The following is a 72,089-nucleotide window of genomic DNA, read 5'->3' on the forward strand; positions in this document are numbered from 1 at the left end:
AGCCTCTTCTTCGTCATATTCTGGTTCTTGGTTCATTATTTCACAATTAGACGGCTCGTTTGGATCTGGGCGTGAAGTCCGCAAGCATGTCATATTATTTAAAGCCGCATTATTATAACTGAAAGGAAAAGATAAAAGAAAAATAGCAAAATCAGAAAGAATAAAGAAAAAATGATGAAATACTGATTTTATTCCTTGGAATTGGGAAGATAACAGGGTTTATATCTCAGGAAATTAAAACAGGAAACTAAAGAAAAACATCCGAGTTACACTCTGGGATAACTCGTGATGCAGGAAAGGTGGCAGGACAGGTCTACCCGGATTCCTGCCTAACTGGGAACGATGTGGCCTCCCAATTTTGAAGCTTAGCATTTGGCCCCATGTATAGCACCTCAGCGGTGCTTGTTCCTTCTCCCAGCTGAACCATGTGGGTTTTTTAAAGCATTTCTCTCATCACCCCATATATTTCCTCAATCTTTTAGGCCGTAAAGGCCTCATCATCTTCTTCTTCAGTGTACTTTGGTCTGACGAAAGTTTCGTACAAATGTGGCAATGGTTGAGGCAACTTCCATCCCTCATTTTTTCTCTTCTTTGCCAAATCTTCATCTTTTGGAGTGGGGTGGAAGCCTATCCCAAAGAGTTTCTTAGTGGAAGGCAAGGTGATAGGTTCAGTTATTCCTTGCAACGATTTTCCAAGTCCTTCTCCCGGTTTGAAACCCCGACGGATCATTTCTTTAGCAACCATGATGAAGTGTTGGACAAGAAAGGTTGGGGGCAAGGGCTCCCTTCTTCATACTGCTCCGCCAGCACAACTTCAAAAGCCTGATAAACTGCGTGCTCACTCCCTTCTCTTGCTTCAAGATATGGTATGGATGGGTCCCGATAAATAGACTGTTCGTCTTCTCCGTGGACAACAATTTCCCGATCTTCATATTCAAACTTCACCATTTGGTGGAGAGTGGAGGGTACAGCCCCTGCAACATGAATCCAAGGTCTTCTGAGGAGAAAGTTGTAAGATGTGTCCATATCCAGTACCTGGAAAGTTACTTCGAACTCCACCGGCCCGATAGTCAATATCAGGTATATTTCTCCGAGGGTGTCCCTCTTGATGCCATCAAAAGCTGTTACACAGACATTATTGGGGCGAATCCTTCCGGTCCCAATTTCGATTCTTTGCAACGTGGAGAGCGGACAAATGTCAACACCCGAACCCCCATCCAACATTACTCGCTTGACGTAGTAGTCTTCACACTTGACTGTCAGATGTAAAGCCTTGTTGTGAGCTGCTCCCTCCGGAGGCAAATCGTTCTTGCTAAAAGAAACTTGATTAACCGCAAAGAACCTTTCCGTCATTCTTTCAAGTTGTTCAACTGAAGTCTCAGCCAGTACATACGCTTCATTCAAGGTTTTGAGCAGGATCTTCTGATGTTTGGCGGACCTCATTAGCAAAGATAACATAGACACTTGTTCAGGGTATTTGCACAACTGATCCACCACTTCATAGTCAGGCATATTCATCTTCTGGAAGAAAGCCTCTGCCTCTTCAGTGGTTACGGGCTTCTTGGGTGGGAAGCGCTTCCGTGTGGCATTGTTCACTTCTTGAATGTCTGAATATTTTCCAGCAGAAATATTTTCTGGAAGTTCCCCCGTGATTTCTTTACCTTTGTATGTAACCAATGTTTGTTGTAATTCCATGGTACTGTAGACGGGTCTGTCATTGGCTTCTGTGGCACGCGTCCGATAACCACTAGCTCATTCAGCCGAGGCGGTTTAATCGTCCCCCGGACCACATAGGCCCCTTTCGACACGTACATCGGTATTCCCCTTTTCATTTTGAATCTCTGTGGCTTCTCTGATCGACCTCGTGGAATATAGAGAACCTCATTCTTCGAAGGCACCATCGTCTCTGTCTTTGTCTCAGCCTTCTTTTCGAGCTCAACCTTGACAGTATTAGTCTTCTTTTCCCCTTTCTATTGCTTCAAGGCTATTTTAGGCTTTCTCTCTGCATCGACAATGGCGATTATAGCTTTCAGGGCAGGATCAAACTCCTTGTCCTCACAGATCATCCCAATCAACGACCCATTATTGTGAGTGGGCAACGGATTGTTGGTCACATTTGGGACCTCCTCATCCCTTAATACTATCTTTCCCTGTTCTATTAAGTTCTCTACCGCCCTTTTTAAAGTCTAACAATCATTGGTATCATGCCCTTCTGCTCCCGAATGATAAGCACACCTGACACCGGCTTTGTAAGCAGGTGATGCTGGATTTTGCCTTGTCTAAGGGACTGGTTGCAGGAAACCCATCGGGACCAGTTTTGGGAATATGGTAGAATACAGTTCACCAATAGGTGTGAAAGTTTGTCTTCTGGGTGGTTCTTGAGGACGGAAGTTATTCTGGGGTAGTTGTGGATTATAGTGGTTTCGGTAAGGAGGCTGATTTCTGGGAGGTAGAGCTTGATTTCTGTTGGCTTATTGTTGTGGCCGGACATAAGGCTGAGTATTCATGACCGAGTATGGCTGAGGAGTATAGGCCAAATCTTGGTGAGGGTAATAATGCTGCGGGGTGCTCTATGAGAAAAGGGATCTGGGAGTATAGTTTCTCTTTGTACCCGACGCTGCCATGAATGTTTCTTCCCTTTTCTTTCCCTTTGCTATTCCTCCAGACCCACCCTGAATGGCTTGCGAGGTAGCTCTGATAGCAGATTGGCTTAGAATTCGGCCCATTTTTAGCCCATTTTCTACCATATCTCCGATCTTAATCGCTTCTGCGAAAGGTTTTCCCATGGCCGACATCATGTTTTGGAAGTAATCTGATTCTTGAGCCTGGAGGAAAGTAGTGACCATTTCTATTTCATCCATGGGAGGTTTTACCCTTGATGCTTGCTCGCGCCATTTAATAGCGTATTCTCTGAAGCTTTTTGAGGGTTTCTTCTTCAAGTTTGGCAAAGAATTCCTATCTGGTGCGATGTCAATATTATATTGAAACTGCCTTACAAAATCTTTGGCAAGATCGTCCCAAATGTGCCATCGAGATATGTCCTGATCCATATACCACTCTGAGGCTATGCCCACCAAGCTTTCTCCGAAGTATGCCATCAACAATTCTTCTTTGCCGCCAGCCCCACGCAATTGGTTGCAATACTTTTTGAGGTGAGCAATGGGATCGCCATGCCCATCATATTTCTCAAACTTCGGTGTTTTGAACCCTACGGGCAGGTGCACGTGAGGGAACATGCATAGATCAGTATAGGAGAGACACTCTTCTGTCCGCTTAAACCTTACATATTTTTTAAGCTCTGCTCGAGGCTCCTCATTCTTCTCGCCATTTCATCTTGTTCAGGAGCTTTGGGATTTCGGTCTTTCCTAGGTGTAAGCTCGTATTGAGGTTGCTGAGGGTGAGCGCTGGTGGTAAACCGAGTTGGTTCCAGCGAGAAGGATGGTGCTTGAAATGTGAAGGAAGATGAATCAAAGTTAGGCCGGGGTATAGCGGGTTGTGCCGCAATTGGACAAGGCAGTGCAGTGAATATGTTTGTAGCCACATCTATCATTGACACCCGGGGATAAGAATCGGAGGGTGATCTAGCGGAGTGGGCTGAAATGGTAGGATACCCGAATGGGGTAGTTGGATAACTTATGGGGGCGTTGGAAGTCCCACTTGTCCTAGAGAACAGCTCGGGGAATCCAGGGATTACACTCGGCGGCTCTTTTCCATTGTTCCAGTCATCCAACATTTCCAACATGCGAAGCCGCAAGATTCAGTTTTCTTCAGCAGTTGCTGATTCGGAAGTTGGGATGGCCGAGATTGAACTCTCTTCGGAAATAGGAATCGTCGGCAAAGGAATTTATGAAGACATCTCTACACTTCCCTTCGATCTCGTGAAGTAAGTGTGAATACTTCCTCTCGACTTAGTGACGGGCAGCTGAACACTTCTTTTCGACCTCGTAAAGTATGAATGTGAGGCCAGACCTCCACAAAACCAAACCACCTTTCTAAAAACCTGGACTTAGCAGCAAGCAAACGGTTAGTTTGAAACAAATAACAGACAGGTAATCTCACATTGGGGTGTGATGCACCTATACAGTTAAGTGAATTTCTACATGTTTGCGTCGATGGCATACGTCATTCCGGCTTCTCTTTATGCTCACCTTTATTTATATTTTTTTATTATTATTATTATTTTGGTTTTACAACCTTTCTTCTTATTTAAGGTTCCAGTCGAATCTTACGAAGATTGCCTACGTATCACGGCCCCGCGTGAATCAGAACAAGCGTAGTTCGGGACAAACAAATGCAAACATAAAGAAACACATTTTTTTTTTATTTTTTTATTACTAAACATTCTATTATAAACTAAACATTTTTTGAAAAAGGGAGAATAACAGACTTGAAATAAATACAAACTCAAAAACTACTGATACACCCTGATGCAAAAAGACAAACAAAAGATGCCAAGACGGAAAATACCGACTCGACCTATAAATACATTAAAGTTTTAAAAATTGGCGCCCGCGGGGCATCATTCGGCCTCGCCGTGGGCTTAGGTGCGAGGTCCCTTTCAAGTTGTTCCAGCTCATACATGGTTCGCTTGACATAAATCATCACTGCCGAGATGAAGGTAGTGTTGGTCATATCTTCGCACCGTAGACACCTCCTAATGATGGAATGGGCGATGGTCTTAATCTTATCCCTGGTTTGCCCCTTTTCTATGAGTAGGCGCTCTATTTGATCATTACGGGCTTTCAAAACCCGAGAATCCTGGAGATGTTGATTCTGCCACTGCTGAATTTCTACTTCCATCTGGGCCAGTAAATCATAGCAATGTCTATTTTCAGCTTCAAAGGTTCGGGCTTGCTTAGCCGCTTTGTACTCAAGAGTGACCACCTTTCTCTTCAAATTGGCAATGGTTTGCTCGTGATCCCTTTTCAACTGCTGCAGGTACCGATTGCGCTCCTCTGTTCTTTTTGCCAAGTGTGCCTTGAGTCCTGCTATGGTATTCTCAAAATTTTCCAACTCACTCCGGCACTCACTAATTTCCATTTTTAAAACTTTTATCAGTCGCTCATCCGACCGGCTCCTTTGTTGGTTATCGGCGGCTATCCTTATTTGCTGGATTTGGGCCCTAAGCGCCTCGTTTTCCTGGGCCAACCTGTTCTTTTCTCCCAGAACAGTTGCAACTTGCACATTGTTCTCAAATTTTAGACCTTCAATTTGTTGTTTCAACTTGGTGATTTCAGCCCGATAGCCTTTTTCTTTTACTACCCAATCCCATTTCTCCTGTGATGACTCGACAAAATTCAGGATATGGGGTCTTTTAGCCGACCTTTTATGCTCAAGTTCTCTTTTGTACCACACAAGGTACCCTGGTGCTACTTCACCTTTGGCCCGATCCTCTACGCAAGTATCTGCTTTTAAACATTGGCATTCATTCCAGATCTGGCGGACTTTGCTTCAGAAAATTGTCCGTCAGGGCTAATCTCAATTGCTTGAGCACTAAGATCTTCCTCGTGTGGCACTATCTGGCATCTCCCGAGTTGTCTCAAAACTCGATAGGGCGCGTAAGGCTGAATGCTCTTAAGTCCCATCAATAGAAAGTGGGTCCTAGCGGCCGGCATATATATGACATCATCAACAAACAACCATCCCAGTGTCCACTGTATTTGGCTAGTTGTGAGGGTTCGAAAGAATGACATCCATGCCATAACTCCCTCGGGTAGACTGACCTCCTTGATTCTCGGGTAAAACTCTTCTATGCAAGTCTTCTTCGAGGAACCATAACTCAAAAGCTCGGAACAGTGGCAGAGATGTTCAGTCATCCATATTTGTAGCAGCAAATTACACCCCTCGAAAAAATTCCCTCTGGCTTTGCAGGCTGTGAGAGCTCGAAAGATATCAGATACTACCATAGGCGCGAAAGTGCTTTCATTTTGAGTGAGCAAAGTACTGACGACCCCGGATATTTTCAGATCAATGTTTCCGTCTTTCCTTGGAAACACCAAAAGGCCCAAAAATGTAATCATGAAAGCCACTCATCTATGCTCATCCCACTTCTGACGGTTACCTTTGCTGCATAACTTGTTACCCGGATTGTTGAATCCTCCTACATGACCATATCTGTCGTATATGAAGCACGGATTATAGAAACCTGCAGCCAAATCTGGGTTATGGACCGTCTTGGGTATCTTTAATGAATCTAGAAACCGATGCACAGTGACAGCTCTTGGGGCAACCAGGTATTTTTGCCTTAATTGAACTTCAGCATTTCCGATGTACCCGGCTATTTCCTCCAAAGTCGGGGTGAATTCAAAATTGGAGAAGTGGAAGACATTGTGTGCCGGGTCCCAGTAGGTGACCAAAGCTCTTATGATATCTCCCCGAGGCTAGATTTCCAATAAACCCGTGAGACCTTTTAGATATTTCTTGACCTCATCTTGCCCTTCACCACCTAGATCATCCCACCATAGCCGCAACTTGACAGGGACTTTAGTCATTATCGAAAAGTGTTCATTTTGCATTGTGCTCATCCTGCACATTTATTAAGGTGATTTAAGCAAAAATTATTTGACTCAAAAATGATTTGACTATATTTTAGAAAGAAAGATCCGATTTCCCGAACACGGCCTTTCAGCACTTCGGGGATGAAGATTTTAAGACTATGAGGGTCAACCGATCAAAACTCTAAAGGATGATCGAAAGTGGCCGTTTATGCAAAGTCAATCTTCCGCCGTCCCTTTCGGGAATATTCGGCTACATTTGACAAAAGCGGCATCACCCGACTCATTTATGATGAAATTAAAATTCTGACATTTTGGCTATTTCTGAAAAAGGGGAGGTTGGACCCGATGAGGGTTGCCTACTCACACCTTGTGAGAATCAAACCGGCGTAGTTCGGGCCGATAAAACAAACTTTTTTTTTTGAAAACAAGACTCTGTTTTTTCAAATTCTCAAAAATTCGGCAGAGTTCCGACACTGCTAGTTTTTCAAAGCGGGTGATTTAACTTTTTTTTAACCCTCGTACTTCTGTCTCTCTTTTCATAAAATATTCAAAAGCCGGTCAGCATGCAAGTCCGAAGCAAATAAATGCACAAGTAGAAGCAAGTAAGATGCATCAGGATGGTCTTTTGTCATTTTGGTACACCTGTCCTAGACAGACCCAACCCCTATGTTGAGCCTCCAAAGTCAAATGCACGTGATGCAAACAAACGTTCCTATTAGGAATCCGACATGAATCTGAGTTATTCTAGGTTCATAACCTGGGTATTTGTTCTAGACTGTGCACCCGAGCGGACAACTCGAGTCGAGGAGGGGGCTACGTACCGGGGACCCGCGGGATCGTCCGACTTTGTAACTGGTCTGGCCTCTTTCTTATTTCAGGTATTGACACTGACAGAATAGGGAGTCTCGACCAGCGAGCTCCTCCCCGGAGGTAAGAAGAGAAGGGTTTCAGCACAGTTTATATACAGTTCAGATAGTATCAAAGCGGAAAAAGCAGCATTTAGCACCTTAGGCCCAAACATATAAAAATCAGATAATAAACAAAGCCAAATATAACAATTCATTTAAGCTCGAATTCTAAACCCTGAACCAGAGATTCTGGCTTCGTTTCCCCAGCAGAGTCGTCAAAGCTGTCACACCTCCTTTTTGCACGCCTACCCCGAAGGATAAATGCGTGAGGGAGTTTTTCCAATTTAAGTGACAATATTCAAAATGAGATTATTTATTTAATTCAGAGTCTCCACTTGGGAAAGGTTTGGCTTTTGGTGTCCCAAGTCACCGGTTTATCTTGAATCCCAATTCGAGGAAAATATTCGACTTTCCAAATAAAGTCTGCGAACCAGAAATTCTAAGTAAGGAATTCTGTTGACCCGAGGGAAGGTGTTAGGCACCCCCGAATCCCGTGATTCTAGCACGGTCGCTTAAATTGTTGTAATGGCTAAATATCTGATTTTTATACATGTTATGACCTGTGTGCTTTTATTAAGTTTAAACCGCTTTTATTATTATTTTTTAATAGAATTGCAGCGTCGTGAAAACGTATCTCGAACCTCGTCACAATCAATGTACCCGTGGTCATAGACACGTTTCGACTCTGTTGAGATTTGGATTTGGGTTGCACAAATGCACACCCATACTTAGGGAAGTGATTTTATTAAAGACGCGCCCTAAGCGATTGGCGTATCGTTATTTTGGGCAAGGCCGTGAAACTTTGCTAAATGGCCCGTCCCGGAGTCTAACCAACTTTACAAACACGTATAGAGGGCCCCGCAGCTTGTGCATTTTTTTGGCGAGGCTCGTCTCATTTGTTATTTTGTTTCAAAAGAATTGCAATGTCATGGAAACGCATTTCGAACCACGTCACAATCGATGTACCCGTGATTGGTCGACGTATTTCGACTTCGTTGGGATTTGGATTTGGGTTACATAAATGCACACCAATATTTAAGAAGGTAAGATTAATTAAGGGGCGTCCTAAAGAGACTAACATATTGTTATTTTAGGAAAAGGCCGTGAAAATTCGCTAAACGGCCAACTCCGAAGTCCAACCAATTATTGTATACGTTTATTGAGGGCCCCGCGATTTGTAATTTATTTGGCGAGGCTCATCTCATCTTTATTTAAGGCCAAATCCTAAAAGACTATGATTTTCTGTTTATTCTTGTCTCAAAATAAAGAAAAGGCCTGAACTAACTAGCATGCTCAGGTATCATCATTTCAATTAATATGTCAAGGGCAAATAAGCCCTCAAATCATTGGGCCTTAACTGGATTTCCATCCAAAAGGGACTGCGCCAGCTTATAGTCGACATATTTATTCACAAAAATAAGCTTGTATGTGCATAACCAGGCTAAACTTTGGTATTTACATGAGCATGTACACATGGAGATTTGGTGTTTCTGATTGTATAAAATTAGCCCATCCTTTTACGTTTCTTTGCAGCGAAGATTGGGACAAACAAAAGTAATCTACGTGTGATTTTTACCTTTTAAAAAAACCTACAATTTATGTAAATGGGTTCAGTATCAGACTATGAAGCCTGGAATCAATACAGTTTCTCGTTAATTCACAGAATTAAAGTTAAGGTCTCATTCAATGTTTATGCTTGATCAGACGTTAGTTCAACTAAAGTTTACACAATCAGAGCCAACCATACTGAATCTGTTATCATTACATATTACACTACATCAATAATGTCCCAAAGGTCCCAAAACAGTCTAACAAAAGTCCAAATTAGACAGTCAGGGTTTGTTTGCACATGAATTGGAATCGAATTATATTAGACTCTAGTATCTATTTAGCTATTACTACATAACAATCCAAACAAACACATTTCAGGAATCAAATATGCGAGCATCTCTCATTTCATCTTCACTTCAAAGTTACATCAAAAACCTTAATTTGAGTGTGTACCTGGATGTTGAAACACAAGAAGAAGAAGAAGAAGATCAGCAACAACAATATGGCAACAGTAACACAACAAATAACAACAACAACAACAACAGTATCAACCAAGCAGAATAAATCCCAGTGAACGAAACAGAAATAAATCAATGAAACAGTACCAATATCCAACCAAAACAGACTCGGGAGACTCAGTTGAGACCCGGAAATACCAATGTTAATCATAGGCAGAAATAGGAGAAGCCGAAACAATAGTGGAACAATAGTTTCTGATTTTCGAACAATCAAAGAAAGAAGCTTGAAGCTTCAATGGAACAATATCAGTTAGTGCTGATTTCAAATAGTGAAAGAAAACAGAATTTTCCCAGCTTCAATGGAACAACAGAAGTTTTTCTTTTGCCCTTTTTTTTGCTTATTGTCTATCTAGGATTGAAGTCAAGAAATGAGCTGCCTGGTTCCAAAAATAGACCTCTCTTTTGTTCTAACCCCCCTTTCTTGCCCGAAATCCAGTCTGTTTAAAGACTAGAGCTGGCCATTTTTTATTCAAACATTTCACTTTTAGCCTATTTTATTCCCTCCTCATGTGCATTTCTACCTTTTTATCATTGAACCCATGCTGTTCCTAATTTCCCACCAGTAAAATCACTAAGCCAACTCAAATAGTACCCTTTTTCACTAGTTAATTCAAAAAATCTGTCAGTCTTTTAACTGGCCATTTCTATTTTAAAATTAAACCCCATGCTCTTTCTGATTTCCAGCCACTAAAGGCACTTAACAACATTATCACTCCCACTATTGATCCCTATTTTATTCATTAGCTTAGTGGTATATTAGCATTAAACTGACAGACCATTAAAACTTGAACAATTTGCAGGTTTCTAACATCCCAACTAATTGACGACATTTATCCAATCGACTATATGAATTACAACATACAAGTCAATAGCTAATGATCAGAATCGAACAGTATACATAGGTGATTCAAGTTGTACTGACAAAACAAAGAATTACCCTGGAAACTAATTAATCGATCAAACTCATTCCAATCGATTATATAGTTTAAACAAATACACTTATCAATGAACAGACGAAAATTTCGACCAAATAAAAGGTCTGATTTGGAGAAGAAAAAGAACAAAGCAAAGAAATTGGAAATAAAATCATTCTAAACAACAAACGAACAACAGAACAAACAAACAAAAATAGATCAAACGGAAAGGGAGAAAGAATACCTCAAGTAACTAGGTGAACCAGGTCCGAACTCAGACTCGACCTTTTTGAGGTCGAATGGACCTTAATCAAGTGTTCTCAACGGAGAACACTTCGACTAAGGTTTATTAGACCCTCAAACCTTTGCTAATTTGGACAAATTCCTAGTTTTTGGATTTATAGGATTCTTGGGGCTCAGATTAGGGGTTCGAGCTTTTCTGGTTCGATTCGAACCAAACCAGGCTTGGTTTGGTCACGAGGGAGGTCAGGGGAGTAACTGGTGTGCATTTGGGATCGGTTAGTATAAGTTGAGGTTTGGCTCGAATCTTCAGATGAAGATTCGAGACGATGTAGGTTGATTCGAGCCAAACGGTTTGTAGATTCGTGTCCAGGGGGTCGAGGTGTACTAAGGGTGTTAATTTGGTGGTCACCGGCGTCGTTTCTGCCGGGTTTCAGGCTTATGGGGATGGAAGGGCGGCGCTAGGGTTTGTAAGGGGGAGTTCGTCTCTGAGTTCAGAGAGACGAGAATGAGAGAGGGGGGGGGGGGGCTTAGGGGGGCGTGGGGTAAGGGATTGGGGTTATATAGTTAGGGGGAAATTTGATCTGGGCCGTTAGATCATTCAAAATCAATGGCCTGGATTGATCAACTTAATGGAAACGACGTCGTATGGGTTAAGTGAGACCGGTGGGTCTTTGGGTGAGACGGGTCGAGTTAAGGCGTGGGTATGGAGACGTGATCTTGGCCATTGATCAATCTGAGATCAACGGCCCAGATCAAGTATGATCAAAACGACGCCGTTTGGACGTCTCTGAGATTGGCTGATCTGGACCGGGCAAAAAACAGTGCTTTGGGCCTGATTTTGGGTCCAATTTAAATGGCCCGATTCCGATTTGTCCAATTTTAACTCATTTCTTTTCTTCTTTTAATTCCTTTTCTAAATACTAATCTACCAAAAATCCTAAAATAAGTTGTAAAACTACAATTATATTAAAAAGACATTAATTGACTCACACAAGATCAAACATTAATTAAACAAAATCACACCATTAAACAATAAAATGACAAAATTACCAAAAATAATATTTTTGTGATTTTCATTCATTTAAAAACCAAATACGATTTAATTAATTCCTAATAGTAGAATAAGATCCTAAATTTACACGCAACATATTATTTTGTATTTTTAATTAATAAAAATAAACAATCACAGATAAAAACTACAAATAACTATCCAAAAATGCCACACAAATTCTCAAAATTATACACAAAGACAATTTGTTTTATTTTTCGATTTCTTTTGGAGTAATTGTCGTGGAAGCAAAATCACGTGCTCACAAGTAACAGATTAACAATCCCATATTTATCTCTTTTCTCCTATTTATGTGTGGAAATACCAGTATATGTTTACAACAAAAGGATATGTCACTGGTTGATACTATTAACGATTACTCAAAGTTTCTTGATGACTTTGTTGTTGGTGGAAAATGTTCTATAAATATACACTAATATTTGAACAACTTAGATTCGTATTTTCTTATATAAATTGAATAGCCCAAAAAACAATTTGAAAAAATCTAACCGAAAAGGAAAAAACCCAATCAAGCCAAATTTATTTTGGTTCGAGTTGGACGTCATATTTTCAAAACCGAAGAAAATAATGCAAAAACAAACTGAAAGTCAAATGCGCTTCCATCACACGTCTCTATAGTAGCCACCATTTATAGTAACAGTTCAATGTAACTGACAAGTTTTCTTTAGAATCGAATTTTTATGTTATATTTTATCTTTCTATACCAACATTTTGACCGATAACAACATTATTCATCATTATAATAGTATATTCCTTGTAAAATTACCTCTACAAAAAAGTCATATATTTATTATTACGTATATAATAACCGAAAAATAATCGATAACTTAAAAAACTCTTGTTAACTTGGAACCGGAGAAATAAAAAATGTCTTGTATTAGCTTTATAAAAACTTTAATTAGTTGAATACGAATATCATTTGATATTTTAAAATTAAATAATTTTATTATTTTTTATAACATAAAAATTTTGAAAAAATGAGTTTCTTGAGTATTTCTGTTCTTGTTTTTGACAACAATATAAAATGGCCGAAAAGCACAAAGATACACGCGGCCGAGTCAGACCTCATCCCAAATGGATAAAAGCGGGAACCCCAACCACCTAATAACCACTCCCCCAGGCGTTTCTCCACACACTCACACACACACACAAATGGCGCTTTCTTCAGTGAAGCCATTCTCCTCCATCTTCTCAAATTCAAATCCACCATTATTCACATCTGCTAAAACCCAGCAAAGTTTGAAGAAAAACAACATAGACCTATACCTATCAAGAAGAGATTTGATGAATGTTGGACTTTGTGTAATGCCACTGGTCTTATCCCCTCCTCCTCCGCCTTCCATTGCTCGAGAAGTTGCAGTTGGTTCTTACCTGCCTCCTTCTCCTACTGATACTTCTTTTGTTCTCTTCAAAGCCACTCCAAAAGACACTCCTGCTCTTCGTGCCGGTATTATGTAGACTCTTCAAATTTTATTTTATTTTTTTGGTAATTTCGTATTGTCTTAATTTGTCCTCAACTATGTGTTTGGACTAACGGTACCACTTTCTTTCTGAATTTTGGGCAAGAATTGTCACTCCTGGGTCAGGAAAAGGTTCATAGTTTTGATTAATCTTTTTACTACTCCCTCTGTCCCAGTTTATGTGATGTAAGTCTGTTCGAGAAGGAATGATACATTTCTATATTTACAAACAATTTAACCATTTTACTCATGATTTATAGCAACGCAAACATTTATGTGGTTTGAGATGCAAGCTCATAAATATATGTTAGTATCACTTTATCCTAAGAAACTTGTATTTGTAAAACTATTGGCTTTTTATATCCATATTTATCTAAGGCAAATTTGCTCAATACAGAAGCAAAGTATTTGGCTATTTCTATTGTGGATGAACTACCTCTATCCTCTAAAATGCTCAATTTCAGCATGTTCAAGTTCAGCACTTCAGCATATACAGGACTTGTATTTCAGCTGTTGTTTTTAATAGTTTTGCACCTGAAGATATAAGCAAAGCATTTTGAAGTAATTTGTGACATATCGCCTGCTATTTTGCTCGAAGCTTCTGCAAGCAATATCCTGATAACAAGCTCATTAATCTTTAAGAATATTGATTGTATTAGAACTAGAAGCTTAGGCAGAGTTAAGTGGATCCGGAAGACAAGTTTCTAATTCTTTGATAGACTTTAGGTGCCTAGTTACCCGTATTCTGGAACTTGCCTAAGTTAAAGCCCAAGCCTAAAATGATTTAATACTCGTATCTAAAATACAAGTCACAAGATCCATTGAGAAAATAGAGTGTAGTCAGAAAGAAAAATTAATCTCTACTTGGTTTAGGATTCAGATCTAAAACAGGCAAGCAACATATGTTTGCGAGAACTTGTGTAAAACCTAAACTATGACAATGGATTGACACTGTGGAGCTATGATATAATGCATTATCTAGTATAATGCATGATCTAGTATAATACATTATTTGGTCAAAAGGATCCCAGTCCATGTAACCTTGCATTTTGTTGCTGCTCAAATTATTGTCTTAAAGTATTCTGCCATATGATGTTTTTGTAGTTTTTTGGACAAATAAATGGTGTTGGCAGTAACGTTGTATCTCTTTTGTGGTGCGGACCGCGCCCTTGCTGAGAAATGAGCAATTTCAGATATGATAGTGCAATCAGAGTGTTTTCTATATTAGCATTTCATTTCGTATCTGCGTGTGGCCTATGCCAATTTCTTTATTATTACATCATTTCTAGTACTTTTTTCTTTCTTCTGTTTAGTTTATCTCATTTCTTCTTGATATGCTTATGAAGCTTATTATTTACCTAAAATTGTCCTTTTCTTTTTCTACATTTATTTCTTGTAGATGCTTATGATGCTTTATATTTAGTTGGTTGCAGGAAATGTGCAGCCTTACACGTTTATTCTTCCTCCAACCTGGAAACAAACTCGTGTAGCTAACATATTATCTGGAAATTATTGCCAACCCAAATGTGCAGAGCCGTGGGTGGAGGTGAAGTTTGAAGATGAAAAACAGGGTAAAGTTCAAGTGGTGGCTTCTCCTTTGATCCGTCTCACAAACAAACCTAATGCAACTATTGAAGACATTGGGACCCCTGAGAAAGTCATTGCTTCTCTTGGTCCTTTTGTCACAGGAAACACATTGGATCCAGATGAACTCCTTGAGACTTCTATAGAGAAACGTGGTGATCTAACGGTGACAGTCCTTTTCTTTTCTCAACCATTTATCATATTGAAAAAGTAATCTTTTCCCCCTTATCTTCCTCCCTTATTTCCAGCACATAAGAGGACTGACATGGCACGCGACCTTGTCTCTGATAGTTTAGTCAAAGCTATTACCGAAAAATGGAAGGAAATGAGTCCTTACTAAGGTGCTTAGAATTTAGATGGTACTTCAAAATCTCAGCGGTTAAAATGGCATGAAGAAAATTATCCACAGATTGTATCTGCTGCCCCGACAATAAGCAACAGCCTGATTTAGCAAATGTTTTCTTTATAGCTTGTATTGTTATTACTTGCTATCAATGCTTCTTTCATCTTTTCTTTGAGGGTATGTCGGAAACAACCTCTTTGCCCTCTGCCCTTCCAGGGTAGAGGTAAGGCTGCATACATCCTCCCCTCCCCAAACCCCACTTGTGGAAATCCACTGGGGGATTGTTGTTGGTTGTTTTTGTAGAGCATATATGTATTTCCTAAAAAGAAAATCAAAATCTAGGCCCAAGATAATGATTTCTCTGTGTGTTCTTAACCATGTGATTTTATGGGGAACATGATTGTTAGATCTGCCAAAAAAGTATGGTACTCGAGACTCCTATTTGTTTTGGGCAAAATATAAAATTGGCCGGTCAGCCAAAACTAATTGCATTCTCTAACCAAAAAGTATATAAATGTATATTATATGTATATAATACACATATATACAAAAAATATATATATTGCCGGCTATTATTTTTGGGAGTGGCTAAAAATATACATTTTTCATTCTATTTTCTAAGTATTCCATAGATTAATGTATTTCTATGCATTTGGTCTTCCTGTTATCTGCAACAGTTGCTGTCTCTAAACCTCCTGATGAATAGAATACTTCTGTCTTTTGTGCTCGCAGTATTACAAGTACGTTCTTGAAACTCCATATGCCCTTACTGGATCGCACAACCTAGCAAAGGCAACGGCTAAGGGAAATACTGTCGTCCTCTTTGTGGTCAGTGCCAATGACAAACAGTGGTCTTCATCACAGAAAACTCTAGAGGCTATTCTTGATTCCTTTGAAGTGTAGTTCATTCTCCTCTTGTCTTAATCTAGATGAACTGTCTTCAATTTCACTGTGTTTCCATACATACAGTGCCATGGGGTGAATGGCTTGAAAATGATTTTTGTAATGCAATAAACAAGAATTGTTTCTATTGAACCCAGATTATATCCTTCTTTTTACTGTATCCCCCCCCCCCCCCCCCAATTGTTCTACCAAAGTTGCTTTACAAAGTGTGGACAACTTCCGTGCCAAAATTCTTGAGTGAAAGTAAGTTTGAGATGTGAGTAGAGGCCCAGAAATTACAGAAGTTACCTCTAAAATACTCTATTTTGGTCAAAGTTTTCTTCTCAGGATGATATGTAAACAAGACATCTTCCCACCACTGAAACAAGATCTCTCCATCTTGGAAAACTTTCAAGACTTGTCATTTGGTAGCAAATCCAATTCCATTCTGGGGTTATGTTTATGACAATTTCTTTGCTCCAAGAACTTGTCACTCCATATTCCTTCATCACCCATACATCAAGATGACTTTCTGCGTTATTGTCACATATGCAAAGATGATTTCCCAATACTCCAAGATTTAGAAGATTAGGGCAGTTTTCTTTGCTAAATCCAGGAGCAGTGGAAAAGGTGTGAGATGACTCATCCTGCATATCAATGAAACATATTGACTCATTTCCATCAACATCTCCAACCAACCAATGAAGCTTTCCATTCAAATATACCCCAAAATAACGACATCCAAAACATAGCTTGACATTGCCTATACTTCTCCAAGATCCTGTCCCAAGAGTGTACACTTGAACTTCCGACGTGTAATATGATCTTTTTTCAGGATCACGAGTTTCTACTTGATAAATTCTTACCACTTTGTATTCCATTCTCACTGGATCTAACCCAAAGCCATAAGTGACTAAATTTGGGTACTTTCTGAGACCTTTAACCTCAGGAAGAGTGATATACTCTCGAGTAGTTGGATTGAAAATATAAACATCGTCAAGACCACTGTCACAGTGCATATGAAATAGGCAAACAAAACCATGGATTGAGCCAACTAAAGAGAAACCAGCATCTGGAAAGTTGGGTTTCATGTCGAGGTCAAGATTTGGTTCATAAATGAGATTATGATAATGAGGTGTATCATCAAAATTTATAAACTTGAAAACACTTGTTGAGGGAAGTTCACTCCAGGAACTCTGAGAAAAGTAGATAAAGAGATTATCAGGGGATTTTGAGAGATGAAGTTTGGAAAATTCAGGGAGTGAAATTAGGTTTAACCAAGACTTGCAAACACTCCTGCAAATGAAAACTGTTTTTGGTGATAGGTTTGAGAGAATATTTTCCAAGATTGAGAGTGGTAGATTCAGAATGGTTGTTGTTTGATCACTCATTTTCCTCTCTTCTCTTGTGCAGATATTGCTATTGTTGAATATGTTGTTTATTGGATTTGCATGGTTTTTTGGTGTATATACAGGGCATTGGTCATGCGTGTTGGACAAGTTCTACGCTTGAATAGTATTCTTTGACCCTATCATGTAGAATAATAGTCCAACCTGCAGTTTCCACGCAATCTACAAGTTCTTCTCACATGAAAAGTAAGTACTACTTATCCAAACCTAATTTAGGCACCAAATTAAATGGAGAAATATGTACTTTTAGTCGCTTCCAAAAATAATAGCGGATAAAATATATATTTTTGTATATTTGTGTATTGTATGTATATATATTTTATACACTTTGTGGCTAGCGAATGTCATTATTCGGTCGATCCACCGACCGGCCAGCCAATTTTATATTTTGTCCAATTAAATACATAACATCAGTTAACCATGGTAAGTGATAGTATATATTTTTACCTCGTTTATTAATCCATCATGCTAAATAACATAATTGGTGCATGGACGGATTCAGGTAATTTTTTTCCCAAACCCCGTTTATGGGATTGCACTGAGTTTGTTATTGTTGTTGTCTCACACGTAGTGAGGGAGCCGAAAATTTTTGCAAGAGGATTCAAAAAAATACAAGCTTACACTTAAACTATCAAAGAAGGTTCAACAATTTATAAAAAATTATTTTCTCTCTATTTATACAATGTAATTTTTCGACGAAGGAGATTCAATTAATTAACTCCTTAAACGCACTTAGCTCTGCCACAGCTCGCACATGCAGCATTCTAGCTGTCTAGAAAAGAACTTGTTGTCTGGTGCGTATATAATTTAATTAAGGTGTCCTAAGAAATCAAACTAGTCCATACTTATTACTTATTACTTTGGCATAAAATTATAATTGTTACATTAGCAGAACCAAATTGCACATATATTATTTCATGCTACAACTCAAAAGGGAACCAGAAAAAGGAGATCAGGAAAGCTTTTTGATCTACTGTTTAAGACATGCATGCGATAATAATATCTATCTTAACTCGTACTATAGTATATATGAAGAACCATTGGATCCGAAAAGAATTGTTAGAATCTCACAACAAAGGACTGAAACTATGTTGGCTAGGCCCACCCTAAAATTGCGGAAAATGGGTATAAGGACTAAGGAGTCATTAACACATGGTACACAAACATAATTTTAGTTTGAGTTAGAATTAGAAGATTAATTCTTTAGCTTAAGGGTTAACAAACACAACTGATTTTGTAAAACTTGAAGTTCTTTTATGGGATAATGCATAAAATCACACCTTACCTTTGCGTGAGTCCTATTACCCCCCTCCAAAAAAAAAAAATTTCCGTAATTCTTTGCACCTTTATTACTGACGTGGAGCACTGCGTAAGGACTACTCCTTCAAGAAAACTTTAAAAAAGCACTTGAATTTCAACTTTAAAACTTCAACGACGTTCGAATATACTCAACACCTCTAATAATTTTTCAAATTCATACAAAAATAATTGTCCTTTTCATTTTCTAAATACAAAATAATATTTCCATTACATTTTGAATTAAAAAGAGAAGAAAAAAGAAGAAAATGAAATTAATTTTAAAAAATAAAATAAAATAAACAAATTATATGTGGCAGCACATGTATTTCACCGCTTGCCAAATGTTTGTGTCGTAGCAACTTCGGATATAGTTTAGGGAGGATTTTATGCATTATCCTATTCTTTTATCGCTTCAAAATGCAAGTCTTTCAAGCAGATTTAATTCGAATTTCTTTATCTTTGAGCGGAACTCATCTTATGGCACAAACAACAACTGGTAAAGTATAAAAGGAAGCAGTCGGATGACGAAAAATTAGTGGGCATTTGGAAAAAGTAAAAAAAAAAAATTCAAGTGAAAATGATATTTGAAAGTTAGAATAGTGTTTGGACGTAAATATAATTTGGGTTGTTTTTGAATTTTTGTGAGTGATTTAAAGTGAAAAATAGCCTTTTGAAGTTTTTCAAATTTTCGAAATTGTGAAAGTTAAAGATTTAATGGCCAAACGGTGATTTCGAAAAAAAAGTGTTGTCTTTTTTTTTCGAAAAAAATGAAAAATTTTGTATGGCCAAATGACCCGTTAATAGACCATGTTGGAACAAATATAGCATAACCCATCTATCTTCTATCTATATAGAATAGGAGAAGCAAAAGCACTACATTAAGACAAGTGTCTTAACCACAAAAAGCCAAATGGTATTATTAAGACAAAATAAACTAGTATTCTAACAATTTTTTTTGAATTTTAAATTTTAAATTAATTGGTTACACTACTTGAATTAATAAATAAAGATAGCTTATACTTATCAATAAAAAACGAAAACACAAAAAAACATTCTACTCAATCAAATTGGAGTTTTAAAATTATTTTACAATCTTGTATCTATTTAGAATAGGAGAAGCAAAAGCACTATATTAAGACAAGTGTCTTAACCACAAAAAGCCAAGTGGTATTGTTAAGACAAAATAAACTAGTATTCTAACTATTATTTTTTGAATTTTAAATTTTAAATTAATTGGTTACACTACTTGAATTAATAAATAAAGATAGCTTATATTTATCAATAAAAAACGAAAACACAAAAAAATATTCTACTCAATCAAATTGGAGTTTTAAAATTATTTTACAATTTTCTATCTATATAGAATAGGAGAAGCAAAAGCACTACATTAAGACAAGTGTCTTAACCACAAAAAGCCAAGTGGTATTGTTAATACAAAATAAACTAGTATTCTAACTAATATTTTTTTGAATTTTAAATTTTGAATTAATTGGTTACCCTACTTGAATTAATAAATAAAGATAGCTTATACTTATCAATAAAAAACAAAAATACAAAAAAATATTCTACTCAATCAAATTGGAGTTTTAAAATTATTTTACAATCTTCTTCTATATAGAACATGAGAAGCAAAAGCACTACATTAAGACAAGTGTCTTAACCACAAAAAACCAAGTGGTATTGTTAAGACAAAATAAACTAGTATTCTAACTAATTTTTTTTTTGAATTTTAAATTTTGAATTAATTGGTTACACTGCTTTAATTAATAAATAAAGATAGCTTATACTTATCAATAAAAAACGAAAACACAAAAAAATGTTCTACTTAATCAAATTGGAGTTCTAAAATTATTTTACAATCTTCTATCTATACAGAATAGGAGAAGAAAAAGCACTACATTAAGACAAATGTCTTAACCACAAAAAGCCAAATGGCATTGTTAAGACAAAATAAACTACTTCTCTAAATTTGAATTTTAAATTTTGAATAATTGGTTACGCTACTTGAATTAATAAATATAGATATCTTATAATTCTCAATAAAGAACTAAAATACAAAAAAAATATTTTACTTATTCAAATTGGAGTTTTAAAATTATTTTGCAATAAAAAAACAAAAATAACAAAAAATCAAAAACTACCAATTCAAATTGGAAAGTAATTTTTTTCTACTATAGTAGTAGTAGTAGTGTGTGTATATATATATATATACATTTATTTATTTTACTATATATATATATATATTATTATACTAAACTGGTAATTTATTAATAATTCATACGTCAATTTAACAATAAATGGATAATACAATTAGATAACCAAAAAACAAATATATATAAATAGTTAGAATTATTATGAGAAAAGTCATACATATACACATAATTAAAATCATAATAATAAAATATTCATAAATGAAGAATACTAAAAAATATTTATTGATAATTCATACGTCAATTTAACAATATTAAGTAATGGATAATACAATTAGATAACCAAAAAACAAATATATATAAATAGTTAGAATTATTATGAGAAAAGTCATACATATACACATAATTAAAATCATAATAAAAAAATATTCATAAATGAAGAATACTAAAAAAAATCAAATGATATTGTAAAAATACTTATACTAATTAAATTGCTCATATAGGAAAATTTAATTAGTAAATAGAACACATAACTTCATAATGAAAAGTATAAAAATATAAAGAAACTATTAGGATATTATACATAAGATAATATTATATATAAAGCACATTTTATTAATTACTAAAAATATTAGTACGCTTTTATAAAAATAATAAAAGGCTTATCTCTTTATACTTTTGATGAATTCAAAATTATAATTTAGTAAACAAATTATATTATTTAAATTTTCAGTAAATATAAAATGAGAAAACTAATCAAATATTATAGTAGAAATGAGTGTACGAAAAGAGGTGAATAAAGATAATTAATAATATTTATATTTTGAATTAATTAATAAACAAAAAAAAATATAAATAACACTCAAAAAAATTATTGATAAATTTAGAATTTAAACAGTACAACATAAGTATAAAAATATATATTTTCAGAATAAGAAAATATATACGTATGTTCTACTAGAAGAGAAGTAGTATCAAAATATTAAGCCAATTAACAAGTTAATAAAGCAATCATATTAGTAAATGTATATTACTAAGTACTTGCTAATTTAATAAAGAATAAACAAGGAATAAACAAATTATTTGATCACTATAATACTTTATATCCTTTGATTTTGAATAGATTTTATTATATTTATGTATGCTATATTAAATAATAAAATAGTAATTAATATTTATTAAAATAATATGATATATTAGATCATAATTTTATAAGATTAATATTCCGTCAAATAGCCCGTAAATCATACCTTTGTAATAACCTACAAACCACACAGCCTTTGTCCTTCGGGCGAGCATTCTGTGCGCACTGGGTAATCAACTGTGCCACACAACCTTTGTAATAACCTACAAACCACACAACCTCTGTTCTTCGAGTAAGCATTCTGTGCGCAATGAGTAAACCTCACACTGTCTAATAGCCCGTAAATCATACCCTACATCCCACTAGGCAAGCCTGTGTTAAATATAAAGTTTAATTTTAATGTTGGATATCCAAAATTTAACTAACATGGGAACGCAAATAGTAATTCAAAATATTAACCAAAAATCTGAAAATGGGATTTCAATTTGAGACTTTTGAGTACATATTTGATTCTGTCGAAAGCAGAACTCTGCTCAACTCCCAAATAGAAGAAGACAAAGCAAAATAAATAAATAAAAGGCGAATCCGGAGCCAAAGGTAGCGTACTTTTCATTCAGAATCGAAGCCGGAGATCGGTGATGGATACCGCCGGTAAACCCCTGTCGCCGTCGGCCTCTAAGCCTTTTGATTTCTGCGACGATTCGGTTCCGAAGAGAGTGGTTCTATCGCCTGATCAGCAGCGTTATTGCTTGGAAGCACTCAAAGTCTTTAAGGACAAGCGGTTTTCTGCTCCCGAAAAAATCCGCCAAGAGTTCATGATTTTGCAGGTCCTTTTTTTTTTCTCTGTTTCTAAATTATGCTACATTTTTCTCAATTTTATTGTTATTTTATAGTAGGTGATATTATCATGAATGCTCTAGACATAAAGTCGTTGTGACATGTGAACCGAGCTCAAATCAATTGATACTGAGCCGACCACAGCTAGTCTGTGATCGAGAACTAGACGAAAAGTAGTTTACTGATCGATTGATTGAAGTTTTGGGAGATTATTTGAGGTTTAGTTGGATATTTCCGGTCATATTTTTGGAAAAGGGATGTATTTTTCTTATGGTGAGAATAAACATTCCTTTTATTGGAAGCAATTACTGGAATTTAATGACAAGAATCGTATTTTTTTTACTTTGGCTTGGTTCCTAAGTGATGGCTTCTGGGTTCTACTTGATTATTTAGCTCTAGAAGATGTTGTCTGTGGACTGCAACATATTACATATACACCTCATTGATAGGACTTTACCTTCCTTACTGTTCTTATTGCATTAACAATGGCCTTTATAGTGATAGGTGCATACCGTGCTCTATCCCCCTCCTCCTTTGCATCTTCAGTCTAGAAATGAGTTGGAGCTACTCTATCTAACATGGTAAAGAATTCTAGAGGGATTGAAAGAATAGTAAATTGTGGAAGAAGAAAAACAACTCCTACGAGAAGAGATGGAATTATATGGGAGTTAGGTGGTCTTAAATGTCTATTTGAAGAAAACAAAAAGACCTTCCAATAGTTTTAGGTAAATATTGAGAATCTCCTTTGGTGATTGGGTTCATTTATGTAGTGTTTCCAGCTCTCATTTATATCTAATTATCCACAAAAAAATCCAAGAATCCATTTTATGATGTTTCTAGTAGTGGCTCCAGTTAAAAGGATGTAGACAGATAAATGAACTAATATCATTATTAATGAAATAAGTGAGGATTCATATCATCGACGTCAACTTATTTGGGACTGAGGCGTAGGTATTGTTGTTGTTTTAAAATTATTAAAAGTTAAGATTTGTTGAGCTAATTTATGTCAAAGGACATCTCTCTTATATCTTGAGAAAATTATTGTTTTTGCTTCTTTGTTACTATTAGCTTGTGATCATGTCACTCTGCAAGTAGCATTAATTTCATGAACATCTCTGATGACTCAGGCAACTAGGATGAGAGCTTCAGAAATGAAGACTAGATGCTCAGTGGCTTTGGATAGCGTAAACATTAGTAAAAATCGATACACTGATGTTTTGCCATGTATGCAGTTCAGTTTGTTAATCTTTCTCATGACTTTGGAGTTGTGCATTTTAACTTGTGAATAATTATATCAAGCTTCATTCTTCTCAGTTGACAATAACAGGGTTGTTTTGGACCCATGTAAAGACTATAGGCCATCAGCTAGTGGATATATAAATGCAAGCTTCATTAAGGTAGACTTCTACATCCTTCATTTGGAATTAGTTAACTATGCCTTCTTTTTCTCCACGCTCTCTTGGAAAATGTCAAGCTCTCTTCCACCAGTCTGCTTCATGATTATTATAATGCTCCTTTTTGTTGTAGATATCTGAAAACTTGTCTCAGTTTATTGCAACACAAGGGCCGCTACCGCTCACTTTTGAAGACTTCTGGGAAATGATAATCCAGCATCGCTGTCCTGTGATTGTGATGCTTACCCAATTGGTTGATAATTACAAGGTACTAAACTGTACAAGTTACCGGTAATCATTGTAATATTAACAAGACAAGATGTCCTTGTTGTGTGACAGAAGGAAAATTTGAGATTATGTGACAATGGTTCTGATCTAAAATTTGCTTCATAGTAGGTAAAATACCAACTTCTCTGCCGTTTTCATCTTTTGATCTGCATCATCCGTTGTAATTAGATCTAGCATTTTTTATACTGTCAGAAAGGTGGAAGTATCTTTGATACAGTTTTTGCATATTTGCTTGAGATATTTTGTCGTCTTTCTGTGTACTCTTCTATCTTTTGAGTGGTGAGATAGGGTGAGGGGAAAGAAACAGTAGAGAAAAACTCTTAGCCTTTCTTCTTGTTTGGCTACCTATGTTTCACTCCGCTTTGTGTATAATAACGTATACAGAAAGGAACAAACTGGTTGATAATACAGATTAGTTTCTCTACCTGCATTCTTTCACATCATCCTTTTGGGCCCCAACTTAAGCCAGAGGTGGTGGGTTTAAGGTCTATTGGACTTTGAAAATAGTCATCACTGTCAATCTTTCTCAGGAGCATATTTTCTCGTCTTAACTATTTGAGAGTTTGGGCATCTTTCGATGGAGTTGGTTTTAAGTAGGCTTTGAGTATGATATTAAGGATATTATGTGGTCACTAGCTTGTGACTTAGTGAGGAATATCGAGCTTGGAGATGAATAACTTTTGCTATAGAATCAGGTTCTGTTGTGAAAGGTTCCAAATGCAGTTCCTATTCGTTCACTGGAAAAAGCTCGAGATATCCCTCCTAATAAGCTTGGGAGATTGTTTGTTTGTTTGTTTATTTATTTATTCTTCTTCTTTCTCCAGTTTCAAAATTGTTATACTTGGATTTTGTTGGTTGTGCTCATTTTTGTTTAGGAAGAGCCAATCTCAATTTAAGAGGCTTGTCGCCTGAATCCAAGAAGTTTTTTGGACTTTCAGAGGAATGTCAGTGGAATTATGGTTTTCCTGGGGTTTGTGCAGGTGGCATAGAATTCCATGAGTGTGTTCTCAGGTTATTTGAACTGCAGAAGGATTAGCAAAGTCTAACATGCAAAGGCTTGGCTGCCTTTCTAGAATTGGAATTTAGACTTAATAAGTTCTTCTTTCCCTTCCCTCTTCCTAACCTGAGTAGCTGAGAAACAATTTCCTGTGCCAAATGAAAAGGAAAGATAGAAACCTTCTTGTTTCATGATCTGTATTCTGGATTATATTTATCACACAAATAGAGACACTACTTGTCCTTTTGATTCAATCGCTTTATAAAACCTGTTAACCTCTGAATAAATTTAAGCCTTTTATTCTAGTAGGTTTTTACTTTATTTATAAGGTGATTAAGCTGGTCTTTATTGGATTGCATCTTTTTCCTGATCTCATCCTTTCCTCTGTATGAAAAATGCAATGCAGACGGTGAAGTGTGGGGATTATTTTCAGGCAGATGGTGGTCCTAGAAGATTTGGCAATATATGTATTGTCACGAAGTGGATAAAGACGAGTCAGACTTCATTGATTTTGCGATGTCTGGAGGTGAATCATATTGAGGTTAGTAAATTATTCTCTGTCCGTGTTGTACTCAAGGAAAACAAATTCTTGCACATATTATGAGAGAGATGACAAGAAATGCGTGATCTTTTCTCCTTGCTATGTGCCAGTCAAAAGAACCACCTTTGTGTGTTTTACACATTCAATATCCCGACTGGCCCGACCATGGAGTTCCAAAGGACACTCTTGCTGTTCGTGAAATACTGAAACAAACATCTAGTGTCCCACCCAGTCTTGGACCAATTGTAGTCCACTGCAGGTATCTGTCATCACCCTCCCTGTAATGTGCCTATAAAGATTCTGTAATTGATCCTTTCTAAAGCCTGACATCTCATTCTCTTGCTCAGTGCAGGTATTGGTAGGACTGGTACGTACTGTGCTATCCATAACACCATCCAAAGAATAATGGTTGGAGATATGTCTGCTCTAGATCTTGTTAATACGATAACTGTTTTTAGGTCTCAGCGAATTGGGATGGTGCAGACCATGGTACAACATCTTATCCTAATAATTGAAATTCTTTAATGGCTGTATGTACCTTATTTTTATTGATAATACAGCCAATATTACATAAGCGGATGACTGCAGATGCAATAATTTCTATGTAGTTAGTTAAAGTAGCAGGTGCTATGTTTGTTTCCCTGAGAAATTTAGCCAATTTTTTGTTTTATCACTTAGTGCAACCACATTAATTAAACAGTATTGATGAAACATTTTGTAAAAGATAAGCTATTTTTGTTACCAGTGCAGTTTACCCCCATAGAGCAGGTCCCCAAAATATTTTTATCTTTGGTGTATTTTTCTCTGTTAGCGCCTGAAAATACAACAAAAAAAACTAGATGTGTAATGTCTGACAATCAATTTTAGAAAGTATTTAGAACGCACACAACTTGAGTAGTTTCCAGTGTCCTTTTGTTCTTGTTTGTTCATCTTCTATCCATGATATATGCATCTGTATGTTTAAAGTCTTTCATTGGCCTTTTCAACCGCTCAGATTATTGGAAAGGAAATGTCTTACAATTTGCTCTACTCAAGCTGGACATCTTGCATTTTTTCAGCTATTATTCTCTTTTACGCTTTTGGTATTCCTTACCCTCAGTATATATGCTACTGTGTTTCAGTATTCTTAATTAATCTTTGCTCTTTGGATTTTAAGTACTTATACGCTGAATGTCTTACTACTGTATATTTCAGGAGCAATACCTCTTTTGCTATGATGCCATTATTGATGAACTTGAAGACCTCATTTCAGATACTAATGCAGAAGAGAGTTCATAACTGTAACTTTCAGTTAGCAGGAAGTTCAATTGGTTATTGAAGCAAATACTCGCACCTATTTGATTTTCTTCAGCTGGATTTAACCCGTTAACTTCTCCTAAAGTAGTTTCCTGGCCATTCAAGGTGTTGTATTCGAACAAAGTCCATGTAGCTGTTTCTTCCTTTCTGCTACAAATGAGAAATGCAACAATAATTTGTGCTTAAGAAGCAAATCAGTTGGATCCGTTGTTTCCACTAGCTGACGAAGAAGAGAATTGATTTGGCATCATCCATTTTTTGAAAAGATTTTTAGTAATTTTACTACTAAAGTAATTATATTCTAGATTATTTTTAAAAGAAAGGTTATTAAAAAGTAATGTTAGTGATTGTACGCCTGGCTTTCTTTGGAAAAGGTTGACTTTGCATGCCTACCGAATATATGAAATGGCCAATCCTTGTATGGTATTCTTCCTTGGATAATTAGTTTGTAAACCAAAACAGCCCATTAATGTCTTAAATAAAAAGAAATATAATTTTTTGCAGTAATATTATCATTTCGCATTCATACACTGTTACAAAGTAATGTTACCTGGGTAGTGAAATTGTCAAGAGGACACATGTACTTAACAATACACATTATACAAAGCTTAAAAGCCAATTCGTTATCTTCTCTAATTTAATGTAGTTCAATTAACTAGTAAGTTAAGGATTTAATTTCCCAGTAATGTAAGCACAAGCGTAAAAATCTAACAAGAAGAGAGAAAAGCCAGAGCTTCTCTCTAATTTTATTTACATTTCTTCTCCAAATCTCAAAGCCAAGAACCTCTAAGCTTTTCTCGAACAACACTCGAATTATAGGCCATGCGGTTGTAATTAGTTTCATGTAATAATTAATATCATCATAATAAGTTTACAATCACTAGAACTGCAGGCTTGAGTATTAGGACATTTCGCTTAATTAAGCATAATTGACGAGTTCGGAAAAATCATTGAACTACGTAACTACCACTGGCTCAACATTAGGAAAAAAAAAAATTCAGTTATGTTTCAGGTGAACCCTTTCATTTGGACTCAAAAAAGAGCCTCTAAAATTTAAAAATTCCATAAAATAAGCATTTCTCTAGTTCTTAAATCTTTTAATTTTTTTCTTTTAAAATCAAAAACTTGGGTCTTGATAGGAATTTTGAATTGAGATCAAATTTAATTTTATAATTTCTTTTTTATGAAAACATAATAATTTGTGCTATTCTATGATTGTTAAATACTCTCTTTACTATTTTAAACTATGATGAATATGTCGCAAGCATTGCCTAGAAAAATATGAGATTTGTGATTTTAATTTTTGGGATCTTATAGTTTATCTAATTCTGCATATACTCATGTGGTATCACTACAAGAGAACAAACCATTAGCTAGAAACCAAAATCCTAGCTAACTTACCGAGACTCCTAGCTAACATCGCTTTAGCTAGGAAAATGACCTTAGCTAAATTTTGTAGCTAATATGCTCTTAGCAAAATTTTATTAGCTAGAAAAATATGTTATCCGTTGCTAATATAGCTAGGGATATTTGCTTGGCACTAATCCCTCGCAATCATTAGCTAGAACATGTGATAGCTAAATTCCAAGCAAACTTTGTTCGGTCAATGTTGACTTTGTTGACACGTAGCTAGGGACTTATTCCATGCTAATATTTGCTACGATATTGATTTCATTAAAACATAGCTAGGGATATCCTTAGTTAAACTTAAAAAGGTTCTAGCCTTTTTCAATGTTTGCCTAGAATGTTTCCCTAGCTAATTACTAGTAGAATTTTTGTCAAGGACATTCTATAGCTAATTTGGTAGCTAATTTGATAAATATCCTAATGTCATGGCCTGCCCCATCATCATGCCATGTAGGTGGCATTTGACATATATTTTTGCCATATGGAAAGCTTACATATGAAATTGACTAGCACATGAGGGAAAGTTCTAGAGAATATGGAGATTTCTCATGGAAGAACTTAGAACCTATGGATTTGCTAGGAGTCCTTTGAAGATTCTAGTTATGTAGAGAATTCTAGAGAGGGGTCTTACTTGTAAATATCAAAGACTTGTATAACAATTAATATTTACATACTAGCCCTAGGAGACTAGTATATAAAAAAGGATATTCATTTGTAACTCACCAAGCAAAATAATCAAGTTCCCTATGATAAAAAGCTTCCTTTGGCAAGTTTCTCTTACCTTTCTTATCTAACATTCCCTTAGCGATCTTGAGTGTAGTAATTTAGGCTGAATTAGCATAGCAAGATCGTGAGCAAGTTGTGCAAGATCGGGAGTAAGTTGTCAAGTGCCGCACGTGTGCTTAGTAAAAGACTAAGGACAAGACAACGTGGTATCAGAGCAAATATTATGACTAAAGGAATGTTAGAAAGAATACAAGAAATTGCTGGAAGGAAGCTTTGTAGGGAACCATGGTCGGGATTATCAAGGGCGCGGTACTTGAAAAAGGGACAAATATGAAGGGTCATAAACAAAAAGAGTATGGTGGTGCACGAGACGCACACGGGGTGGACGACTTACTTCGGAGGATGGACAAGTACTTTGAGGTAGTCAAGGAGGATGGTGAAGTTGTTAAGGTATGCAACGCCTCAATGTACTTAACCGAGGTTGTCGTGCTGGGGTAGCGTCGGAAGTGTGTCAACATGGAAAAAAGGGCTATGCAAGATTGAGATGTGGGAGCAGCTCAAAAAGGAGTTGAAGAAGAAATTTCCGAAAGGGAACGAGTTGTCCTCCCAATTATTACAAACCCGATTTTCGCGAGAAAAAAGGGGCGCAATAGAGTTCACTACCTTAATGCTGCAAATCTCGTCGTTGTCTGAGGAAGATTCGCTCTTCTACTTCATGGATGGGTTGCAAAATTAAGAAAATTAGGAGTTAAGAAGACATCAAGTAGCTAACATGAACGAGGCCATAGTGGTAGCCGAGTCGCTCGTTGACTTCAAGATGGAGCCTGCCAAGTCTAAAGAAGGCAACACCGAGAGGTGTGGGGGAGATCATCACAAGAACAATGGGAAACGCATAGCCGAGGTATACAAGAGCAATGGCAAAGGGCCATCCCATAATAGATAGGGGTCCAAGAGCAACGATAATGGGCCGAAAAGTGGTAGCGAGTACGTGCCTAAGGGAGGGTGCTACTTCTGTAAAGGATCACATTAGACAAGTAAATGCCTAGAGTTGGGAAAGCTTGCAACAATGATCGAGAACTTTACTTAGGCACACGAGGGTGATACAGGAGGGACCGCCTACATTGGGGGGATGCGCTTGGAATCTAAGTCATAAGTAGGGGATTCCAAAGCATATCTTAGCAACATGCAAATAGAGCATGGTGGCATCGAGAAAAGTTGGGCGGACATAGTTGAAGATGATGGCGAGTTATAAAGTGATGGCACACTATCGAACTTAGACGATACACCAATCAGAGGGGTCAAGTTTGCTATCAAGGCTGGTGTGAGCATTTGATTTTTGCCCTATATGAATTACTCCTATAAAATCCAAGAAAATAGATTTTTTTAATTATTTGCCATTTTGTAGGATTTTCGTAGGATTTTATTAATTGTTTGCATTTTTGTGCACGTTTAATTCTTATTAAAATTATGAAAATACCAAAATACCATGCATTGCATTTAGATTTTGTTTTTATACTTTTTAGGATTAATTAGCTAATTAATTATTGTATTAAAAATAAAAATCACAAAATAGCTCATTTTACATTTTTTACCTTTTAATGTTTAGATTAGTGATCTTTCTCCTTTGATGTAGGATTAGTTAATTTTTATAATTATTGTAATTAGGTAATTAGTTTAATTTTGCAATTTAGATTAATTTAGGGTTTTAAATTTAGTATTTTTTGTTAAAAAAAAGAGAAGAAGAAAAAAGAAAAGAAAAAGCAAATAAGGATTTAATTGAAAATGGGGTTTTTAAATTCAGAATTTGGGCCATTTAAAGCCAAAAACCTGTCCCTAACCCAGGCCCAACTCAACCTTACCTGGTCCACCCCTTTTACACCCAAAACGACGTCGCATCATCATTGTTTGATCCAAGCCGTTGATCACTTTGAATCTAACGGCTGAGAACTAACCAGCCTTTTACAATATTAGTGTCCGAAAACCCTTTCCCCCATTTCGGAACCCCTTCAGTTCATCTCCTTCAACCAAGCCTAAAGAAACCCTAGCCGCCTTCACTCTCTCACCGTCTCCGCCGCCAACCGCCACCAGAAATCGCCTCACAGTGGTTTCGGTGTTCCAAATGGCCCCAAATCAACACCCCAGAACCCCCATCATCTCATCCTTCCAAATATCTAACCCATTTCTTTCAAATCATCACCAAACATCTTGAATTTCAAATCCGAGTTTCAATCCCAAAAACCCTAAACTCTCCAAATCAACCCAAAACTTCACCATGCAAGCCCCTCCTCCTCCTCTTCCTAAATATCCCCTTGGTTCCCCTCGAATCACCCCCAATCCTGTCGAATCTTGAATCTAAGATTCAGCAAAAAAACCCTAGTTTTTCTTCTTCTTTTCTTGGTCAGTTTTTGGAATTGTGAACCCAAACGTCCATTAATTGATTGTTTTTGTTAAGAACAACCAATTAATGGCTGTATAAATTCACGAATGTTTCATTCAGAGTAGTTCATCAACTGGTCTGGTCCAAAGCAGCTTTAGGTAATTCTTTTTCCATTTTTTGTTTTCTTTCTTTCTTTTCTTCTTTCTATACTACCTCTTTTCTTCCACTTGTTTCTTCCTTTTTACTATATATGATTTAGATAGTGACAATGTTCCATTTAATTGGTATTGTCAACTTGTTTATAAAGCATGCTGAATCTTACAATTCATCTGAAAGTTAATTTTGCATAGGTTTAGGCCTAATTAGGGTTTTGATGAATCGATTATTCTGCCTTTGCTTTGTTTAGATGTTCCTCTCCCGTGTTCTGTAATTAGATTTCACGTTATTTGAGTTAACTAATCTGTTTTGATTCATATACATGATTAGCTAAGCTTCTAGGATTTCTTTGTGGTTTTCTGATAAATGTTAGTTTGATTACTATAGTTAATTAGATAAAGCAACCTTTTATTAGTAATTAGGTTAATTTTAGTTCAAATTGCATCATCTCTTTTATTTTATTTCTATTGACATGTTTTGCATTTTTTGATTTGTTGATAGACTTCTGATTGTGTTTGCTATGATTTGTAAATAAATAGAAACTTATAGGGACCTAATTGAACTAAAAGAATTTAGGACAAAACTGAAATAGTCAGTAATTAGAAGGGTAAAAATTGGACTTTTACATAGGCTAATATCATAATGTTCTAGATTTTGCACAACTGTCCCTATCCTTAACATAAAACTGTTCGTATTGGATAAGGAAAAGGACAGATAACTGTAAAAGATGCTGTACTATTCTGATTTTCAGAAAAATTAGGTCAGAATATTCCTTTTTTGATGCTTTTTGTGTACTCTATAAAAGGGAAACATTCCCTCACTCACACACACATTCAACATTATTTTACTGCACAAAAATTCTCTCTTCTTTTATGAAAAAAGATCAGATTTCAGAAACTCTAGAAAACATTCAAAACTTCTTATTTCTGGTTTTTACAAGCTGAAAAACATGGTTTGAAATAGAGGATTTTCTTGGGTTCTTTAGTTGCAATTTCTGGTTTCAGAGTTGATTTTTGTTTAAAATTCTGGTTTATTTGGGGCTGCTGCTGCTGTGTGGTTTCTGTCTTTGCAAGCTTCAGCCATCTTCTTTTCTTTCTCCTGTTGTTTGCTGGCTTTATTGTTGCTGTCTATGTATTTAACCTCAACTACTTTATGTAATGCTATGAATGGTTTGTCAAAATGATATAAAGTTAGATGTATAAATTGTATTTGTAGAAGTGAATATTTTTTAAGCTAGTAAGTTAGCTTATAATGATATGAATGTGATTAAGTTTTGACTATGTGAGTTTTAAAGTTTGAGCATGAATAAACTAACTGATACTCGAATGCCTTGTTTCTTTTATGAAATTTTAGTCATTAAGGCTGATTATGAAATTTTAAAATCATTTTTCTTTCCTTTATCTGAGTAGACAACTTTCACCTTATTTAAAGCCATTTATTTTCTCTTTTGTCTGTTTGGCTGTAAGCTACTGCCTGCAGAATTGGCTACTAGTTGGCCAAATCAGCAGGTTCAAAAGCTAGAAAATGGAATTATGCTGTTTTGACAAAAAGAGGCCGAGCTCTAATGGACAAATCATGTCCAAAAGAGGCAGGAATTCTTCATGATGTCAGTCAGGCAGATTTGTAATAGTTATCTCTTAATATGGTTAGTTTATGTAATAAGACTTAATGTAAGGCATTTGATTTTGAAAAGCTGTTTGGTTTACTTAAAGATTGTAATGTAGTAGGATCTAATGTCATGTACTAAGACACGTTAGGAACTTAATTGTATGTTTTGATGTATTTTACAAAAAGTAGTAATGATGTAAAGGAGCTAGGTTTGAGCCCACTCTACAGAACCAAAAGGCTTCCCATTCGATGGAAAAAGGGGTTGGATTTCTAGCCCAAGTGAAAGACTGACCTCAGATGATTTAGGCCTAGTCTATCAGCCCAAACTTTAAGTCAGTCTAGAAGCCTTTTTATCATGGACCATTTTATGTTCAATTGACTAATTTCAGTATAGAAGTATGTTTAATCTTTACATTCTGTTCCTGTTTAAATATATAATCTGAAAATTATTTTATCATAAGTGTGTATGTATGGTTAATTGTAGAGGTAAATAGGCCCAAGCATTAGACAATTACAACTAGGCCAGCCTATGGCCCAATGTGGGCAAAGACTCGTTCGAATTCCAACGGGGAAAGAGCCCTGGAATTCTTTTCAGCTGGGCCAAACATTGAGTCCAAATACAGTTTTTCAAAGCTGAATGTTCCTGACTTAATCAAGTGATGCACGCCCAGCACTTGCCCCTTCAAAATTTTGGGGACCTTTTGCCTTTGTCCTCATTGTTGGGCCTAACGTAGAGCCCAACTTCCGTTGTTCTCCTTTACAAGATCTCTAAATAATATGAGGCCTAGTGATGACACATAATTCCTTTAAATAAATAAGTGCCTAATATATTAACCGAAGCATGCTTAAAACTAGTAGGGTTAGATTGAGCTTTAATTGTTCTAAGCCCCAACGTCTTTAGGCCTAATTAAGTATTAATTCTTAAAAAAATGGATCGAGGTGTGCTATACACAAACAAAAATTTATAAGCTATGGCCCTCACATTAGTATTAACTTAGATGTTAAATAATCATAATACTTGTAGTTTGCCTTAGGCTCGACTTAGACTATTATTGTAATTATGCATACGTTCGCATAACATAATTGCAAATTTAATTCTAAAAAGAGACTCGAAGGATGCGTTCGTGCAACTTCAACTAAACTTTCTTAATAAAGAAACAAAGCATTATTAATTGTGGACATGTTCGCGTGACATGATTTTTGACGCGCCAAAGGAAAAGAGTATACGTACGCGTAACTCAATTCTTTAATTACGAATAATCAAGCAATTAAAATCGGTAAAAGATAAATGCACATAGGTCCTAAAAATAAGTAGTTAAATAATTTAAGCCAAGTATAAATCGCTAAGAGACCGTGCTAGAACCACGGAACCCAAGAATTCCTAACACTTTCTCCCGGGTTAACAGAATTCCTTACTTAGAATTTTTGGTTCGCAGACTTTTAAATAAAATCGAAAACTTCCTCGATTTGGGATTTAAAAATAAACCGGTGACTTGGGACACCAAATAAACTATTCCAAGTGGCGACTATGGTAAATTAAATTAAATAATCTCATTTCGAATAATGTCACTTTAATTGGAAAAACTCCCATATACCCCTCGGGTGTAAAAAAAGGAGGTATGACAGCTCTGGCGACTCTGTTGGGGACAAGAACCCCAAACTTCTGGTTCAAGGTTCAAGAATTCGAGCTTATTAATGTGATTTCTTATTTGACTTTATTATCGATATTACTGTATTTTGTGGACTTAATGTGCTAATTGCCATTTATTTATCGCTTTGATATTATTTGAACTGTATTTAAATGTCTTCTTACGCCTCCCTTCTGAGTCTTCTAAAAAACGGTGCACACGTTCGCATGAACCACTTTTTCTGTTAGAAGTTATACCAAATAGAACGGGGTTGGGCACGCAACAAGGCCGTGCAGACTTTCGTGCACCTGGTACGTTGCCCCCTCCTCCACTCGAGTTTGTCCACTCGGGTAAGCCAGGTCTAGAACACAATTCCAAGGTTTAAACTTAAAATAACATAACCTCATGCCGGATCCCTAGTAGAAACGTTTGTTTGCATCACGTGCATTTGACCTTGGAGACTCAACACAGGGGTTGGGTCCGTCTAGGACAGGTGAACCCAAAATAACAGACCATCGTGATGCATCCTACGTGCTATATGAATATTTATTTATTTCGGCTTGCATGTTGACCGGCTAGGAAAAGAAAATCAAGAGAACAATAAAGAGTGAGGTAGGATAGAGAATTTACCCGATTCTAAAAAATCCCGGTATTTGAAAATGTCTCAAAACTCTGCCAAAATTTTTGAAAAAAAGGAAAAAAAGGAAAATGTATTTCAAAAAAGAGTGAGTCAAATATCATGTTTTTCCAATTATGTCAAAACTGACCGAACTACGCAGTTCTGATTTTCACCGGATGTGGGATACGTAGGCAGTCCACATAAGGTTTAACCTCATTTTTTACAAAAAATAATCAAGTAAAGTTTAGGGCTTTGGTAAAAAAAATAAACCGACCCAGCTTCCACTACTAAAAAAGTCAGGGTTTAGCGACGGACAAATTCTGTAGTTAAAACAGAAAAATTCGTCGCTAATCTAATTTAGCGACATATTATCAAAATATTCTGCTAGCTACGAGCGTTTTAGCGACAGATTAGCGACGACGTTCGTAGCTAATTCCAGTTTTTTTGTAGTGTTCGGTTGTGATTTAAGTCGTTCTTGCCGGAATAGCCTTAGATTATCTTTCAATTGTCGTAATGCTATTTTCGTGAAGAACGGGCAAGTCTGTCAGTAAGGTGTCTTTTTCCATAAAATACCTTTCCCCCGACCTCAAAATTTGTTTAGAATCATGAAGGGGCCACATTTACAAAAACGACCATTTTTGCTAAAGTAGCATAAATGGGGTCATTGTCCGTTGATTTTCTTTTAGAAATTGAAAACTTGTTTTGCAAAAAAGTCCACAAGAGTAAACCCTAACCTTAACCCAGCACAGGTACAAATGAATACTGTCCAGAACCCGTCACAAATGAATGCTGCCCAGAATCCATCACAATTGGTCATAGAACAGGCTCAGTTGCAGCTTCGCATGTAGTGGAATGATTTAGATAAAGATGGCCAGTATTGGGTAAAAAAGCAGTTGGGTTCCCTTATATACATCATGAACATCGAACCCCGGGAGGATTTAATCAATGCTTTGGTAACCTTTTGGGATCCTGTCCACAACATGTTCCGTTTCTCGGACTTCGAGCTCACCCCTACTCTGGAGGAAATGGGCGGATACATTGAATTTGGCCAGGACTTGAAGAAACAATAACTTATATTCCCGAGGGCTACCTTTGTGCACAAGTTCTTTGATCTTCTGAATATAAGTAAGCAAATGAAGAAGGCCCATGTAAACAACGGATGTTGTTCTTTCTACTTCCTTTACTTTAGGTTCGGGCACTCAGCTGGGTTTGAAACGCATGAAAAGGGATTAAACAACAAACAAGATAAAAGTACACGGCAGATTCATCGTCAGTTCGCTTTCATTGAGGCATTTTTGGGAATCATGGTCTTTCCGAATGCAAAAGGGACAATAGATACTAGCATGGCCAGAATTGCACAAATCCTCACTACCAAGAAAGATCACACACTTGTTCCGTTAGTGCTGGCAGACATTTATCGGGCATTGACCTTGTGTAAATCCGGGGTTCAATTCTTTGAGGGTTGCAACATTCTTCTCCAAATGTGGTTGATCGAAGATCTCTGCCGTCACCCCAAGTTCATGAGTTATGGTTCAGACGGGAACAACTTCATCAAGAATTATGAGGAAAGGGTGGAAGAATACAAATCTCCTGAAAGGTTTGAGGCCTGGGTATCCCATTTAATAACTCTAAAAGCAATTCAAATTGAATGGACCATAGGATGCTTCCGCTAATGGAAGTCATATACATGACAGCTTTAAAAGGCTACTTGATGATGATGGGCCTGAGGAGTATCCAACCATATGCACCAGAAAGAGGTACCCAAGTCATTGAGCTGCACCTAGAAGCAACACTACCTGAGGCTTTAGTCCAACGAGATTGGAATGGTTGCCAATATCTGAAAAGTGACACCCAGGTACCAGATCTTGCGAGAGGAGAAGTGGATCCAAATTATGCTGCGTAGTTTGAGAGAAGGTTTTGTGCGAATGATGAGCCAGAGCCCGAGCCTGAGCCTGAAAAGCCCGCCAAAAGACCTCATGTTCAAGCTTTTGATGATAAAATCCGGGAAAGGTTGGCCTGGGGGAGAAGGAGAAAAAATATCAAGCCACCATTCACGCTTTGCAAGAAGAATTGAGGAACGTCGTATTCAATATGATCTATAGGCACAAGAAGCTGAAGGTGAAAGAAGAAGGTTGGCCTAAGAAAATGAAGCTCTACGGGCCCAAGTTCCAAAGATGAGAATAGCAGCTGAGAACCCGGGCAGAAGTAGAAAAGACGAAATGCTCATCTATAGCCTTACGCAAAAAGTATGTGACTATGAGGATGATTTGCAAAAGACTTAGGTTGAGCTAGAAAATGCTCGAACAAAGTTGGCTAGAAATGCGGAAGAACAGACAACCTTCGTTCGACAGCTGAAGGAAAGATATGACAGAGGGGTCATGGGTTGGAAAAAAGAGCTTAACACCCTTGAGGGTGAAATGACTAAACAAGCCAATAGCTTCAAAGATGAGAGAGAACATTGTTACGCTTTGATGGCACAGCTAGAGGGGGACCTACATCATTTATAAGAGCAGAATCATACGGCCACCCAGGTTTAGAGGCCAGATCTCAGCAGATTGGGCGGTTGTTGCAAGAAAAGGGTGTCATCAGGGAAAGGGTTAGAAGAATCGACGACTACATTGTGATGAAGTGCAACGAGTGCGATGACATGACCAAGTCCATGTTCTTCGTCACAGTAATGATCGTTGTTTGCCAGATAATGGATAATCTTTATCGCCTTTAGGACGACATGGCACGTAGGCCTGTGACAAGACCGGCTGGTGTCCCTAGGGCAGGATTGGAGGCACTTATGTACTCCTAATTGTTTTCCTTTCTCTTTTCAAGTCTGTATTTTCATTCCTAGAGTCTGTTTCGAGTCTGTTTTAGTTTTTCAATTCTCAAGTATGTAGGATCGAGTCTTTGTAATAAAGAAAAAATAGAAGTTGTGTTTTAATGAAAATTTGAAAAACCTAAAAGGTATTTATTTATTTCACATTTATCTTTGAACTACGTGATGATCTAATTCACGTGGTGTCGTGATATGTAGGAAATCCCCATCAGATCCGATCATGGTTTTTAAATAACTCAAATAAAAGAGAAAGTGACAAAAAGAGAAAACCAAAAGGAAAAGTAAAAGAGAAAAAAGAGGAAATAAGAAAAGAGAGAAAACAAGAAAAGAAAACAAAAACGAGAGAGAAAACAGTGAGAGAGTGCAAAAGAAAGCAAGAGAAAGATCGGGGAAAGGCCGGGAGGAGACACACAATCGTTACAAAACATGTAGAAACACATTTAACTGTATAGGTGCATCACACCCCCAATGTGCGATTCCCTATGTGTTAATTGCTTCGAACTAACCTGTTTGTTGTGTCAACTGTTGAGTATAGGTTCTGTTCTAAGGTGGTTGGTTTTGTGGTAACCTGGCTTCGCACCCATACTTTACAAGTTCCAAGGAAAGTGTCGAAGTGTCATCAGAAAGTTATCTACCAACAATTCCCATCCTAGAGGATAGCCCGCTATCGGTTATACCAACCTCAGAGTCAGCGACTGCTAAAGAAAATAGGGCACTGTGCCTCCGCATGTTGGAAATGTAGGATGCTTGGTCCAACGGTAGAGAGCCGCCGAGTGCCATACCTGGTTTCCCCGAGCTACTTTCCAGAGCAAGTGGAACTTCCAACATCCCAATAAGTTACCCGAACACCCCACTTGGATACCCCACCATGTCGGCCCACTTCGCCGGAATGCCTTCTGAGGTTTGCCCCCAGGCATTGATTTTGGGAGTGGCTTCTAATATATTCACTGCACCACCAGCTTCGGCTACGGCACAACCAGTGTTGCCCAGGCCAAATTTTGATCCATCTTCCTTTACTTTCCAAGTACCATCTTTTTCACCAGACACTACCCATTTCACCACCAATTTTTACCCGCAACAACCCCGGCATGAGTTTACCGCGGGGCAAGAAAGAGCTACAAAGAATTCCGAGCAAGAGGAAATCACTCGGAAAATGAGAAGCATGGAACAAAGCCTTAAGAATATACAAAGTTTAAGTGGCCAAAAGAGCGTATCCTACGCTGATTTATTTATGTTCCCGCATGTTCATTTGCCCATCGGTTTAAAGACCCCTAAGTTTGAAAAGTATGATGGGCACGGGGACCCCATAACCTACCTCAAGAGGTATTGCAATCAGTTGAGAGGGGCAGGCGGAAAAGAAGAGCTCCTCATGGCTTATTTCAGAGAGAGTCTGGTTGGCATTGCATCCGAATGGTACATGGATCAAGACAAATCTTGCTGGAACATATAGGATGATTTGGCTTGAGATTTCGTCAGGCAATTCCAGTACAACATAGACATATACCTAGACAGAAATTCCCTATCTAATCTCAAAAAGAAGTCTTCAGAAAGTTTCCGAGAATATGCTGTTAAGTGGCGCGAACAAGTGGCCAGGGTGAAGCCCCCGATGGATGAGACTAAGATGGTCAGTATTTTTCTACAAGCCAAAGGGGCTGACTATTTCCAGAATATGATGTCTGCAATGGGAAAGCCGTTTGCTGAGGTTATCAAAATTGGAGAGATGGTTGAAAATCGTCTGAAGACAGGCTGCATATTGAGCCAGTCTGCTATAAGAGCTACGTCCCAAGCAATCAAGAGAGGGTTAGGAGGTGTAGAAAACAGAAAGAATAAAGAAGAAGTAGTGATGGTGGCTTCAAGTCTGAGGAACCCCCGTCAACCCCGAGGTTACTTCCTGCCAAACACCCCGCAACATTATTATCCTCACCAGGATGTGGCTTATGCCATGGCTCCTCAGCCTTATGCGGTGATGAATGCCCAGCCATACGCTCGGCCACAACAATATTTTAACCAAAACCGAGCTCCACTTCCTTGAAATAACCCTCCTCACGAATCTCCATATAATCCTCGTCTCCCACAAAATAATTTTCCATACAATGCCCGTGCCCGGGAGCCACCCAGAAGAACCAACTTCACGCCTATTGGTGAATCATACTCTAGCCTTTTCCCTAAACTGGTCCAAATGGGTTTGTTGCAACCCGTACCCCAAACTAGGAAAACCCTAGAGTCGCCTTCCTACCGACACGGTGCTCGATGTGCTTATCATTCAGGAGTGGAAGGGTATGACACTGAAAACTGTTGGACTCTCAAAAAGGAAATCGAAAACCTAATAGAGCAAAAGAGGGTAGTGCTGAAAGATGAAGAGATCCCCAATGTGACCAATAACCCATTGCCGGCTCACAACAACAGGCTAGTTATTGGGATGATTTGTGAAGATAAAGAGTTTGACCCGGCTCTGAAAGCCATCATTGCCATCGCCGATGTGGAAAAGAAGCCAAGGGCAGCTGCAAAGCAAGACAAGGGGGAGAAGAAAAGTAACTCCACCCCTCAAAGTGTAGAAAAAATGGTGGAAACCAAAACAGGGGCAATACCCCCTAAAGACGCCATTCTTTATATTCCCCGGGCTCACAGGAAAGAACAATTGGTGTTGAGTCCTCCTAAAAGGTTCGAGCTGAACAAGGGACCCAAAATGTATGTACCCAAAGGGACTTACATAGTGCGGGGACTAGTAATTCCACCCAGGCTGAACGAGCCCATGATCATAGCTGCGCACCACAAAGGCCCATGAAAGACCCTACTACAGTCTCCTGAAGCTACAACAGAGCAATTATGACATACAGGGGGAAATAAATCATAGGGGAAGTAAATGAAACCAACCCATCTGGGAAGTACCTCAATCTGGAAGAAGTGAAAAAAGCCAAGCAGAAGCGTTTTCCGCTTAAAAAGCCAGTCAGTGCCGAAGAAGTAGAGGAGTTCTTCTAAAAAATGAAAACTACGGACTACGAGGTAATTGGCCAACTCCGGAAGTTTCCCTCTCAGGTCTTGCTCTTGTCTCTACTGATAAGCTCGATTGAGCATCAGAAAGTGTTGATAAAGACCCTCAATGAAGCATACGTTCCGATTGAAACCATTATTGAGCAATTGGAAAGGATGGCGGAACGATTCTTCGAAGTCAACCAGATTTCATTTAGCAGAAATGACTTGCCCGCGGAAGGGGCTGCCCACAACAAAGCTCTTCATCGAAGAGTTAAGTGTGAAGGGTACTATGTGAAAAGAGTCATGGTGGATAGCGGATCTTGGGTCGACATATGCCATCTCTCAACCTTGCAAATAATGGAAATTGGGACTGAGAGAATCGGGCCTAACAATGTTTGTGTGCGTGCTTTTGATGGCATCAAGAGAGACACAATAGGGAGATTGATTTGATCTTGACCATCGGTCCTGTGGATTTCGAAGTGACATTTCAGGTCTTGGACATAGATACCTCCTATAATTTTCTCTTAGGAAGGCCTTGGATCCATGCTGCAGGGGCTGTACCTTATACTCTCTACCAAATGGTGAAATTTAAACACGAAGATAAGGAAATCGTGGTCCATGGAGAGGATGAGCAATCAATTTACAGGGACCTGCTAGTCCCATGTCTTGAGGCTAGGGAAGGTAGCGACACATAGTCTATCAAACTTTTGAGGTTGTGGTCGTAGATGAATGTGAGGAAGGGAGCACGTGTCCTCAATCGTTTCTATCAAATGTGCCAATCATGGTCGCTACTGAAATGATCAAGCAGGGGTATAAGCCCGGGAAGGGGATTGGGGTATCTTTGCAAGGTATCACAGAACCTATCCCTTTGGCTGCCAACAAGAAGTTCTTTGGTGTGGGTTTTCACGCTACAGAAGCTGATGTGACATAGGCAAATGAATGAAAGAGTAATGGTTGGTTGTTGCCTCAGCCGGTCCCGCATCTCTCCAAAACATTCGTCAAGCCAAAGTACATAGAAGAAGAAGAAGATGAGGCCTTCACGGCCAAGGAAATTGAGGACATATGTGGAGCCATGAGGCAAATGTTATATGAAGCTAATATGGTCCACACAGGTGAAGGCTCGAGCACTACTGAGGTGAAATTTATGGGGCCCGATGCCAAGCTGTAAAATTGGAAGGCTACTCCGTTCCCAGTCAGACGGGAATCCCGGTAGTCCAGTCTTGCCAACCTTTCTGCATTCCGAGTTATTCTAGGGTGTAACTCGAATGTTTCTTTTAGTTTATTCTCTTTAAAATTCCAATGTAAAATCTTCTATCTTCAAATTCTATGAAATGAAATTAATATTTCATCGTCTCTGAATCTCTTTCTTTATTCTTTCTGATTTTGTTATTTTTCTTATTTCTTCTTTTGGTTCTAATAATGTGGACTTAAATAGCATGACATGCTTGCAGACTTCATGCCCAGATCATAGCACGCTATCTAACCGTAAAATAATGAATCAAGAACCGGAATATGATGAAGATGAGGTTTTTAGGGAAATAACTCGAGAACTGGAACAATTCGAGAATAAACCTAAGCCAAACTTAAATGAAACCGAGCCAGTTAATTTGGGTAGTTCAGAAGAGTTCTAAGAAACGATGATAAGCATTCACACGGATAAAAGAACTAGGGATGCATTGATCCAACTTTTGTTCGAATTCAAAGATGTGTTTTCTTGGTCCTATGATGATAATCCAAGACTAAATGTTGACTTAGTGGTACACAAATTGCCAACTTACCCCGATCATCCCCCTGTCCAACAAAAACAAAGGAAGTTCAAAACTGACATCAATGACAAGATCAAAGAAGAGGTCACCAAACAGTTAAAAGCGGGGGTGATCCGAGTGGTCCGATACACCACATGGTTGGCTAATGTGGTTCTAGTTCCAAAGAAAGATGGAAAAACTCGAGTGTGTGTTGACTATCGGGATCTGAACAAAGCAAGTCCCAAAGACAACTTCCCTTTGCCAAATATCCATATCCTTGTTGACAACTGTGCCAAACATGAGATACAGTCTTTCGTGGATTGTTACGCTGGATATCATCAAGTCTTGATGGATGAAGAAGACGTAGAAAAGACAGTCTTCACCACACCCTGGGACACTTATTGTTACTGGTTCATGCCTTTTGGTTTGAAGAACGCCGGGGCAACTTACATGAGAGCTATGACTGCCATCTTTCATGACATGATGCACCAAGAAATTGAGGTGTATGTGGATGATGTAATCATTAAATCAAGAATGTAGGATGACCATATTCGGGATTTGAGAAAGTTCTTTGAGCATCTGCGTAAGTATGACTTGAAGTTAAATCTAGCCAAATGTGCATTTGGAGTTCCGTCTGGGAAACTCTTGGGATTCATAGTCAGTCGGAGGGGCATCGAGCTAGATCGAACAAAGATAAAGTGTATTCGGGATTTGCCTCCTCCGAGAACCAAGAAATAGGTTATGAGTCTGTTGGGAAGGTTGAATTACATCAGCCAATTCATTGCTTAGTTGACTTACACATGTGAGCCCATATTTAAGCTATTGAAGAAAGATGCAGCAATTAAATAGACAGATGAGTGTCAAGAAGCCTTAGACAAAATCAAAGAATATCTGTCGAATCCTCTAGTCTTGGTCCCACCCGAATCTGAGAGGCCTTTGTTTTTGTATTTGACAGTGCTGGGGAATTCCTTTGGGTGCGTTCTCGAGCAACATGATGTGACCGGGAAGAAAGAACATGCAATATACTATTTGAGCAAGAAGTTCACTAGTTACGAAGCCAAATACACTTTGTTGGAAAGGACTTGCTGTGCCCTAATTTGGGTCGCTCAGAAGCTTAGGCATTACCTGTTGGCCTACACCACCTATCTCATCACCAGGTTGGATCCTTTGAAGTACATATTCCAAAAGCCGATGCCCACAGAGAGGTTAGAAAAATGGCAAATCCTTCTCACCGAGTTTGACATAGTCTATGTCACCCGCACGACAATAAAAGCTCAAACTTTAGCGGATCACTTAGCAGAAAATCCTGTTGATGATGAATATCAGCCTTTGAGCACTTATTTTACGGACGAGGAAGTAAATTCAGCTGAGGTAATTTTAGAAGACACCAACGCTTGGAAAATGTTCTTCGATGGAGCTGTGAACGGAAAAGGTGTCGAGATTGGGGCAATCCTGATCTCACCCACTAGTCAGCACTATCCAGCCACAATCCGACTTCGGTTTTTCTGGACCAACAACACTGCCGAGTATGAAGCATGCATTATAGGTATAATCATGACAATCGACCAAGATGTGGAAGAATTGTTAATCATGGGAGATTCAGACTTGATTATCCGACAAGCTCAAGGTGAATGGGAAACTCGGGATGTCAAGCTTATTCCATACAGGCAACATGTGGAAGATCTTAGCAAGCGGTTAAAGTCAGTCGAGTTCAGGTACATTCCTCATTTTTACAATGAGTTAGCTGATGCACTCGCTTTACTTTGGCCTCGATGTTGCCATATCCATGCAATGTCCACATTGACCCGTTGGAAATCCAAATCCGAGAAAGGCATGGTTATTGCAATACGGTTAAGGTGGAACCAAATGTTCAGCCATGGTATCATGATATCAAGAGATTTTTGAAAACACAGGAATATCCCGAGAAAGCCAATAGAAACCAAAAGAGAACCATAAGAAGGCTCGCCAGTGGTTTCTTCTTGAGCGGAGAGGTCTTGTACAAAAGGACTCTAGATCTGAACCTTCTAAGATGTGTGGATTCCCAAGAGGCTAGAAGAATCATGAATGAAGTGCACGCAAGAGGGTGTGGTCCCCATATGAATGGATATGTACTTGCAAAGAAAATCCTTCGAGCATGCTATTACTGGATGACTATGGAAAATGATTGCTTCAGTTTGTCCGGAAATGTCATCAGTGTCAGGTGCACGGTGACCTGATTCATGCACCACCTTCAAAACTGCATCCTATGTCAGCACCGTGGCTGTTCGCTGCTTGGGGGTATGGATATCATTGGGCCAATCGAGCCAAAAGCTTCAAATGGTCATAGATTCATATTGGTTGCCATTGACTACTTCACAAAATGGGTTGAAGCAGTCACTCTCAAAGCCGTCACCAAGAAAGCAGTGGTAGACTTCATGCACTCCAACATCATCTACCGTTTTGGTATTCCTATAACTATTATTACGGACAATGCTGCAAACTTGAATAGTCACTTGATGAGGGAGATATGTGAACAATTTAAGATCATGCATCTGAATTCTACCCCTTATCGGCCCAAAGCTAATGGTGCCGTCGAAGTAGTAAGAACATCAAGAAGATTCTTAGGAAGATGATCCAAAGTTCTAGACAATGGCATGAAAAGTTGCCATTTGCATTGTTGGGATATCGCACAACTGTGCGCACATCAGTTGGAGCAATAACCTATCTATTGTTTTATGGCACTGAAGCCGTAATACCCACAGAAGTTGAAATTCCTTCTTTTCGAATCATCGTTGAAGACGAGATTGATGATAGTGAGTGGGTCAAGACCCGTCTAGAATAGCTAACCCTGATTGATGAAAAGTGGATGGCCGCAGTTTGCCACGGGCAGTGGTATCAACAAAGAATGGCCCGTGCCTACAACAAGAAAGTGCGGTCTAGGAATTTTGAAGTGGCGCAACTCGTTTTGAGACGTATTCTCCCAAATCACAAGGAAGCAAAAGGAAAGTTCGCTCCAAACTGGAAGGTCCCATACATTATAAGAAAATTGTTGCAAAAGGGGCATTGTACCTGGGAGACATTGAAGGAAATGACCCTAAAACAGGTGTCAATGCAGATGCGGTCAAAAGGTATTATGTTTAACCCTTCTATAGCACCGATATTATCCGATTGGGATGACGAAGGCTTTCATTCTCACTACCACAAACACTTTAACCCTTTGCTAACCCTTTGAGCTGGTTATCTTTCTTTGATTACTCTCTTTGGAACCCGAAAATATTTGTAAAAAAAATCAAAAAATAATGTTTCCCTGAACTACGTTCGGCTTGATTCTGAAAGGATACGTAGGCAGCCTCTCTCTGGGGTTCAGTCTCACCAAAACAAAAATTCACATTTTCCCAAAAGTTGAAACAGGGGCAGAATTTATAATGGTTCGGCGATCGTCGCCTAAAAGGTTCCTAAGTAGCAGTTCAATCCAAACTCTTATTACCTAAAATCCTGTTCAAAGCCCTTCGGATCGATCAGTGAAGATGTTCACAATGGGAATTTGTTGGATTCGATACAATCAAATGAGAGAAATAAAATGAGAGAGTCTTATTGGTGAAAACCCACACGGACACCATAAGGCGATGTTGAGTAGAGAAGTTGAAAATGAGAGAGTCTTGTTAGTGAAAACTCTCAAAGAGCACTATAAGGCGACGATAAGAAGAGAAATGAGAGTGGACAATTGGCGAAAACCCGCAAAGGGCGCCAATGATCGAAAAGAAGGAATCCCCTACAATTATCGGCATTGATAGAGTCCTGACAAGGTTTCTCGATTTTAAGATACGAGTTATGATGGGTTTATGAGAGATTGGATGGTTGCACAGTTCGGGTATCCCGTCCAAGAAACATGCCATGTCTATTGAAGTCTGTATGCACTCCAGATAAGTCCTTCTTTCTTCCCCCAAAAGAGACACTTCTCGTTAAATTCATTATCCTGTCCTTTGTTTACTTCTCTTTGAATCCCTTTCGGTTTAATCCTTCTCCTAAACTAATACAAAAAAATATGGCAAGATTGATTTACGGGGCTTTCATTTGACACGAGCTAATGTGCAAAAAATCACCTAGCCTTAGCAGGTGCATCAAGTCGATCTCGACTGGCCATGATGGCCGATGCTTCAGAGTGAAAAATATTGAAAAGGAAAGAAATCCAATGTCAAGTGACCATAAAGGCAAAACAAGATGAAAAGGCCAAAGCCCCACACGGGTGAACCATTATGTGAAATTTTGGAAAGTTAAGATCCCTCGGTTAGAAGAAAGATCAATCTACAAAAGGCCAACGAGCATTAGAGGTTTTCATCAAAAGAGTTGGGCCGAGATCGAAAAAATCAAGGCCACGAAACCAACCTCCATTTTAAACTAACAATTGTTCTTTGTTTGAAAACATGAAACAGGTGCAATCCAAAGCAACCTTGCAAGAAGCAGGTGTCACCAAAAGAAACTGCGCAAGGGCTAGAAACAGTTTTGCAGCAATAATCAATCCAAAAAGGGAAGACTCTTCCAAATTATTTCCTGCATTCTTACTCATATTTTTTAATAAAATAAAAAAAGAAGAGAGAAGAAAATTCAAAAAAAAAAAAATGGTAGCCTAGGGTCCCCAATCTCTAGTTACGTTTTTTCTAATATAGGGTCTCCACTCCCTAGTTGAATTTACTTTAGACATAAGGTCTCTACTCCCTAGTCTGTTTTTCCATCATAGGTTCTCCACTCCCTAGTTGATTTTATTTTGGACAATGGTATCCACTCCCTAGTCGCTTTTCCAACATAGGGTCTCTACTCCCTAGTTGATTTTGGTGATTTTATTTTAGGCATAGGGTCTCCACTCCATAGTCTGCTTTTCCAACATAGGGTCTTCACTCCTTAGTTGATTTTATTTTAGGCATAGGGTCTCCACTCCTTAGTCTACTTTTCCAACATAGAGTCTCCACTCCCTAGTTGATTTAATTTTGGACATAGGTTCTCCACTCCCTAGTCGCTTTTCCAACATAGGGTCTCCACTCCCTAGTTGATTTTACTTTAGGCATAGGGTCTCCACTCCCTAGTCTGGTTTTCCAACATAGGGTCTCCACTCCCTAGTTGATTTTATTTTAGACATAAGGGTCACCACTCACTAGTCGCTTTTCCAACATAGGGTCTCCACTCCCTAGTTGAAGTTATTTTAGACATAGGGTCTCCACTCCCTAGTCACTTTTCCAACATAGGGTCTCCACTCCCTAGTTGAATTTATTTTAGACAAAGGGTCTTCACTCCCAAGTTGATTTTATTTTAGGCATAGGGTCTCCACTCCCTAGTATACTTTTCCAACATAGGGTCTTCACTCCCTAGTTTATTTTATTTTAGGCATAGGGTCTCCACTCCCTAGTCTACTTTTTTAAACATAGGGTCTCCACTCCCTAGTGTCTTTTCCAACATAGGGTCTCCACTCCCTGATTAATTTCATTGTAGATACAGGGCTCCACTCCCTAATCTCTTTTTCCCAAGGATACACAATCCTTATTTTATTGCTTTCAATAAAGAAATAGTTTAGATTTTCGTTACAAATAACTCACAAAATTTTCCTATTGAATACTGGGGCAGAAAATTTTGTTCGTTTGTTTGCTTTGGTGCCTGAATAGGTTTTCACCATGAGGCACAAGGTTCGAGATGACAAGAAGAAGTCTCAACCCAAATAAAAGAAAAGAAGAAACAAGAAAAAAAGTTGAACTCTAAGTGTAGAAGCGGAGGAAAGATGCAGACTGCACAAGATAAGGTTGAAGTCAAAAGTTTTGCATTGTCCCGCCTTGATCTAAAAAGCTGAAGAAGAATGAACCAGCGGTTGGAACTAACAAGCCATCAAGATTCAGATCAGAGTCTGCAGGAAGAACCATCCAAGACTCAAGATCAAGCTTTAGAAGGTTTATAGATAGGAATCTTGTAACTCATAGTTGATAGGCTTAGCTATTTTAGCTTTTCATCTTTCATTTTGGTGTAATCAGGAGCTCAACAAGCAGAAACAACCGCAACAACAGTAAAATCACAATTTTTCGGTAGTCCCAGCTACCAAAACTTCTAGAACTATACTGACCTAATTCCTTTATAGCCATGGATATGTAGGAAGCCTCTGAAGTAAGGTTCGGTCAGACTTTTTCAAAAGATGCTTCTCATGGAGTTTCAAACGGGAAAAAATCCCTCGTAATTGCTCATTTTATCTTTGCCCGCAAACCCTTCGTGTTTCCGAGCAAAGAGGGGCAGGTATGAGCATGTGATTTTTGCTCTATATGAATTACTCCTATAAAATCCAAGAAAATAGTTTTTTTAATTATTTGCCATTTTGTTGGATTTTCGTAGGATTTTATTAATTGTTTGCATTTTTGTGTACGTTTAATTCTTATTAAAATCATGAAAAATATAAAAATACCATGCATTGCATTTAGATTTTGTTTTTATACTTTTTAGGATTAATTAGCTAATTAATTATTGTATTAAAAATGAAAATCACAAAAATAGCTCATTTTACATTTTTTACTTTTTAATGTTTAGATTAGTGATCTTTCTCCTTTAATGTATGATTAGTTAATTTTTATAATTATTGTAATTAGTTTAATTTTGCCATTTAGATTAATTTAGGATTTTAAATTTAGTATTTTTAATTAAAAAAAGAGAAGAAGAAAAAAGAAAAGAAAAAGGAAATAAGGATTTAATTGAAAATGTGGTTTTTAAATTCAGAAATTGGGCCATTTAAAGCCAAAAACTTGTCCAAAACCTGTCCCTAACCCAGGCCCAACTCAGCCTTACCCGGTCCGCCCCTTTTACACCCAAAACGATGCCGCATCGTCCTTATTTTGATCCCAGCCGTTGATCACTTTGAATTTAACAGTTGGGAACTAACCAGCCTTTTACTATATTAGTGTCCGAAAACCCTCTCCCCCATTTCGGAACCCCTTCAGTTCATCTCCTTCAACCAAGCCTAAAGAAACCCTAGCCGCCTTCACTCCCTCACTGTCTCCGCCGCCAACCGCCACCGAAAATCACTCACGGCGGTTCCGGTATTCCAAATGGCCCCATATCATCACCCTAGAACCCCCATCATCTCTTCCTTCCAAATATCTAACCCATTTCTTTCAAATCATCACCAAATATCTCGAATTTCAAATTCGAGTTTCAATCCCAAAAACCCTAACCTCTCCAAATCAACCCAAAAATTCACCATGCAAGCCCCTCCTCCTCCTCTTCCTAAATATCCCCTTGGTTCCCCTCGAATCACTTCCAATCCTGTCAAATCTTGAATCTAAGATTCAGCAAAAAAACCCTAGTTTTTCCTTTCTTCTTTTTCTCGGTCAGCTTTTGGAATGTGGAACCCAAACGTCCATTAATTGATTGTTCTTGTTTAGAACAACTAATTAGTGGCTGTATAAGTTCACGAATGTTTCATTCAGAGTAGTTCATCAACTGGTCCGGTCCAAAGCAGCTTTAGGTAAAAAAAATTCCATTTTTTTTGTTTTTTTCTTTCTTTTCTTCTTTCTATACTACCTCTTTTATTCCACTTGTTTCTTCCTTTTAGTATATATGATTTAGATAGTGACAATGTTCCTTTTAATTAGTATTGTCAACTTGTTTATAAAGCATGCTAAATCTTGCAATTCATCTAAAAGTTAATTTTGCATAGGTTTATGCCTAATTAGGGTGTTGATGAATCGATTATTATGCCTTTTCTTTGTTTAAATGTTCCTCTCCCATGTTGTGTAATTAGATTTCACGTGTTATTTGAGTTAACTAATTTGTTTTGATTCATATACATGATTAGTTCAGCTTCTAGGATTTCTTTGTGGGTTTTTGTTAAATGTTAGTTTGATTAATGTAGTTAATTAGATAAAGAAACCTTTTATTAGTAATTAGGTTAATTTTAGTTCAAATTGCATCATCTCTTTTGTTTTATATCTGTTGACATCTTTTGCATTTTTTGATTTGTTGATAGACTTCTGATTGTGTTTGCCATGGATTATAAATTAATAGAAAGTTATAGGGACCTAATTGAACTAAAAGAACTTAGGACAAAGCTGAAATAGTCAGGAATTAGAAGGGTAAAAATGGACTTTTACATAGGCTAATATCAGAATGTTCTAGATTTTGCACAGTTGTCCCTATCCTTAGCATACAAATGCTGGTATTGGATAAAGAAGGGACAAACAGCTGTAAAAGATGATGTACTATTCTGATTTTCAGAAAAATTAGGTCAGAATATTCCTTTGTTGATGCCTTTTGTGCATTCTACAAAAGGGAAACATTCACTCACTCACACACACACACATTCAGCATCATTTTACTGCACAAAAATTTTCTCTTCTTTTTTGAAAAAATATCAGATTTAGGAAACTCTAGAAAACATTCAAAACTTCTTATTTCTGTTTTTTACAAGCTGAAAAACATGGTTTGAAGTAGAGGATTTTTCTTGGGTTCTTTAGTTGGAATTTCTGGTTTCAAAGTTGGTTTTGGTTTAAAATTCTGGTTTATTTAGGGTTGTTGTTGCTGTGTGGTTTCTGTGTTTGCTAGCTTCAGCCATCTTCTTTTCTTTCTCCTATTGTTTGCTGGCTTTATTGCTACTGTCTAGGTATTTAACCTGAACTCCTCTATGTAATGCCGTGAATGGTTTGTCAAAATGATATAAAGTCAGATGTATAAATGGTATCTGTAGAAGTGAATGTTTTTTATGCTAGTAAGTTAGCTTATAATGATATGAATGTGATTAAGTTTTGACTATATGAGTTTTAAAGTTTGAGCATGAATAAACTAACTGATACTTGAATGCCTTGTTTCGTTTATGAAATTTTAGTCATTAAGGCTGATTATGAAATTTTAAAGTCATTTTTCTTTCCTTTATCTGAGTAGACAACTTTCCCCTTATTTAAAGCCATTTATTTTCTCTTTTGTTTGTTTGGATGTAAGCTACTGCCTGCAAATTTGGCTACTAGTTGGCCAAATCAGCTGGTTCAAAAGCTGGAAAATGGAATTATGCTGTTTTGACAAAAAGAGGCCGAGCTCTAATGGACAAATCATGTCCAAAAGAGGCAGGAATTCTTCATGATGTCAGTCAGGCAGATTTGTAATAGTTATCTCTTAATATGGTTAGTTTATGTAATAAGACTTAATGTAAGGCATTTGATTTGGAAAAGCTGTTTGTTTTAATTAAAGATTGTAATGTATTATGATCTAATGTCATGTACTAAGACACATTAGGAGCTTAATTGTATATTTTGATCTATTTTACAAAAAGTAATAGTGGTGTAAAAGAGCTAGGTTTGAGCCCACTCAGCAGAACCAAAAGGCTGCCCATTCGATGGAAAAAGGGGTTGGATTTCTAGCCCAAGTGAAAGACTGACCTTAGGTGATTTGGGCCTAGTCTATAGGCCCAAACTTTAAGTCAGTCCAGAAGCCTTTTTATCATGGATCATTTTATGTTCAATTGATTAATTCAGTACAGAAGTATGTTTAATCTTTACATTCTGTTCCTGTTTAAATGTATAATCTGAAAATTATTTTGTCATAAGTGTGTATGTATGGTTAATTGTAGAGGTAGATAGGCCCATGCATTAGACAATTACAACTGGGCCCGCCTATGGCCCAATGTGGGCAAAGACTCGTTTGATTTACAACAAGGGCAAGAGCCCTGGAATTCTTTTCAGTTGGGCCAAACTTTGAGCCCCAATACAGCTTTTCAAAGCTGAATGTTCCTGACTTAATCAAGTGATGTACGCCCAACACTTTCCCCTTCAAAATTTTGGGGACCTCTTTCCTTTGTCCTCATTGCTGGGCCTAACGTAGAGCCCATCTTCCGTTGTTCTCCTTTACAAGATCTCTAAATAATATGGGGCCTAGTGATGGCGCAGAATTCCTTTAAATAAATAAGTGCCTAATATATTAACCGAAGCATGCTTAAAACTAGTAGGGTTAGATTGAGCTTTAATTGTGCTAAGCCCGAACGTCTTTAGGCCTAATTGAGTATTAACTCTTAAAAAATGGATCGAGGTGTGCCATACACAAACAAAAATCCATAAGCTATGGCCCTCACATTAGTATTAACTTAGATGTTAAATAATCATAATACTTGTAGTTTGCCTTAGGCTCGACTTAGACTATTATTGTAATTATGTATACGTTCGCGTAACATAATTGCAAATTTAATTCTAAAAAGAGACTCGAGGGATGCGTTCGCGCAACTTCAACCAAACTTTCTTAATAAATAAACAAAGCGTTATTAATTGTGGATACGTTTGCGTGACATGATTTTTAACGCGCCAAAGGAAAAGAGTACGTACGCGTAACTCAATTCTTTAATTACGAATAATCAAGCAATTAAAAGTGGTAAAAGATAAATTCACATAGGTCCTAAAAATGAGTAGTTAAATAATTTAAGCCAAGTATAAATCGCTAAGCGACCGTTCTAGAACCACGGAGCCCGGGTTAACGGAATTCCTTACTTAGAATTTCTGGTTCGCAGACTTTTAAATAAAGTCGAAAACTTCCTCGATTGGGATTTAAAATAAACCGATGACTTGGGAAACCAAATAAACTATTTCAAGTGGCGACTCTGATAAATTAAATTAAATAATCCCATTTTAAATAATGTTACTTTAATTAGAAAAACTCCCATATACCCCTCGGGTGTAAAAAAAGGAGGTGTGACAACTGAGACCATGGAGGGCAGCCAAATAAGGAGTGGAAGCATGGACCCGACGCTTGAGAAGCTACTAGACTTGGTTGAGTTATGGGGAGATTCATGCGAAGAGCAAGGAGAGGAATCCGGTGGGTGGAGGATCAAGGCCATCATTGCTATTTATCCAAAGTACAAACAGAGCAAGAAGAAAGGTGACCAGTACCTTGTGACAAGGGAAGGCGAATCGCTCCATAGGGCATCATGGCTAATGGACAAAGATCTCCGGCGACGCCAAAGCGAGATGCGCGCATACGTGACGATGCTTTGTGCCGAGGGCGGCATAAAATTGGGTGGGGAGAGTGTCGTGGCCTACCACATCATCATGTCATGTAGGTGCCACTTGACATATATTTTTGCCATATGAAAAGTTTACTATGAAACAGACTAGCACACGTAGGAAGGTTCTAGATAAATATGGAGATTTCTCATGGAAGACCTTAGAACCCTATGGATTTGCTAGGAATGTCCTTGGAAGGTTCTAGTTATATCGAGAATTCTAGAGAGGGGTCTTACTTGTAAATATTAAGGACTTGTATAACAATTAATATTTACATATTAGCCCTGAGAGACTAGTATATAAAGGGGGATATTCATTTGTAACTCACCAAGCAAAACAATCAAGTTCTTTAGGATGAAAAGCTTCCTTTGGCAAATTTCTCTTGCCTTTCTTATCTAACATTCCCTTAGTAATCTTGAGTGTAGTAATTTAGACTAACTTGGCATAGCAAGATCGTGAGCAAGTTGTACAAGATCGTGAGTAAGTTGTCAAGTGTCGCACGTGTACTTAGTTAAAGACTAAGGACGTGACACTAGCCTATATTTGGTTTGGCTTGGGATATTGTTTTCAAGCTAAATCAAACTAGGAATAATTCATATCTTATATATGGTGAAATACAAATATAATTTTCTACATGAGATGAAATAAATAATTAAATCCACCAAAGCACGTGTATATATATAATCATAGTATCATTAATCCTAGAACAACGAAGTATATATATGTCTATTGGTAAATAAAATATGTCTTAAATTAAATAACTAATAACATAAACTCTACTATTCTAAGATATGTTTGGGGGACAACCAGAGCCATTTGGTGGTGGTTGAGAAGTGCCACGACCCGAATTATCTACCATCGGACCGTGATGGCGCCTAACATTGTACTCGCTAGGCAAGCCAACGTTACAGAATATTTTAGCTTTTACCTTTATCTTTTAATAATTAAAACTTAACAAAAGTAAATCAGCATAAATAAATGCGGAAGATCACAATTTAAAAGATTATCTTTATGCTAATAACGAAATCGTAATAAATTCCACCAAGAAACTGGTGTCAGAACTCACGAACTGTCTAAGAATACTACAAGTAATGGTTTGAAAGAAAATATACATATGTTTCGGAGGAAAAGTAAAAGCAGAATGTAGTAAAGATAGAAGGGGATGACAGGGTCTGCGGACGCCTGCAGGACTACCTTGGGTCTCCTGTGAACTGAAGGCAGCACCCTCAAACTCTGATAAGCCACTAGCTCCGGAATCTGCATAGGAAGTGCAGAGTGCAGTATCAGTACAACCAACTCCATGTATTGGTAAGTGCCGAGCTTAACCTCGATGAAGTAGTGACGAGGCAACGGTGGGACATCACAACATATACAACCTGCAACAGTTACGAAAAGAAAATACGAAATGAAATATAAAAGAAACTTGCATTTAAATGAATACAGACGCCAGCCATTCTACCAGTACTCCGCTATAACCAATCCTTAGGGAGTTTCAACATCTCAGTAATAAACTTCAACAAAAATGAATGCTAAAACAATAAATGATGTGGCGTGCGTCCCGATCCCACCATATAAATAATAACAATATCAATGTTCACCCTTATTACTCCTTGATGCGGCGTGCAACCAGATCCCATTTGTCCACCCTTATTACTCCTTAACGCATATCACCTTTATTCCTCCTTTTGCGGCGCGCAACTCGATACCACCTGTCCACCCTTATTACTCCTTGTTGCGGCGTGCAACCCGATCTTACCAGACAATCACGTTCACCCTTTTTTTTGGCAATCCACTAGGCAAGCGCCTAGGGCTAGTTTTTTTTTATTAATAAAAGAAAAAAAAACACAACAATTAGGAAAAGTACAAATAAGGGGACAATAGCATTGGTATTGTTAACCCATATGCCTTGGCTATATAATCACTCCTCTGCGCCTCACATTGCCTTATGATGGCAGCCTCATGTAGAGGATTCATGGTGTAGATACCGGCAAAGTCTCACGAGGGCATATAATCTCATAGCCGTGTGGATACATTTCCAAAGGCATAGGACCAAGGTAATGCAAACCGGGTTAAACCTTACCTTACTAATCCTATTGAGGCAAAAACATAGTCTCACCTACTAGCATGCATGTAAAAAATTAGAACTGGAAAGTACCAAATATTCAATGATCATCACAGAGTTTATAACATATTCTGTGATGATATTACAAATGAGTATACTAACATAATGGTAGAATAAAATGAAGATGGAATTAAATTGTTGTTCGTTCTTGCCCAAACTTGTAATTTCTTCAATTTGTAATTCTTTTTCATCACCATCACAATTCTTCAAAATGTCTTCAAAATTCATGACTTCTTTTTTGAACGACCCTTATTCCTCATATTGCAGCGTGCAACCCGATCCCAATATATAAATCAACACCAATCACAAAAATAAAGACAAGTATTTCACAAGTTAATTCATATCCTCCACAACACTTATACCTCAATCCACATAATGGAATATCACTACGATTATGAAACTTCACCAATGTAAACTACTCAGCAAGACTAACCAAGGTGTACCATAAGGCACCAATAAGCCAATATAAGCTAACAGAGTAATAAAACAAAACCATGAAACAATTAAATACTTCAATAAAGAGAACAACAGTTAATATGAAGAAATTAGACATGGAAACATTCATGATCAAGTGGCAATTAAGACATGAAAACAATTAGGAGCAAGTAGCAATTAAGACAAGAAACTATGTATTAGGAAACGGGGAAGGGAACAAGCTAAAATGATAATTTGGTGGCGCATAGGTACTCGTCACCACACCTATACGCCACACACATGGAATTTACATGGCAATTAAGTCGGGGATCCATAATCCCTCAAGTCAAAGTTAGACCAAATACTTACCTCAAACCAACGAGTATTTCAAAGCTCAACCATCGCTTTACCTCTCGATTCCACCACCAATTCACTCGTATCTAGTCATAATCAACTTAATAACATCAATAAATGCTCAATAACTCAACTCCAATGCATAATTATAGGTTTTCTAACATTTCCCCCAAAAGGTCAAAAACCCAACCTCGAGCCCGCTTAGTCCAAACTCGAAATTCAGACCAAAACCCAATTACCCATTCACCCCCGAGCCCGGATATACAATTGGTTTTGGAATCCAACCTCAATTTGAGGTCTAAATCCCCAAATTTCAAAATTCCTAAATTCTACCCAAAAACACCCAATTCCTTATGAAAATCCCTAGATTTTGTGATGAAATCTTGTAAAAAGATTAGATAGATTGAAAGAAATGAGTTAGAAATCACTTACCTATGTTGAAAAATCGCATATGGAAGTTTAGGGTTTGAGAGATTTGAAAAATAGGTGAAAATCTCGTCTAAGTTATGTTTTACACAGTCGCAAATATCGCATTTGTGATCACAGGTTCGCAAATGCGAAGTCGTAAATGCGACCAATGCATCGCAAATGCGAAGCTTGGCCTGACCTACTACCTTCGCAAATGCGAATAATTGTTCGCAAATGCGGTCACTATTAGAGTCGCAATTGCGACGATGAAACTTCGCAAATGCGATGCTTGCATTTGCAATCTGCAGATCTGCAACACACCAGCAAATCCTTAAGTCTCAAAACACTCCATAGCCTATCCAAAACTCACCCGAGCCCTTGGGGCTCCAAACCAAACATGTACAAGAGTCTTAAAATATCATATGAACTTGCTCGCGCAATCAAATCACCAAAATAACATCTTAAACAACGAATTTAGCATCAAAACTCATAAAATTTTCAAGATAGTTCAAAATTTCTAACTTTTCAACCAAAGGTCTGAATTACATCAAATCACCTCCGTTTTTCACCAAATTCCACAGATAATGTCTAAATATTATAACGGACCTGTACCGGGCTCCGAAACTAAAATTCGGGCCCGATACCAACTATATCAAACATTATTCAATTTCCAAAAACCACAATATTTTCAGTTAAAAAATTTTCTTTGAAAATTTATTTCTCGGGCTAGGGACCTTGGAATTCGATTCCGAGCGTACGCCCAAGTCCTATATTTTAGTACGGACCCTACGGACCGTCGGAGCACGGGTCCGGGTCCATTTACCCAAAATATTGACCGAAGTCAACTAAAATCATCTTTTTAATCCAAAGATTATTTTTTTCTTAAATTTTTCACACAAAAGCTTTCCGGTATCACGCCCAGACTGCGTATGCAAATCGAGGAGATATAAAAGGAGGTTTTAAGGCCTCGGAACACTTATTTGACTTCTAAAACAAGAGATGGCCTTTTGTGTCATCACATTCTCCACCTTTAAAACAACCGTTCGTCCTCGAACGGACATAGAAAAGTACCTGAGTCGGTGAAAAGATGGGGATATCGACTCCGCATATCAGACTCAAACTTCCAGGTAGCTGCCTCAACAGACTGACCTCTCTACTACACATGACCTGACGGATAACTCTTCGACCTCAACTGTTGAGCCTGCCGGTCTAGAATGGCTACTGGCTCCTCCTCGTATGTCAAGTCCTTGTAAAACTGGATAGTGCCGAAGTCTAACACGTGGGATGGATCGCCGTGATACTTCCAAATCATGGACACATGAAACACTAGATGCACTGCTGATAAACCTAGCGGTAACGCAAGCTCGTAAGCCACCTTACCCACTCTTCGAAGAATCACAAAAGGCCCGATGAACTTAGGGCTTAGCTTTTCATTCTTCCCAAATCTCATCACGCCCTTTATGGGCGACACCCGATGCAATACTCTCTCTCCAACCATGAATGCCACATCACGAACCTTACGGTCGACATAACTTTTTTGCCTGAACTGAGCTATACGAAGTCTATCCTGAATGATCTTAAACTTATCCAAGGCATCCTGTACTAAGTCTGTACCCAATAACCGAGCCTCCCCCGACTCAAACCATCTAACTGGTGATCAATACCATCTACCATATAATGCCTCATAGGGAGCCATCTAGATGCTCGACTGATAACTGTTGTTGAAGGCAAACTCCGCTAACGGTGAGAATTGATCCCAAGAACCTCCAAAGTCAATAACACATGCTCAGAGCATATCCTCCAAAATTTGAATAGCACGCTCGGACTATCCATCCGTATGAGGATGAAATACTATGCTCAACTCGACTTACGTACACAACTCATGCTGTACTGGCCTCTAAAAATGTGAGGTAAACTGCGTACCTCGGTCAGAAATGATAGACACGGGCACACCATGAAGACGAACGATCTCACAGATATAGATATCTACCAACCGCTCCGAAGAATAGGAAACTGCCACACAAATGAAATGCACTGACTTAGTCCGTAGGAGTCCAATAACGAAGTCCATAGTGATACGCTCCCACTTCCACTCAGGAATCTCAATCTGCTGAATCAAACCACCAGGTCTCTGATGCTCGTACTTTACTTACTGACAATTCAAACACCGAGTTACATATGCAACAATATCCTTCTTCATCCTCCTCCACCAATAATGTTGCTGCAAGTCCTGATACATCTTAGTGGTGCCCAGATGAATAGAATACCGGGAGCTATGAGCCTCCTCTAGAATCAACTCACGAAGTCCATCCACATTAGGCACACAAATGCGACCCTGCATCCTCAAACCCCATCATCTCCAATTGTAACCTGCTTGGCACCACCGTGTCGCACTCTATCCCTAAGGACAAGCAAATGAGGGTTATCATACTGCAGATCCCTGATATGCTCAAATAATGAAGACCGAGCGACTATACAAGCTAAAACACGACTGTGCTCAAAAACATCCAAAATCACGAACTGATTGGCCAAAGCCTGAACATCCAAAGCAAGTGGTCTCTCACCAACCGGAATATACGCAAGGCTGCCATACTGACTGACTTCCTACTCAAAGCATTGGCCACAACATTGGCCTTCCCGGGATGATACAAGATGGTGATATCATAGTCTTTCAATAGCTCCAACCACCTCATCTGCCTCAAATTTAGCTCCTTTTGCTTGAACAAATATTGCAAACTCTTATGATCCATGAACACCTCACACGACATGCCATATAAATAATGCCTCCAAATTTTCAGCGCGTGAACAATGGCTGCTAGCTCCTAGTCATGAACTAGATAATTCTTTTCGTGGATCTTCAACTGTCGTGAATCATATGTAATAACCTTACCATTCTATATGAACACCGCACCAAGTCCAATATGAGATGAGTCACAATATACTGTATATGACCCTGAACCTGTGGGCAATACCAATACCGGCACCGTAGTCAAAGCTGTCTTAAGCTTCTGAAAGCTTATCTCACACTCGCCCGACCACCTAAATTAGTCACCCTTCTGGGTCAACCTGGTTATCGGGGCTACTATAGATGAAAACCCCTCCACAAACCGACGGTAATAACCCGCCAAACCCAATAAAGTCCGGATCTCTGAGCTGATGTGGGTCTAGGCCATTCCTTGACTGCCTCGATCTTCTTAGGATCCACCTGAATACCCTCTACTGATACAACATGACCCAAGAATGCAACTGAACTCAACCAAAACTCGCATTTCAAAAACTTAGCATATAACTGGCTCTCTCTCAGAGTCTAGAGAATGGCTCGAAGATGCTGCTCATGCTCCTCTCGGCTGTGGGAGTAGATCAAGATATCATCAATAAAAACAATCACAAAAGAATCCAGGTATGGCTTGAACACTCAGTTCATTAAATCCATAAATGCTACTGGGGCATTTGTCAACCCAAATGACATCATTAGGAACTCATAATGCCCATATCGAGTCCGAAAAGCTATCTTAGGGACATCATATGCCCTAATCCTCAACTGATGGTAAATGGATCTCAAATCAATCTTTGAAAACACTTTGGCACCCTAAAGCTGATCAAATAAATCATCAATCCTAGGCAACATATACTTGTTCTTGATGGTGACTTTGTTCAACTGCCGATAATCTATACACATCCTCATTGATCCATCCTTCTTCTGAACAAACAACACTGGCACACCCCAAGGCGAGACACTGGGCCTAATAAAGCCCTTGTCGAGCAAATCTTACAATTGCTCCTTCAATTCCTTCAACTCTGGCGGGGCCATACGATATGGTGGAATAGAAATGGGATGAGTGCCCAAAGCCAAATCAATGCAAAATTCAATATCCCTATCGGGTGGCATCCCTGGCAGGTCTATAGGAAATACCTCTGGAAACTCTCGAATAATTGGCACAGAATCCATAGAAGGAACATTAGCACTCGAATCACGAACATAAGTCAAATAAGCCAAACACCCTTTCTCGACCATACTCCTAGCCTTAATATAAGAGATAACCCTACTAGTAGAATGACCATGAGTACCCCTCCACTCTAATCAAGGCAACCCCGACAAAGCTAAGGTCATGATCTTGGCATGACAATCTAATATAGCATGATAAGGTGATAGCCAATCCATCCCCAAAATGACATCAAAATCTACCATATCGAGAAGTAGGATATCTACACTAGTCTCAAGACCCCCAATAACAACAACACACGAACGATAGACCCAATCTACAACAATAGAATCCCCTACCAATGTGGATATATATACGGGAGCACTCAAAGAATCGTGAGGCACAACCAAATATGAAGCAAAATAAGAAGACACATAGGAGTATGTAGACCCTGGATCAAACAGAACTGAAGCATCTCTACTATTGCATCTCAGTACTTGTGGTAATAACGTCAGATGACTCAGCCTCAGGCCTGGCTGGGAAAGCATAACATCAGGGCTGGGCCCCACCACTTTAAGCAATATCCCTGGGATAGCCTCCTACTGGCTGGCCTCCACCTCTACCGGCCTGGCCTCTACCTCTAACGGCTTGACCTCCACCTCTAGTAGGATGACCCCTACCTCAGGCTCCCTGACCCTTACCTCTAGCTAGCTGAGCGGACGGTGCCGGAATCATGGCATGAGAACCCTGCTGTTGTGGTTGAACACCTACTAATCTCGGACAGGTCCTCCGTATATGCCCATACTCACCACACTCAAAACATCCATCTGAATACTGTGACTGAGGGAACTGAGACTGACCCTGACGGGCCAGCTGACCGCAATAATAACTCTGAAGAGGAGGTGCTCTGATAGGAGCTGGCGGTGCACTATAAGCTGGCTGCCCTAAAGGAGGTACATAAGGACCACGACCCCCTGAAGCTCCATAGGATGTCTGAAGTGCTGAATGGAACGGCCTGGGAGGATGACTCCTACCAAAAGTACCTCGACCTCCAGATGAGGTCCCACTGAATCCACTGGAATGACGCGACCTCTTGTTAGACCCCTGACCACTCCCCTGTGATAGAACCATCTCAACTCGCCTTGCCACATTGGCTGCATCTTGGAAAGATATCTCACTCCCTATCTCCTTAGCCATCTACAATCTGATAGGCTGAGAAAGTCCCTTAATAAACCTCCTTACCCTTTCTCTCTTGGTGGGAAGAATAAGAAGAGCATGATGGGCCAAGTCAATAAATCTAGTCTCGTACTGACTGACAGTCATAGAACCCCGTTGGAGGCGCTCAAACTGCCTCCGGTAGTCCTCTCTTTGAGTGATAGGAAGGAACTTCTCCAGAAATAGATGAGAGAACTGGTCCCAAGTCAAAGCAGGTGACCCATTTAGTCTGGCCAAACAATAAGCCCTCCACAAATTCTTGGCAGAACCTGACAGATAAAAAGCAGCAAAGTCGAACCTATTGGTCTCCACTATCCCCATGTTCCGTAGAACCTCATGACAACTGTCCAAATAGTCTTGGGGATACTCTGAAGATGTACCACCATATATAGTAGTGAAAAGCTTGGTGAACCTATCCAATCTCCACAAAGCATCATAAGACATAGCTGCTCCATCACCGGTCTGAGATACCATACCCGGCTGAACTACTCCAACTGGCTGAGCTGCTAGAGTCTGAAACTAAGGAGCCATATGCTCCAGAGTGTGAGTAGCGGGAGTCTGTACTCCTCCCCCAGCCCGAGAGACGGCTGGTGCTACAGGAATCATGTCGGCCTGAGTAATACTCTCCATAAGGCCCACTAGACGGACCAAAGCATCCTAAAGTACCGGGGTAGCTATGAACCCCTCTGGAACCTGAGCTGGCCCTGCTGGAACGGTCTGGGGCGGAACCTCATCCTCAAAATCTACCTGAGGCTCCGCCGTTGGTGCTGCTGCTCGATCTCTTGGCTGAGCCCTGTCCCTGCCTCGGCCTCAAGCACAGCCTCGACCTTGTTCTCTGCCCCTCGTAGGAGTTGCCACTGGGGGCTCGGGCTGTTGATCAGTTGGTGAAGTGGTACGTGTTCTCGCCATCTACGTAAGGATAGAGTAGAGAGTTTAATTAGTATTGAGAGATCAAACTGCACGACAGAGATGAATAGAAGTGAAATTGTTCCTAACTCTATAGCCTTTGGGGGATAAGCCCAGATGTCTCCTTACCGATCCCTCGGACTCTACCGAGCTTGTCCGTGAATTGTGAGACCTAGGCAACCTAGTGCACTGATACCAACTTACCACAACCCGAATTTCCCACCATTGGACCATGATGGCGCCTAACATTGTACTCGCTAGGCAAGCCGACGTTACAGAATATTTTAACTTTTTCTTTTATCTTTAATAATTAAAACTTAATAAAAGTAAATCAGCGAAAATAAATGCGGAAGATCACAATTTAAAAGATTATCTTTATGCTAATAATGAAATCGTAATAAATTCCACCCAGAAACTGGTGTCTCCACTCATGAACTATCTACGAATACAACAAGTAATGGTTTAAAAGAAAAATATACATCTATATTGGAGGAAAATAAAAATAGAATGTAGTAAAGATACATCTATATTGAAGGGGATGCCAGGGCATGCGGACGCCTGCAGGACTACCTTGGATCTTCTGTGAATTGAAGGCAGCACCCTCGAACTCTAATCAGCCACTACCTCCGAAATCTGCAAAAGAAGTGCAGAGTGCAGTATCAGTACAACCGACCCCATGTATTGGTAAGTGCCGAGCCTAACCTCAACGAAGTAGTGACGAGGCTACGACGGGGCATCACAACATATACAACCTGCAACATTTTATACTAAAACAGAAAGGAAATACAAAATGAAATATAACATAAACTTGCATTTAAATGAATACGAACATCAACCCTTCTACCAGTACTCAACTATAACCAATCCTTAAGGAGTTTCAACATCTCAGTAATAAACTTCAACAGAAATGAATGCTAAAACAGTAACTGATGCGGCGTTCATCCCGATTCCACCATATAAACAATAATATGAACATTCACCCTTATTACTCCTTGTTGCGGCGTGCAACCCGATCCCACCTGTCCACCCTTATTACTCCGCAACACATAGCACCCTTATTCCTCCTGTTTCGGCACGCAACCCGATCCCACCTATTCACCCTTATTACTCCTTTGTTGCAGCGTGCAACCCGATCCAACTAGACAATCACATTCATCCTTATTTCTCTTGTTGCGGCGTGCAACCCAATCCCAGTATATAAATCAACACCAATCACAAAAATAAAGACAAGTGTTTCACAAGTTAATTCAAATCCCCCACAACACTTATACCTCAATCCACACAATGGAATATCACTACAATTATAAAACTTCAACTGTGTAAACTTTTCAGCGAAACCAACCAAGGTGTACCATAAGGTACCAATAAACCAATAGAAGCGAACAAAGTAATAAAACAAAACCATGAAACAATTAAATACTTCAATAAAGAGAACAACAACTAATATGAAGCAATTAGACATGGAAACATTTATGAGCAAGTAGAAATTAAGACATGAAAACAATTAGGAGCATGTAGCAATTAAGACAAGAAATAGTGTATTAGGAAACGGGGAAGGGAACAAGCTAAAATGATAATTTGGTGGATCATAGGTACTCGTCACCACACCTATACGCCACACACATAGAATTTTACATAGCAATTAAGTCGGGGATCCCTAATCCCTCAAGTCAAAGTTAGACCAAATACTTACCTCAAGACAACATGTATTTCAAAGCTTAATCATCGCTTTACCTCTCGATTCCACCACCAATTCACTCATATCTAGTCATAATCAACTTAATAACATCAATAAATTCTCAATAACTCAACTCCAATGCATAATTATAGGTTTCATAACATTTCCCCCAAAAAGTCAAAAACGCTACCCCGGGCCCGCTTAGTCCAAACTTGAAATTCGGACCAAAACCCGATTACCCATTCACCCCCGAACCCTGATATACAATTGGTTTTAGAATACGACCTCAATTTGAGGTCTACATCCCCAAATATCAAAATTCCTAAATTCTACCCAAAAACACCCAATTCCCTATGAAAATCCCTAGATTTTGTGATGAAATCTTGTAAAAAGATGAGATAGATAGAAAGAAATTAGTTAGAAATCACTTACCTATAATTTGGAGAAGTTTGGGTCTTTGGAAAATCGCCTATGGAAGTTTAGGGTTCGAGAGATTTGAAATATGGGTGAAAATCCCGTCTAAGTTATGTTTTACACAGTCGTAGATATCGCATTTGCGATCACAGGTTTGCAAATGCGAACTCACAAATGTGACCATTTTATCGCAAATGCGAAGCTTGGCCTGACCTGATGCCTTCGCAAATGCAAACAAAATGCGGCCACTGTTAGAGTCGCAATTGCGACGATGAACTTCGCAAATGAGAAGGTCCCCCTCCCTACCCTCTAATCGCAAATGCGATGCTCGCATTTGCTAGCCAAACTTCGCATTTGCGAAGTCTGCAGATCTGCAACACACCAGCAAATTCCTTAAGTCTCAAAACACTTAGTAGCCTATCCAAAACTCATCCGAGCCCTCGGGGCTCCAAACCAAACATGCACATGAGTCTTAAAACATCATATGAACTTGCTTGCGTGATCAAATCACTAAAATAACATCTTAAACAACGAATTTTGCACCAAAACTCATGAAATTTTCAAGATAGTTCAAATTTTCTATCTTTTCAACCAAAGGTCCGAATTACATCAAATCACCTCCATTTTTCACAAAATTCCACAGATAATGTCTAAATATTATAACGGACATGTACCGGGCTCCGGAGCCAAAATACGGTCTCGATACCAACTATCTCAAACATTATTCAATTTCCAAAAACAACCAGATTTTCAGTTAAACAATTTTCTTCAAAAATTCATTTCTCGGGCTAGGGACCTCGGAATTTGATTCCGGGCATACGCCCAAGTCCCATATTTTACTACGGACCCTCCGGGACTGTCGGAACATGGGCCCGGGTTTGTTTACCTAAAATATTTACCGAAGTCAACTAAAATCATCTTTTTAAGCCAAAGATCATTTTTTTCTTAAATGTTTCACACAAAAGCTTTCCGGTATCGCGCTCAGACTGCACACGCAAATTGAGGAGAGATAAAAGGAGGTTTTAAGGCCTCAAAATACAAATTTGACTTCTAAAACAAGATATGACCTTTTGGGTCATCACAAGAAGTTAAACCAAGCATCTCACGCACGATAGTAGAAGCAGTAACTTTTACTTCTTTTTGCATATCCTCCCGAATATCTGCTTGCATTCGTGCCAGCATATTCTCCATCCATTGCTCCAGTGCACTATCAAGAAGTTGCTAAAATTTGGGTGTTTCAAAAACTTGTTGGGTAGGAACATTTGGAGGATTTGGAGCACTAGAGGATGAAAAATTAGTGTCCAATAAGTCTGCCAGAAGACAATGTTTGGGACAAAGACTATATATTCTTCCTTTTTATGCGCCTCCAACTGTTTCAATCTAAGTTTTGAGTAGTGACTCATCTGGTATAGTTTTTGACAAATAACAACAGTTCCTTTGCTGGTTTTTTCTCCTTCCACATCTCCATTTGTTTCCATGTTTATTTCCATCTCTGCTTCATCTACTTCAAAACCTTCTTCACTCCTTGATGTTGAAGTCTTACCTACCTTTTCCTTAATAATTTCTGTAAATATATTCAGAAAAAATTATAGTAATTAATTATTACACAAAATAAAAAGTTACCAAGTATTTAAATTTTTTTGTGAAGACAGTCAGATTGTTCTGTAATGAAAGAAATGGACAATGGAGAGGTAAAGCGGTAGTTGAGGCTTGAATTGTGTTCGTGACATCGAGGTAAGTGTTTGGTCTAACCTTAGCTTGAGGGATTAGGTAAATTGTTCAAATTGTTGGCTTGCCTAGCTTTCATTAGTAGGTGCCATCACGACTATCGAGGGTGGGCAATCCGGGTCGTGAAAAGTTGGTATCAGAGCTCTAGGTTACATAGGTCTCACAATTTATGGACAAGTTTAGTAGAGTCTGAGGGACGGTACGGAGACATCTGTATTTATCCCCCAGAGGCTATAGAGTTAGGGAAAAACTTCACGTCTTTTATTTTCTGTCATGCGGTTTGGTTTCTCAATGCTAATTGGATTTGTACTGTATTCTTTCGTAGATGGAGAGAACATGCGCTTCCTCATCCACCGATCAACAGCCCGAGTCCCCCAGAAGTAGCTCCCACAAAGGACAGAGGGTGAAGCCGAGGCTGTGCTATAGGCCGAGGTAGGGGTAGAGCTCACCCAGAGCAACAACACCAACGACGGAGCCTCAGGTTGACTTTGATGATGAGTTTCCAGCCTAGGCAGTTCTGGTCGGCCCAGCTTAGGTCCTAGAGGGGTTCATTGCTACCCCAGTACTCCAGGATGCTTTGGTTCGTCTAGTGGGCCTTATGGAGAGTGTCACTCGAGCAGGCTTGCTTCCTGTAGCACCAGCCATCTCTCAGGCTAGAGGAGGAGCCCAGACTCCTGCTACTCGCACTCCAGAGCAGATAGCTCCCCAGTTTAAGACTCCCGCAGCTCAGCCAGTTGGAGTAGTTCAGCCGAGTATGGTAGCTCAGACCGGTGATGGAACAACTATGTCTGCCGATGCCTTGTGGAGATTGGATAGGTTTACCAAGCTCTTCACTACTACTTTCAGTAGTGCATCTTCTAAGGATCCCCATGATTATTTAGACAGTTGTCATGAGGTTCTCAGGAACATGGGGATAGTGGAGACCAATGGGGTCGACTTTGCTACCTTTCGCTTATCTGGATCCACCAAGACTTGGTGGAGAGATTCTTGTGTGGCTAGACCCGCCGAGTCACCAGCTTTAACTTGGGATTAGTTTTCTCAGCTGTTTTTGGGGAAGTTTCTTCCTGTCACTCAAAGGGAGATCTATCGGAGGTAGTTTGAGCATCTCCAGTAGGGTTCTATGATTGTCACTTAGTACGAGACCAGGTTTATTGCTTTTGCCCGTTATGCTCTACTTATACTTCCCACCGAGAGAGAGAGAGAGAGAGTGAGGAGGTTCATTGAGGGGCTCATCCAGCTTTTCGACTTCAGATGGCCAAGGAGACAGGGAGTGAGATTTCTTTCTAGGAGGCGGCCGATATGGCCAGGAGAGTTGAGATCGTTCTATCGTAGGGAGGTATCTCACGGTGCTTCAGGTGGTCATGGTTCTCATATGCAGTATTCTGATAAGCAGTCCTACAGTGCACCACCAGCTCCTATCAGTGCACCGGCGCTCTAGAGTTTTCAGGGTGGTTATTCAGGTCGCTAGGGTCAGTCTCAGTTTCCTCAGCCGCAACACTTAGGTGGATGCTTTGAGTGTGCGCTGAGTATAGTCATATTCGGAGGGCTTGTTCGAGATTTGTGGGTACTCAGTTATAGCAACAGGGTTCCCGTGCCATGGTTCAGGCACCAGGGGTTCCACCGCCCGCTCCGCCAGCTAGGGGTGGGGGTAGAGGTGCTAAATATGGAGGTAGAGATATTAGAGGTGGAGACCAGCCAGCAGGAGGCCGTCTCAGGGATGTAGCTCAGAGTGGTGGTGCCCAGCCCCGATGTTATGCTCTTCCATCCAGGCTCGAGGCTGAGGCCTCCGATGCAGTTATCACAGGTACTATTTTGGTTTGTAGAAGAGATGCTTCAGTTTTATTTGATCTGGGATCTATATATTCCTATGTGTCATCCTATTTTGCACTGTATCTGGTCATGCCTAGTGATTCTCTAAGTGCTCCTGTATATGTGTCTACACTGGTGGGTGATTCTATTGTGGTAGATCGTGTTTGCCGTTCTTGTACAATTGTGATTGAGAGTCTTTAAACTGGAGTAGATTTGTTACTTTTGGACATGGTTGATTTTGATGTCATATTGGGGATGGACTGGTTATCACCTTACCACGCTATCTTGGACTGTCATGCCAAGACTGTGACCTTAGCCTTGCAGGGTTTACCTCGTTTAGAGTGGAGAGGGACTCCTGATCATTCTACCCGTAGTGTTATCTCATATATGAAGGCTCAACGTATGGTCGAAAAGGGGTGTTTGGCCTATTTGGCATATGTTCGTGATTCTAGTATAGAGTGTCACGACCCGGATTTTCCACCCTCAGGAGTCATGATGGCGCCTACTAGTGAAAGCTAGAAAAGTCAACCAACTAAACTACTTACCTTGTTTCCATTCTTAATACAATAACAGTTAAGATCCAACACTTAGATAACAACAGAATTGAATAAGTGGAAGGCTGCATTGTAAATGTTTAATAATACTACTAATACCAATCCATAACAAATCTACCCAAGACTGGTGTCACAACTTCATAGACTATCTAGGAGTACTACAAATAAAGTTCTGAAAGAAATAAAGACAACACTGTTCCTGGAAATACATGAAAGAAACAAGAATAGTAGATAAAAGGAGACACCAAGGCCTGCAGATGCCTACAGGACTACCTCGGGTTGCCTGATGAACAAGAAACAACAATCTCACTACGGTCCAAAGTCTACAGCACTGGGATCTACACAAAAGAGTGCAAAGTGTAGTATCAGCACAACCGATCCCATGTGCTGGTAAGTGCCTAGCCTAACCTCGGCAAAGTAGTGACGAGGCTAGGACCAGACTAACAAATAAACCTATGAAGTTTAATTATATACAATGGAAAAGAAGAACAGTAATATACAGTCAAGTATGGGAGGGGGAAAGATGTTGCGGGGAAACATCGAATAATAATAGAAGAACAACAAATAGATATGAGGATCGCCACAGTTCAATTGAAAATAAGAAGGGGAAATCATGTTGCGGGGTACAACAAGTATTAACAGGAGTGCAACCCGATCCCATCTCATATAGTACTGTTGCAGGAGTGCAACTCGCTCCCATTTCATATTGTACCATTACAGGCATGCAACCCGCTCCCATTTCATATATTACCATTGCAGGCATGCAACCCGCTCCTATTTCATATATTTACCGTTGCAGGCGTGCAACCCGCTCCAATTTCATATATTTCCAGTTGCAGGCGTGTAACCCACTCCCATTTCATATGTTACTGTTGCAGGCGTGCAACCCGCTCCCTTTTCATTTATCAATACTATTTATAATGGAATCCCGACAAGGGAGCAATAATATAACAACAACATCCCGACAAGGGAATAATACTATAACAACAACATCTCGGCAAAGGAACAATAATATAACAACAATATCCCAGCAAGGGAACAACAATATGACAACAACATCCCGGCAAGGGAACAATAATGATAATCCTCATATGAAGCACAATAAACCTTAACGGAGTCACAACAATTACAATACAAGACTCACGGGCATGCTTGACACCGACGTATAGATACTCGTTACCATGACTATACGTCGTACTCCACAATTAGCACATAGCAAATAAGACACAACTTCTAATTCCTCAAGCTAAGGTTAGACCTAACACTTACCTCGATGCCACGAACACAATTCAAGCCTCAACTATCACTTTACCTCTTGATTACACCACCAACTCGCTCGTATCAAGCCATAAGTTACTTAATAATATTAATAAGTGCTAAATGTATCATTTCTAATGCATGGAAATAAGTTTTCTAAAGTTTTTCCCAAAAAGTCAAAAATCACCCCCGGGCTCACATGGTCAAAACCCTAGGTTCGAACCAAAACCGGATTACCCATTCCCCCACGAACCCAAATATATAATTTGTTTTGAAATCGGAACTCAAATCAAGGTCCAAATCCCCAAAATTTGAAAAACCTAGGTTCTACCCAAAATACCTAATTTCCCCCATGAAAACCATTGATTCTAGGATAAAATCTTGTAAAAAGAAGTTAAGAAGTAAAGAAAATGAGTTATAAATCACTTACTAATATTTTGGAGAAGAAAGGTTGTTTGAAAAATCGCCTCTTATGTTTTTGTGGTTTTGAAAAATGAAAAATAACTGAAAATCTTGTTTAAATATACCCTTCAAAGACCCCCTGTGCAGACCGCACAAAAAGGAGTGCGGCCGCGGAGCTCACAATGTTGACTGCAGTGACATGCTTTAGTATATTAGCCATAAATTTCTCTACATATATCAAATTGTGATTTCTTTACCTTTCTGTAAACTAGACACGAAGTGCTACAACTTTCGTTTTTGAATCATCTCAAAATTCCTTGTAGATCAAAAGATCTAGGCTTCCGAAGTCAGACCAGTGAAATCCTTCCTCACTACGGACCGCACAAAAAGGAGTGCGGCCGCAAAGGCCCTTCCACGGTCAACACAAAATCAATGCGGTCAGCACTAGCGGATTCAAAGATCTGCAACATCTCTGGACCTGCAACATCTATGTTTTAACCCTAAAACATCTCAGAACCTACCCGAAACTCACCCGAGCCCTCGGGAATTCAAACCAAACATGCATACTAACTCAAAAACATCATATGGAA

At 38.7% G+C, this 72,089-nt stretch overlaps 3 protein-coding genes across 3 annotated transcripts; 2 read left to right on the forward strand and 1 right to left on the reverse strand.

The window, feature by feature from the left end:
* Positions 1 to 12,742: 12,742 nt before the first annotated feature.
* On the forward strand, positions 12,743 to 16,143 carry LOC107819052 (psbP domain-containing protein 6, chloroplastic). Its single transcript, XM_016645124.2, has 3 exons — positions 12,743 to 13,147; positions 14,594 to 14,910; positions 15,820 to 16,143. Exons 1-3 carry the CDS (start codon positions 12,775 to 12,777, stop codon positions 15,988 to 15,990), a joined length of 861 nt encoding a protein of 286 aa, XP_016500610.1. The 5' UTR covers positions 12,743 to 12,774; the 3' UTR covers positions 15,991 to 16,143.
* Positions 16,144 to 16,313: 170 nt separating this feature from the next.
* On the reverse strand, positions 16,314 to 17,360 carry LOC107819051 (F-box protein CPR1-like). The gene has a single exon (XM_016645123.1). It carries the CDS (start codon positions 17,358 to 17,360, stop codon positions 16,314 to 16,316), a length of 1,047 nt encoding a protein of 348 aa, XP_016500609.1.
* Positions 17,361 to 22,385: 5,025 nt separating this feature from the next.
* On the forward strand, positions 22,386 to 27,661 carry LOC107819053 (protein-tyrosine-phosphatase PTP1). Its single transcript, XM_016645126.2, has 8 exons — positions 22,386 to 22,738; positions 23,876 to 23,972; positions 24,063 to 24,145; positions 24,276 to 24,410; positions 25,834 to 25,968; positions 26,079 to 26,227; positions 26,316 to 26,457; positions 27,163 to 27,661. The coding sequence occupies exons 1-8, from the start codon at positions 22,550 to 22,552 to the stop codon at positions 27,244 to 27,246; spliced, it is 1,014 nt and encodes a 337-aa protein (XP_016500612.1). The 5' UTR covers positions 22,386 to 22,549; the 3' UTR covers positions 27,247 to 27,661.
* The last annotated feature ends 44,428 nt before the right edge of the window (positions 27,662 to 72,089 follow it).

Source organism: Nicotiana tabacum, chromosome 8 (assembly GCF_000715075.1).
Source record: "Nicotiana tabacum cultivar K326 chromosome 8, ASM71507v2, whole genome shotgun sequence".
NCBI classification, from domain to species: domain Eukaryota; kingdom Viridiplantae; phylum Streptophyta; class Magnoliopsida; order Solanales; family Solanaceae; genus Nicotiana; species Nicotiana tabacum.

Bases quoted from the DNA above. Each gene is read 5' to 3' on its own strand.
- LOC107819052 (XM_016645124.2), top strand. From the start codon at position 12,775: ATGGATAAAAGCGGGAACCCCAACCACCTAATAACCACTCCCCCAGGC. The intron at 13,148-14,593 runs GTATTATGTAGA...AGTTGGTTGCAG, and splicing joins CACTCCTGCTCTTCGTGCCG to GAAATGTGCAGCCTTACACG. The intron at 14,911-15,819 runs GTGACAGTCCTT...TTGTGCTCGCAG, and splicing joins AGAAACGTGGTGATCTAACG to TATTACAAGTACGTTCTTGA.
- LOC107819051 (XM_016645123.1), bottom strand. From the start codon at position 17,360: ATGAGTGATCAAACAACAACCATTCTGAATCTACCACTCTCAATCTTG.
- LOC107819053 (XM_016645126.2), top strand. From the start codon at position 22,550: ATGGATACCGCCGGTAAACCCCTGTCGCCGTCGGCCTCTAAGCCTTTT. The intron at 22,739-23,875 runs GTCCTTTTTTTT...CTGATGACTCAG, and splicing joins AAGAGTTCATGATTTTGCAG to GCAACTAGGATGAGAGCTTC. The intron at 23,973-24,062 runs GTATGCAGTTCA...CATTCTTCTCAG, and splicing joins ATACACTGATGTTTTGCCAT to TTGACAATAACAGGGTTGTT.